The 64,646-nt window shown below is 42.2% G+C and overlaps 3 protein-coding genes across 3 annotated transcripts; all 3 read left to right on the top strand.

The window, feature by feature from the left end:
- The first annotated feature begins 10,276 nt into the window (after positions 1-10,276).
- LOC134615279 (probable N-acetyltransferase camello) lies at positions 10,277-19,403 on the top strand. The gene is made up of 2 exons (XM_063459773.1): positions 10,277-10,447; positions 18,510-19,403. The coding sequence occupies exon 2, from the start codon at positions 18,514-18,516 to the stop codon at positions 19,177-19,179; it is 666 nt and encodes a 221-aa protein (XP_063315843.1). The 5' UTR covers positions 10,277-10,447; positions 18,510-18,513; the 3' UTR covers positions 19,180-19,403.
- A 24,757-nt stretch (positions 19,404-44,160) lies between these two features.
- LOC134615211 (N-acetyltransferase 8-like) lies at positions 44,161-44,913 on the top strand. Its single transcript, XM_063459705.1, has one exon. It carries the CDS (start codon positions 44,236-44,238, stop codon positions 44,911-44,913), a length of 678 nt encoding a protein of 225 aa, XP_063315775.1. The 5' UTR covers positions 44,161-44,235.
- A 7,633-nt stretch (positions 44,914-52,546) lies between these two features.
- On the top strand, positions 52,547-53,224 carry LOC134615210 (N-acetyltransferase 8-like). Its single transcript, XM_063459704.1, has one exon. It carries the CDS (start codon positions 52,547-52,549, stop codon positions 53,222-53,224), a length of 678 nt encoding a protein of 225 aa, XP_063315774.1.
- Positions 53,225-64,646: the final 11,422 nt, after the last annotated feature.

Genomic DNA, 64,646 nt, shown 5'->3' with positions numbered 1-64,646 from the left:
TGGCTCATCTGATACAAAGGAGAGGGACGCGTAATTCCAGTTCTTACATTCCTGCACCTGGTCAGTACAGTGATGACAGTATCTTAGCTACGTGTAATTAACCAACTGATACTACAAACACATATACATACATATGCCTTGTGGCAATCTTAGCCTGCTAAACTTGTATTTTACTGGAATTACATCACATTCCCCCCTTTGATGCCTCTGATATTTCACAATTACTTGAGGCATCACTTAACCTTGGTTTGCATATACCTCAGGTTACCATGAACCAGACCAGACTTATCTTATGATGTGAATCTTCAACATTCATCTTCTTGCATTGGTTCTCCCTGATCTAGAGCCTTATACTTATATATCGCCATTATCTGTGCAGCAGCCTTCCTCTCTGCTATACTTCCTATCAGGCTTTGCACAGACCTAACTACTAAGGGTATAAGACACGGTAGGAGTAGACACAACAGTAAAATCAGTAGGACTCCACCTACCACTGCCTTAAGCCCTCCAAACCACTCATACCAGCTACCAAACCAACTACTTGGATTGTACCCTTTCCATACCTGAGTAGGCACATGCGCTAGTTTAACCATATGGCTAGTAAGCTCAGCTATTGCTTGCCCTTCGTCATCTATTTGAAGACAGCAATTACTTAGGTTAAACTTCCCACATACACCTCCCTCTACTGCCAAAAGGTAATCAAAGGCTAATCTATTTTGGTAGACTGCTGTCCTCATCCTGGTGTTATGCTTCGCTAGAAGATTGAGCGCTTGTGATGTTTCATTAGTGATAATCTCAACCACCGCCTGTAACCTTATAATACGGTTGAGCATATAAATAGGGGTTCTATAACCAAAGGTACCATCCTCAGCCCACGTGGCTGGCCCATAGTAATCTATAATACGCTGGGGAGGCCATTCATCATCTTCCCAGGCGCCTATCTCTATGGGTCCCCTTTTCTTCCTATGATTCACATCATACACTTTAACACCTAAAGTCTCACCTGTTTCAATCGGTAACAAGAAGAAGGATGGTTTGAGCATACCCAACACACATGCCCCTTCCCAGTCCTGTGGCAGCTCCGAATAGGCTTTCTTACCACAGATCCAGTACAAATTTGCTGGGGCTCTCCAAGTAGATGTGATGGATAGATCAAACCACACATCCTTTAAATTGGCATATCTAGCAAACGGGTTAGATGGTTCTGAGACATTTGAAGCCGACCACCAAGTTGTATTCTTTGTATCATCATCATAAGCTTTTTGCCCTAGACAAGTTAATTCTCCTACAGAAGTATTATACATTATTCCTTTCCTTGCTATGCAAACATAACCTATGATGGAGGTCTTTAATCTCCACTCAGATTTACCTCTAACACTCATATGATAATCGGCTTGTGTAGATATTAATTGGTCAACTGCCTCAGAACCGGACATTACCTCCTTTGCTTCCCAAGGCCATTGGTCTCCCATGTTAGTACCTCCACACACATAGCAGTTGGTAACATTAAGACTACCGGCAATACTTTCAGCTAAATCGATGAACAGGTTTTTAGCATTATGGGGGATCTTATTATCTATACTCATCTCTTCGTAAAAGGAATGGTATACTTGATGAGTCTGGGAGGATACCGTATCAGTCTCTATTCCTATAAACAATAATGTCCCAGGGTCTAAACCCGTCCCGTATATTTGAAACACAAATAAATTACCATATTTATCTAAGAACTTGTCGGGGTTATTAATGAGTATATGGACTGGGTTGCATTCCATAGACTTACAATAAGGGCTAGTCGGCAACTTAGTCACTATCATGTCTTTGTCTACTGTCTGTCCCCAAGTTGCCCACCCCACACAAGACCAATATGGACAAAAGTTATAGTCTTTATTTGGGCATCTAGGACTCACATATTTATTTTTGCTACTGGGACAAATATATTTATCGTTAGACCCATACGTCCTCTCCCATCTAAGATCCCCACATACATTCCACGGCTTTCTACCACTCGATATCGCTTTACACGCATCAAATAGCAGAACACCCGAAGAATGTACGGATTCTAACACCGTTTTATTAATTAGGGTCCCCTGAGGATCTCCATTCCTGAGAGTCAACCAAATTGTACGAGGCTGATACTCCGGACTGAAGCACTTAGGTTCTCCTACTCCTAAATGGCACACACTATAATCTATATTTAAGTATCTACATCTCGATACATCTCCTTTACACTCGTATTGTGAATGCCAAATTAGGGTTTGGGATATATGGTTACCTGTTCTCGTAGTCTTAATGCATACCTCACAGCTAGGAGTGTCGGTACCTCTACCTTCCTGAATATAAAAACACATATAAATAAACACTATCAAAAGCACATCTTTCGCCGTCATCCTCAGTCTTCGTCCGTGCGATGGCGCCTCAGCTTCCAGGATGTGAGGGGCTGCAGGGAATGGAGTTCTGCTCATCTTCACAGGTGTCCCTTCGAGACTTGCCTGGCTTATACACTATGTGATGGTAAGCGGACAGGCTTTATTATGGCCTTCTCACTCACACCTGTAACAATAAAATTTGTAATCCACAATAATTCCTCGTTACTCCGACTGAGTAGTGCGTTTTAACCGGATCTTGCAGGGATTCTCTGGATCTGCTGTAACTTGCCAAGAATCGACTGCTGCTGGTTTAACCCTGGAGTGATGTATCCACGGAGTCACTTCTGCTACTTTTATCGCTGTAGGGGTAGACAAAAGAACAACATAAGGACCTCTCCACTTGGGCCCTAACGGTACATTATTCCACTCTTTAATCCACACTTGATCTCCTGGATGATAACTATGAACAGGGGGATAAATATTCACAGGTAATCTATCTTGTACCCATTTCTGTACCTCCTCCATAGTCTTACCCAACTCTACAACCTGCTGCCGGGTAATTCCTTCTCCCAACTGACTCAAGTCCCCCCTTAAGTTACCAAGTACGGGAGGTGGTCGCCCATACATGATTTCAAAAGGAGAGAGGCCCATCCTTCTGGTAGGGGTACTGCGGATTCGCAATAAAGCTATGGGTAAGAGAACGTTCCACTTAAGTTGGGTTTCCTGACACATTTTAGCCAACTGGTTCTTTATAGTTCTATTCATTCTCTCTACCTTACCAGAACTCTGGGGTCTATATGCAGTATGAAGCCTCCACTTTATACCAAGCATATGAGTCAGTTGTTGTAGGCACTGGTGAACAAAAGCTGGACCATTGTCCGATCCTATAGAACAGGGTAGTCCATATCGGGGTATTATTTCTCGTAGCAGGAATCTCACAACTTCTCCTGCTTTCTCTGTACGAGTAGGACATGCTTCTACCCAGCCTGAATAGGTGCACACAATTACCAGCAGGTAACGATGTCCACCCGATTTAGGCATCACTGTAAAGTCTATTTGTAGATCGGACATGGGGAGTCCCCCCATAAACTGGACTCCTGGTGGCTTTACTGGTCCTTGTCTTGCATTATTCTTAGCACACGTTACACATCTGCGTACAATGGCCTGAGTCAAGTTGGACAATCTTGGTATGTAGAAATGTTTTCTAAGAGATTCTTCAGTACTGTCTCTCCCAGAATGTGTCCCGTTGTGATAATTTTGGACAATTTCTACTGCTAGCGATGCTGGTATAACTATTCTTCCATCTTCTAGCTGATACCACTTGTTCTCCAGATACTTTCCCGGTTCAGTCTTTAACCACTCCTCTTCTTGAGCTGTATAAACTGGAGTCCATTGGGACAGTGGAGTTGGTATAAGAGCAGCTATATGCCCTACATACTCCTGTCTTCCTGATTCAGCAGCACGCTTAGCTGCACTATCTGCCATCCGATTTCCCTTGGTTACATCACCATCTCCTCTCAGATGCGCTCGACAATGTATGATACCGACTTCTTTCGGCTCCCACACTGCTTCCAATAGTTGTAGGATTTCAGCTGCGTACTTGATTTCTTTGCCTTCTGAATTCAGTAGTCCTCTTTCTTTATACAAAGCTCCGTGGGCATGAGTGGTTAAAAACGCATACTTAGAGTCCGTATAGATATTTACTCTTAAACCTTCAGCCAATTGTAACGCTCGTGTTAGTGCTATTAATTCTGCCTTTTGTGCTGATGTTCCTTTCGCCAGTGGCCGAGCTTCTATCACCTTGTCTATTGTTGTCACTGCATATCCTGCATAGCGGATCCCTTCTTTCACATAACTACTGCCGTCGGTGTAATATTGAACATCGGGGTTCTGGATGGGAAAATCACGAAGATCTGGTCTACTTGAGAATACTTCATCCATTACTTCCAAACAATCATGTTGACTTTCAGTAGGTTGTGGCAAAAGGGTAGCTGGATTTAAGGTGTTTACAGTCTCTAAATGCACTCTTGGGTTTTCACACAACATTGCTTGATACTTGGTCATACGGCTGTTACTAAACCAATGATTTCCTTTGTAATCCAACAACGTCTGTACTGCATGTGGGACTCGTACATAAAGTTCTTGACCCAGAGTGAGTTTATCGGCTTCAGCTACTAGCAGGGCGGCTGCAGCTACGGCTCTTAGACAAGGTGGAAGTCCGCTGGCCACTGCATCCAGTTGCTTAGACATGTAGGCAACAGGTCTTTGCCATGATCCCAAGTACTGTGTCAATACTCCCACAGCCATTCTTCTTTGCTCGTGTACATATAAGTAGAATGGTCGTGTGTGATCAGGTAGACCTAATGCTGGGGCACTCATCAAAGCCTTCTTCACATCTTCAAATGCCGTTTGCTGTTCTTGGGTCCATAGGAAGGGGTCGTGCTCTGTACCTTTGATAGCTGCGTACAGAGGTTTTGCCAGTATCGCATAGCTGGGAATCCATATCCTACAGAAGCCTGCTGCCCCCAAGAATTCTCGCACTTGTCTTCTATTCTTGGGTATTGGTATTTGGCAGACAGCCTCTTTTCTCTCTGGCCCCATAATTCTTTGACCTTCAGAGATATGGAATCCTAGATACTTGACAGTTGGCAAACACAACTGAGCCTTCTTTCTAGACACCTTGTATCCTGCCTTCCAGAGAATGTGTAGTAGATCGTGCGTTGCTTGCTGACAGATTTCTTTTGTAACTGCTGCTATCAACAAGTCATCTACATATTGTAACAATACACACTCTCCTGGGATGGACTCGAAATCCAATAGATCTTGACTTAGGGCTGAACCAAATAGGGTAGGTGAATTTTTAAACCCTTGGGGCAGTCTTGTCCAAGTCATTTGGCGTTTTGAGCCCGTTGCAGCGTTCTCCCATTGGAAAGCGAAAATACATTGACTTTCTGCGGCAATTCGGAGGCAAAAGAAGGCATCTTTGAGGTCTAAAACTGTGAAGTAAGTAGCCCCGCCCGGAATTAAAGCTAGCAGGTTATATGGATTGGGTACAACTGGATGTATGCTAACAACCGCATCATTGACTGCTCTTAAGTCCTGCACAGGTCGATACTCATCTGTGCCGGGCTTTTGAACAGGCAGCAATGGGGTGTTCCAGGGGGAAGTACAGAATTTTAGGATACCATACCGTATGAACTTATCCAGATAGGATTGGATGTTCTTCTTAGCCTTCTGCGGGATGTGATATTGTCTCAGGCTCACTGGATAAACCCCATGTTTAAGTTCAATTTTTATAGGTGGAATATTGCGGGCCAGTCCTGGTGGGTTGTTCTCTGCCCAAACTCCTGGTATGTTAAATAATGTCTCATCACTCCTAGGGTTTTGGCTAGTCAACACTGTATAAAGTCGCCACTCTTCTTCCTTTGGTACGGATAAAGTCATAATACCTGAAGGTCCATTAAACTTTAAAGATGTTGTTCCATCTGGTAGGAACGTAATCTGCGCTTGTAATTTGGATAGCATATCACGTCCCAGCAATTGGACTGGACATTCAGGCATATAAAGGAATTGGTGTTTTACTACGTGGCCTCCCAATGTACAGAGTCGACTTTTAAGAACCGGTTTTTCAGCACTTCTTCCAGTTGCTCCTATCACAGTAATAGTCCTTCCAGATGGAGGAGCAACTAGATTAGTCACCACTGAATGTTCAGCACCAGTGTCGATCATGAACGCACTCCTTTTCCCCCCTATTGATACATCGACCATAGGCTCCGCTCGACCAAGGGGGATGGAGCCCGGTCGGTATCAATAGTCCTCCATGACCGTGTCAGCCAATCCTACAAAGTCCCTACCTTCTCTATCGCGGGACCTTTGCGCTGCTGGAATATACCTATCTTCCCTAACACTTCCTCTGTTCCCATTACTCCCTCTATACCCATTACTCCCTCCGGGGCCTCCTCTACCTCTCGCTCTGCCTCTAAAGTTTCCGTAGCCTGCCCTGGGTTGGTCTCTCTCGTACTGCTCTCTTTGCGGACATTGTTCCTCCAATGCCCTTCTTCCTTGCAATACGCACACTGATCCCTACTCAAAGGCTCCCTACTCCATCTATTATTGCCTCTATCTGGGCCCCGTTTATCTACGCCTGCGATCGCTACCGCTAGCATATCAGCCTTTTTACGCATCTTGCGCTCCTCCTCTTTCTTGCTTTCTGTTTCCCTATTCATATAGACCTTATTAGCTACCTCCATTAGTTGGGAGATTGACATACCTGCAAACCCTTCTAACTTTTGTAGCTTGCGCTTAATATCTCCGTAAGCTTGGCTGACAAAGGCGGAGTTAACCATTCGGGAATTGTCTGCGTCTTCCGGATTAAAGGGGGTGTACAAGCGGTACGCCTCCAATAATCGGTCATAAAAGACACTGGGCGCTTCATCGCTTTTCTGGATCACCTCAACTGTCTTCGACATGTTAATGGCTTTCTTTCCTCCGGCTTTCATGCCAGCAATTATAGCGTCTCTATAGGCTCTGAGTTGAACCATATCAGCACCATTTACGTTCCAATCGGGATCAGTGTTGGGATAATGTGTTGCGGCCCATGCTGCTGGATTAGCTTGGTTCAAAGCACGGGCTCTATCCTCTAATGCTTTAATGGCTGCTTGATTTATTCTTGTCCTTTCCTCATTGTTAAATAAAGTCATTAATAACTGCTGGCAATCAGCCCATGTCGGATTATGTGTCTGTACTATTGAGGTGAACAGATCAGTCATGGCTTGTGGTTTCTCAGTATACGAGGAATTATGGGTCTTCCAGTTTAAAAGGTCGGTAGTGGTGAAAGGGACATATACGAAGACAGGGTCAGCGTGTGCCATTTGACCTGCGGCATCGATATAAGCTGACCCGGGATTTAAGCGAAGAGGCATCTGATAGTGCTTTAATTGTTGGGCACCAGTCAACTGTCGGGTTTGGATGGGGCTACGTAGGGAAGCGTCAGTCATGGGTTCCGGTCGGGGAGATATAGGGTATGGGGATGTGGGAGGTTGGTTTTGGGAAAAGGTAGTGAATAGAACACTTCGGGCCGAGCTAGATGAAGCTTGACCGGAAGTCTGAAGTGGCGCCAAATCAGGATATTCATTTTTAATGGAGGTTGGTCTATCTGGTTCCGGAAGGGGGGATTTAGTACGAGGGGGGGTGGATCCTGCACTGGAGGAGGAAGCGGAAGTGGATGAGGGTAATGAGGGGAGGGGTGCAGGGCTTCCTGCGTTTGCGTCACTTCTTCTTAACGGAAAGTAAGGGGGCGGCAAAGGAATCTCGGACTCAGGGGGCGTGTCCAAAATGGGCCTAACACCAGTCCTAGTGGACGAACAAGTCCTAGCTACCATGAGGCGACACTGCTCCTCGTGGCATGTCTGGAGCCATTTTGGCGAGTCATTTACGGCCTGTCTCCAACAATCAATATAAGGAAACTGGCCGTAAAGTTCAGGCCTACCTGATACAGCCACGTGTAAGCGCTGTACCAGAGTTGGATCCAAACTGCCACGTGGCGGCCATGCCGCAACCAAAGTAGGCCACCCCCTAGTGCACAAAGTGACCAAACGTACAGGGGACATCTTAACCCCAAAATCACAAACTTTGAATCCCTTTTTAAAATTCTTAACCATACATCCTAAGGGATCCGGAATCGTTGACTGCGACGCACCCATATTTAACAGTGGAACGTCGTCGACAACGATTACTATACACGCGTACTATTCAACAGTCACACCCGTTTCCTCTGGCAACAGCACCACGTGGTACGGTTACCAAGTGAAACGTACACAATAACAATAAACACTCAGGGAATTCCCATACACACACAGCTGCTACACCAGTCACTATATAATCAATATTATGCCCTTTGGCGTAACTACACAGTCACCCACGCTATAATTCTCTATATACGAATTACCCGTCTATAACACACCCAGTAACATCGTCTTTTACAAATAGCGGTTACAGTACGGTTAGCATAGGTCAAAGCACAAGTTAAGGTCACAATACAATTATTAGTGGTTATGGTGTTAAACATGCAATGGACGACAATGATTAGTACTTATTATACAGTGTCAGTAAATATACAGGGTTATGGTACCATGCACTATAATACAGCAACACACTATTAACACTCTCGCTAGACGGCTGAGCTCGCGCTATCTAACAAGATATACACTTTACTAAAACAATCGTTAACACATTTACAATTCCCAACTAAACTATTGGCCAGTACCTTGAATGGACTACCTAAAACTATATACACCCGTTTTGGTTAGCCACACTGCCCAATCACCACATATATAGCGAGCTAGAGAACCGAATTTACACAGGCGCCTCTTAGTCGCACTATACAACGAGCTAGAGATCCGAATTTACACAGGCGCCTCTTAGTCGTACTATCAAAAGTCTAGTGGGTTCCAAATTTACACGCCTTCCCACTTAGCCCAGATAGGATGAGAACTAGCGAACCGAATTTACACAGGCGCCGCTTAGTCTCCCGGTCCCTCCGACCTAGCGAACGTAATATACACCCTAGAACGCTAGTCTAGACAAGACACCGGTGTCCGGCTAGGGCTATTTACACCAGGACCCCGCCTGACTAACCAAATCAAACGGTCTGACTAAAGAGCGTTCGATCGAGCGGTGCGCCTTCGCTCCTTCCCTCCGACAGAGGGGGCAGATACAGATTCAAAAACCCCTTTGGGCCTACCGCACAATCGGTATACCCCTAGCGGGTCCTGCCGTCTAAAACAGCAGTTATCTTACCTCCTCGTTCCTGAACCTGAGTTCACACTCATCGACGGGGACACCCCAGCACTTCTCACGTAGAGGCCGATGATCTCCTGGACAACAGACCAGTGGCGCCGAGACGAAGGGAGGTCCACGCAGAAGTTCAGGGGTGCAGCCGTAGAGAACGTGGGCAAAGATAGACCGTCTCACGCCTCTGCCTCTCAGCTACCGTTGAACGATGAGCTTCCCGGCCAATGCACCAAATGATACCGGAGAAACTGACGGAAGCCAAGCACAGAGAGATGGACACAGGTTTCTTCAGGAAGGAAGAGATTCTTTATTGGATCACCGATCGGGACTCAGAGGGACTAGCGTCACCAAAATACAGCAAAGTCTGAGTACTGAATACATAGAGTACATTCCTTATATAGCACTGTAGCTCCTCCCACAATTAACTACACCCACACATACCCTTAACCTATTTAATGAATAGAGTCTAAACTCATCCATCCGGTCTAACCACGTGGCTCATCTGATACAAAGGAGAGGGACGCGTAATTCCAGTTCTTACATTCCTGCACCTGGTCAGTACAGTGATGACAGTATCTTAGCTACGTGTAATTAACCAACTGATACTACAAACACATATACATACATATGCCTTGTGGCAATCTTAGCCTGCTAAACTTGTATTTTACTGGAATTACATCACAATGGTACAATCCCCCTCTCCCTGTATGACGGTACAATCCCCCCTCTCCCTGTATTATGGTATAATCCCCCTCTCCCTGTATTATGGTATAATCCCCCCTCTCCCTGTATAATGGTATAATCCCCCCCTCTCCCTGTATTATGGTACAATCCCCCCTCTCCCTGTATTATGGTACAATCCCCCTCTCCCTGTATGACGGTACAATCCCCCCTCTCCCTGTATTATGGTATAATCCCCCCTTTCCCTGTATAATGGTATAATCCCCCCTCTCCCTGTATAATGGTATAATCCCACCCTCTCCCTGTATTATGGTATAATCCCCCCCTCCCTATATTATGGTATAATCCCCCCTCTCCCTGTATAATGGTTGTGTCCGATATACTATAATCTCTCCCATCATGCCTTTCCCCTCGCAGTCAGCTGTCCCCAGTATCCAGCTGCCCACAACAAACATGGCGCCAGCATCATCAGCACCGCCTCATTACACTCCGCTCATTCCGCTGCCCGATTTAAACATGGCGACCAGCCATCTATCTCCTAACACTGGGTGAATATGTGACGTATGTATTGTGCGACGGCCGTAGCTCCTGCAACCTGGGCAGCAGAGGTGAGTGTGTGGGAGAAGGGGGTCAGAGGGGCTGGAGGCGGGGGGGGGGACAGGGGAAATATAATAATAATAATCTATACTGATAATAATAATATATACTGAATATAATAATCTATACTGATAATAATAATATATACTGATGATAATAATATATACTGAATATAATAATAATATATACTGATAATATATACTGACTATAGTAATAATATATACTGATAATATATACTGACTATAGTAATAATATATACTGAATATAATAATAATATATACTGATGATAATAATATATACTGATGATAATAATATATACTGAATATAATAATCTATACTGATAATATATACTGACTATAGTAATAATATATACTGAATATAATAATAATATATACTGAATATAATAATATATACTGATAATAATAATATATACTGAATATAATAATAATATATACTGATGATAATAATATATACTGATGATAATAATATATACTGAATATAATAATCTATACTGATAATATATACTGACTATAGTAATAATATATACTGATAATAATAATATATACTGATAATAATAATATATACTGAATATAATAATAATATATACTGAATATAATAATCTATACTGATAATATATACTGACTATAGTAATAATATATACTGAATATAATAATAATATATACTGAATATAATAATATATACTGATAATAATAATATATACTGAATATAATAATCTATACTGATAATAATAATATATACTGAATATAATAATAATATATACTGAATATAATAATCTATACTGATAATATATACTGATAATATATACTGACTATAGTAATAATATATACTGAATATAATAATATATACTGATGATAATAATATATACTGATGATAATAATATATACTGATTATAATAATCAGATATACTGATAATAATAATCTATACTGATAATATATACTGATAATATATACTGACTATAGTAATAATATATACTGATAATATATACTGACTATAGTAATAATATATACTGAATATAATAATAATCTATACTGATAATATATACTGATAATATATACTGACTATAGTAATAATATATACTGAATATAATAATATATACTGAATATAATAATATATACTGATGATAATAATATATACTGATTATAATAATCAGATATACTGATAATAATAATCTATACTGATAATATATACTGATAATATATACTGACTATAGTAATAATATATACTGAATATAATAATATATACTGATGATAATAATATATACTGATGATAATAATATATACTGATTATAATAATCAGATATACTGATTATAATAATCAGATATACTGATAATAATAATCTATACTGATAATATATACTGATAATATATACTGACTATAGTAATAATATATACTGATAATATATACTGACTATAGTAATAATATATACTGAATATAATAATAATATATACTGATGATAATAATATATACTGATGATAATAATATATACTGAATATAATAATCTATACTGATAATATATACTGACTATAGTAATAATATATACTGAATATAATAATAATATATACTGAATATAATAATATATACTGATAATAATAATATATACTGAATATAATAATAATATATACTGATGATAATAATATATACTGATGATAATAATATATACTGATGATAATAATATATACTGAATATAATAATCTATACTGATAATATATACTGACTATAGTAATAATATATACTGAATATAATAATATATACTGATAATAATAATATATACTGAATATAATAATAATATATACTGAATATAATAATCTATACTGATAATATATACTGACTATAGTAATAATATATACTGAATATAATAATAATATATACTGAATATAATAATATATACTGATAATAATAATATATACTGAATATAATAATCTATACTGATAATAATAATATATACTGAATATAATAATCTATACTGATAATAATAATATATACTGAATATAATAATAATATATACTGAATATAATAATCTATACTGATAATATATACTGATAATATATACTGACTATAGTAATAATATATACTGAATATAATAATATATACTGATGATAATAATATATACTGATGATAATAATATATACTGATTATAATAATCAGATATACTGATAATAATAATCTATACTGATAATATATACTGATAATATATACTGACTATAGTAATAATATATACTGATAATATATACTGACTATAGTAATAATATATACTGAATATAATAATAATCTATACTGATAATATATACTGACTATAGTAATAATATATACTGAATATAATAATATATACTGAATATAATAATATATACTGATGATAATAATATATACTGATTATAATAATCAGATATACTGATTATAATAATCAGATATACTGATAATAATAATCTATACTGATAATATATACTGATAATATATACTGACTATAGTAATAATATATACTGAATATAATAATATATACTGATGATAATAATATATACTGATGATAATAATATATACTGATTATAATAATCAGATATACTGATTATAATAATCAGATATACTGATTATAAATATCAGATATACTGATAATAATAATCTATACTGATAATATATACTGATAATATATACTGACTATAGTAATAATATATACTGATAATATATACTGACTATAGTAATAATATATACTGAATATAATAATAATATATACTGAATATAATAATATATACTGATAATAATAATATATACTGAATATAATAATAATATATACTGATGATAATAATATATACTGATGATAATAATATATACTGAATATAATAATCTATACTGATAATATATACTGACTATAGTAATAATATATACTGATAATAATAATATATACTGATAATAATAATATATACTGAATATAATAATAATATATACTGAATATAATAATCTATACTGATAATATATACTGACTATAGTAATAATATATACTGAATATAATAATAATATATACTGAATATAATAATATATACTGATAATAATAATATATACTGAATATAATAATCTATACTGATAATAATAATATATACTGAATATAATAATAATATATACTGAATATAATAATCTATACTGATAATATATACTGATAATATATACTGACTATAGTAATAATATATACTGAATATAATAATATATACTGATGATAATAATATATACTGATGATAATAATATATACTGATTATAATAATCAGATATACTGATAATAATAATCTATACTGATAATATATACTGATAATATATACTGACTATAGTAATAATATATACTGATAATATATACTGACTATAGTAATAATATATACTGAATATAATAATAATCTATACTGATAATATATACTGACTATAGTAATAATATATACTGAATATAATAATATATACTGAATATAATAATATATACTGATGATAATAATATATACTGATTATAATAATCAGATATACTGATTATAATAATCAGATATACTGATAATAATAATCTATACTGATAATATATACTGATAATATATACTGACTATAGTAATAATATATACTGAATATAATAATATATACTGATGATAATAATATATACTGATGATAATAATATATACTGATTATAATAATCAGATATACTGATTATAATAATCAGATATACTGATTATAATAATCAGATATACTGATAATAATAATCTATACTGATAATATATACTGATAATATATACTGACTATAGTAATAATATATACTGATAATATATACTGACTATAGTAATAATATATACTGATAATATATACTGACTATAGTAATAATATATACTGAATATAATAATAATATATACTGATGATAATAATATATACTGATTATAATAATCAGATATACTGATTATAATAATCAGATATACTGATAATAATAATCTATACTGATAATATATACTGATAATATATACTGACTATAGTAATAATATATACTGATAATATATACTGACTATAGTAATAATATATACTGAATATAATAATAATATATACTGATGATAATAATATATACTGATGATAATAATATATACTGATGATAATAATATATACTGATGATAATAATATATACTGAATATAATAATCTATACTGATAATAATAATATATACTGAATATAATAATAATATATACTGAATATAATAATCTATACTGATAATATATACTGACTATAGTAATAATATATACTGAATATAATAATATATACTGAATATAATAATATATACTGATAATAATAATATATACTGAATATAATAATCTATACTGATAATAATAATATATACTGAATATAATAATCTATACTGATAATAATAATATATACTGAATATAATAATAATATATACTGAATATAATAATCTATACTGATAATATATACTGATAATATATACTGACTATAGTAATAATATATACTGAATATAATAATATATACTGATGATGATAATAATATATACTGATGATAATAATATATACTGATTATAATAATCAGATATACTGATAATAATAATCTATACTGATAATATATACTGATAATATATACTGACTATAGTAATAATATATACTGAATATAATAATATATACTGATGATAATAATATATACTGATTATAATAATCAGATATACTGATTATAATAATCAGATATACTGATAATAATAATCTATACTGATAATATATACTGATAATATATACTGACTATAGTAATAATATATACTGAATATAATAATATATACTGATGATAATAATATATACTGATGATAATAATATATACTGATTATAATAATCAGATATACTGATAATAATAATCTATACTGATAATATATACTGATAATATATACTGACTATAGTAATAATATATACTGATAATATATACTGACTATAGTAATAATATATACTGATAATATATACTGACTATAGTAATAATATATACTGAATATAATAATAATATATACTGATGATAATAATATATACTGATGATAATAATATATACTGATGATAATAATATATACTGATTATAATAATCAGATATACTGATAATAATAATCTATACTGATAATATATACTGATAATATATACTGACTATAGTAATAATATATACTGATAATATATACTGACTATAGTAATAATATATACTGAATATAATAATAATATATACTGATGATAATAATATATACTGATGATAATAATATATACTGATGATAATAATATATACTGATGATAATAATATATACTGATGATAATAATCAGATATACTGATAATAATAATCTATACTGATAATATATACTGATAATATATACTGACTATAGTAATAATATATACTGATGATAATAATATATACTGATGATAATAATATATACTGATGATAATAATCAGATATACTGATTATAATAATCTATACTGACTATAATAATCTATACTGACTATAATAATCTATACTGACTATAATAATCTATACTGATAATAATAATATATACTGATAATATATACTGATACTGATAATGATAATATATACTGACTATAATGATGATATATACTGACTATAATGATGATATATACTGACTATAATGATAATATATACTGACTATAATGATAATATATACTGACTATAATGATAATATATACTGACTATAATGATAATATATACTGATAATAATAATAATATATACTGATAAAAATAATATATACTGATAATAATAATAATATATACTGATAAAAATAATATATACTGGTAATAATATATACTGATAATAATAATAATATATACTGATAATAATAATATATACTGGTAATAGTATATACTGATAATAATAATAAAATATACTGATAATAATAATCTATACTGACTTTAATAATATATACTGACTATAATATATACTGACGATAATAATAATAATAATATATACTGACGATAATAATAATATATACTGACTATAATGATATATACTGACTATAATAATATATACTGACTATAATAATAATCTATACTGATGATGATGATGATGATGATGATGATAATAATATATACTGACTATAATAATATATACTGATAATAATAATAATAATATATGCTGATAATAATATATATATACTGACTATAATATATTCTGATAATAATAATATATATATATATATATATACTGACTATAATAATATATACTGATTATTATAATAATATATACTGATCATAATTATAATAATATATATTGATCATAATAATAGATATACTGACTATAATAATATATACTGATCATAATTATAATGATATATATTGATCATAATAATAGATATACTGATCATAATAATAAAAATAATAATAATATATACTGACGATGATAATAATAATATACTGACCATAATAATTATATATATATATATATATAATAATAATAATAAAATACACAGGGACTAGCAAATCATTTTGGCTAACTCTTTACTAGCACAGGGACCATCACATACCCTTCCAGTGATCCTATATAAGGACAGACAGTTTGTCTGCTGTATACGTCCCCAGCCTATACCAATTGATAATTTTGGGACTACAGTCTGGTAGTACTGGTTTATATCATACACTGGTTTATTCCTATTTATTTACTCGTGCATACATGCTTCCAGTGGACCTCCAGCCCACGTATACATGCTTCCAGTGGACCTCCAGCCCACTTGGTGTATTACTATTTTTCACACCATTAAGTGACAGCATGTTGGCATCAGGACCTTTGGAAGATAGTTGATTAACTACTGCACACTATCTGCACCATAATATTAGGTCCTTTTATGTCACTTGTTCCATAATTCTGGCTAGCTCTATTTCAATATATATCACTTGTACTGGCTTTTCAGCCCTTAGGAATTTTACTATTTTCGATTTTATCTGGGCTACCTTGACCCAGAGTTTCCAGTTACATGGGTCCTATCTTACCAATGACAAGATATTTTAACCCCTTAAGGACATGTCATGATTCCCTTTTATTCCAGAAGTTTGCTCCTTAAGGGGTTAAATGTGTTGTATTTTTTTAGTTCCATTTCTTTACTTTTTTCATGGTGAATGGTTAATACTCTAGAGAGGGGTTGGGCAATCTGCGGCCCTCCAGATATTTTGGACTACATCGGCCATAATGCTAGCAAAGCATCAAGGGAGATGTAGTCCAAAACATCTGGAGGGCCGCACATTGCTCACCATTGCTCTAGAGTACTCCATCACTGTATTTCCACATACAGTTGTTACAGTGTTTTATTAATTCCATTAAAGGTTACATTTTAATTATCACAGGTGTTTCATAATATCGTTTCCAAATACATTCTAGGGCTAAAACCCCTTATAGGGCACTGATTCGCCTCCCCCTACCGAGCATTCACAGTGGTAGACGATATCTGCTGCACTTACATTATTAATAAATATATGTGACGGGCTCATGGATAATTGCTTTTATTAGTTCGGTAGTGGCAAGGAGGCTGAACAGATAGTATAACATTATAGCATTAAGAATACATGGTTGTGTTTCTTTTACTGCCAAACTAATCAAACTGTAACCATTCACAGTCAGATATGCTTCCAGATTGGCTACTTTTGGCCTTACATTTATAATGTACTTCAAATTCCTGACAATTCTCACTTCAGTGAATATCCCTTATTTATGTTTCGAGGTGACAGAGACATGGTCTGGTGTTTCTGAGCTGGACATTTGTTGAATGTAGGTTTGTGACCCATCTAATGGAGCATTATACCTCCCGGTGGCATCAGGTTCGATCTCTGCCACATCACAAGGCTAAATATGGAGTCTCTCCTCCACCTGTCAGATGACCCATAACATCTACTAAGGCATCCACATACAGACATTCAAGCACCAACACAGTGTTACTGAAAATAAACTATTTACATTGTTGGAGTTTTATAACTTTTCAAATTTACTTGTAAATGCAGTTTGTGTAAGATTTTAATTTTTTTCCATTTGTTTTCCCATAAAAAAAATGAATTTTCATGTTTTTTTTTTTTTTTCATAGAATTATGGCCAATTATAAAATCCGGAAGTATGATAATTCCGACTATGATACCGTACGGGACCTATTTTCTTCTGGCATGAGTGAATATGTCCCTAGCGTTTGTGTTCATGTTTTGAAGCAACCTTGGGTAATTTTTGTGCTGACATGCATGTTCCTCTCTTTAATGATGACCTCGAAGTCCCTTATCTTGCCTCTTCTTGCTGTCACACTCCTGTTGGCTCTTGGACGTCAAGTATTGGGCTACTGCTGGAAAATGTATATAGACCACTGTTTAAAAGAAGATCTTCAGGATATTCAGAAAACCTACATGGAGAGCAAAGGATCAAACTTTTGGGTGGTGGAAGCAGATGAAAGCATTGTTGGCACAGTGGCCGCTAAACCCTCAGATGAGAAGCATGATGAGCTAATCCTTAAGCGAATGTCTGTGAGGAAGGACTACAGAGGAATTGGCATAGCCAAAGCCTTGTCTCGAGAAGTTATTGGCTTTGCACGGTCAAATGGGTATAAGTCTGTTATTCTGAACACCCTGATGGTGCAATCTGAAGCAAAGAAAATGTATGAGAACGTGGGGTTTAAGAGATATATTGAATATGTTCTGCCTACCATCTATGGGAGGCTCGTAAACTTCAAAATCTCAAAGTATCGTTATGATATTCTACCTGTGACCTGAACTTACCCCTTGTTGAGGTCTTCTCATTAATTATTAGCTCAGGGGAATTGACAAGGCTGCATAAACTGTTACTTTAACTTTCATTGTCAGAAATGAAATGATCGCATAATACCTGATGTATATTTCTAATTATATACCTTTTTTATTTTTACTTTATTATTTTTTTGTGTGAAGCAATTGTATTAAAAAGCTTCCAAAAGACACCTGATATGTATTTAATAACTAACCAGAAACAAATATATTTTTCTCTTGTCTATAGTAGTTATACTTTTTGCTTTTTATTTTGTATAGGGGGTGGGGGAAATTTCATTGTCTATATTTTGTATTAAAATTTTAAAAAATTTCCGAACTAAGGCAGAGGCAAGCATGTGTCACATTCATATGTATATCGACTCAATCGAAAAATAACATAAGGTAAGTACAAAGTCAAAGTCGCTCTGCATTAAGCTAGGCAAGCACAATTGTCAAATCAGCGACACCACGCTAGTGACATAATGCATGACAACAGAATTGTAAACTTAAATCCAAACACGATATGACTGTACCGGGTGTCAGATTGATTAGACATTTTAAGTTTACTCAGAAATTTCAGAGCAGTGAACCCATGTTTAATGTCTTTGGACAGAGCCTGTAATCATTTCTAACATCCGCTCTCCTTTAGTGGGACATCTGGAGACACGGCGATGCCTATTCTGGTGTCAGATAAATTGTGTGTATTAGGTAACTGGATATCTTTTATCGCTCCATCCATTTCTATGGTTCTCAATAAACTAGCTTCAACAAAGCTTTATAAGGAAATGCTGCACATTTATTTTGACAATTTTTAAATTTGCTGTGTAACATCACCGCATCCCAAGAAATGAAACAAATTAGAATATATTTGTAACGGATCACCTGCCACCCTAACTGGGTACCTCCGTTGATAAATGCTCCTAGTGCTTCCCGATGGGTCCTTCCCGAGGGGTCCATAACCACCGCAGACACCACGAACTGCCGCAGCTTGGTTGGGATCTCGCCGTCTTCCACCCACTCTGGACCTAAGACCAGGGTCCATCTTCCAGTAGGTAGACCTCTCTTGTAATCCAGAGAGCAGTAACAAGCTCTTACAAGAGGTAGTGATTATACTCTGGGGAGTATAATGATTATAGCAATCCCCAGAGTGTGGTTCTCCAATCACCCAAACACGAGTCAAGACTTCAAGAAGGGTAGAACAAGTCTGAGGCTTTATTGGTACAGGTTTGCTTATATACAATTCCTCAGGCCAGAGGCACACCCACTGGACCTGATGGAACACAGGCACACAAACTAATCAGAACAATACAACAATGTCCGACACTCCCACTTACAGCACACAATCCCTCCGCTCTGCCTGTGATATAATTAAAGTGGCTAAAACAATAACCTAATTATCCACTGGCAGAAAAACACACATTTTCCCCAAAGTCCAGCAAACACCCCAAAACATAATATATCCCCATAAATATTACATCCCCTGATAGCCTCGATCTGGGTGAGCAACATATCCAAAAATCACCCAGATCAGAGCAAGGGTTCAAAAGTAACATGGAAGTCTCTTTTGACCGACCGCACGCATGATTTCATGCCCAAAACAGTTCCAGAGAATTTTGTCTAAGTTCAGTTCAAATAGTCGAATGGGAACCGTTCGTGACAATAGCCAATGTTAAAGTGCCGTTCGAATTGTCAACACCGTTCGACTCCTGTTGAAGAGTCCCAGAGAAGGTAAAGTTCAGCGGTGTTCGTGCCGTCGCATGTCCGATTTGAGTTCCATGAACTCGACGACAAAATACCGCTGCACACTCCACTTGTGTGTGTGTGGTCCGCTGTTCGGTGCTTTGAAGTTCCACTTCGACCTCTTCGAAAGTTTAAATGGGTATTGTGCCAAGTCCCAATATGCACAAATATTGTTTTTAAAAGGCAATACATCCCAGGGGCCATAGTCACAGGGCAAGAGGCTGGCAAGCAGGCCTCTCCAAACCTCAGTGACGAAGGTGCTTTCGTCACACATATGTTGGTTTGCTACTTTACACTTGTAATATTGAATGTTTCCAGGCATTTGTAAAAAGTATGGTGATTACTTGTACAGGGAGTGTGATAAATAATTCTATACTGGTACCTTTTAACTCATGAACCTCTACTCAAGGATTGGTAATGTGGGTTGAGACAAAAACAAGTGAAGAAAACAAAGTTATTGGTGTGAGATTGTTGGGGATCATTCACTAAACAAAAACATGTAACACAAGAAAATCATACACATATACAAGCCGTAGCGGAGTTGGAGAATGTTAGTTTTCAGTAAACCTCAAGGATGACCTCATATCCTCAACCATTACTAAGAGTCGATGACCTGGTTAAACAATTCTTATTGATATCACACAGATGAATCATCATGGTCTATAAACCAGGGTGAAACAAAGATGGACATTGGATATGTGAGTGTGAGTCAGCATCAAATGTAGCAAAAAGTATATATTTTTTTAATTTGTTTTTTTTGTGTGTAATGCAGCAAACTGAGGTTACATTCACTCACATGAATGCAGAACAATTATCTGCTCTGATTCCTAAAGGACCTTTGTAATCCATCATTGGGATGGTCTAATCATGTGCTAAGTTGGCTGTAGATATAACGCATCTCAACATATATTAAATAGTTACTCCAACAAACAAAAAAACAAAACTGTAAACAGAAAATTCTGTTTTTGGTCAGATTAACCCTATAGGATGGTCTCCCCCCAATAAACTGCTAAAACTTACCTCTACTCCACCACTGAGATCAGTTACACATGCCTACTTCTTCAATTGTCTAACGAGGGAGACCAAAATAGACTAATGTTTGGTGTTAAGTTGAAGGTTTCCTTCAGGTAGGTATAGATGTAAACTATAAAGAGTTACTGTGAAATCATCAGCAAGGGCATATATTAATAGACAAGCATTTTCTGAAGACTGCTTCACCCTTCTTCAACATGACTTCTGAGAATGTATGTTGCCCCATCCTCAAGTGACAGTCAGGGCATCCCACAATTCCTGGCATTTATCTGACAAATTGGGTCAATCCTAACACGTATACATTCACAGCTGCCGGTGGACCCTTTAATTGTAGTCATTCTAGAGGTTGGTCACATTTGGCTGAACACATGACTATGCACCAGAGGGGTATGAAATGTGTTTAGCGTTGGGTGCTGCATGTCTATACACTGTTGGATGGAATAAAAAGGAAAAATTGAGCACTAACGTCAGAAGTGCCTCAGTTTACTCCTGCACCATAGTGCACTTCATTTCTTGAGTTGTTTAGGTTGTCATCTGTAGTAGATGGATCCATCTGGTAGTAGCACTAGTGCAGTGAGAAGGACTCCAGAATGGGGAAGATAAAGAGACACCGTCTAGCTTTGTTTATCTTGGAGAGAGCATCATTGAACTTTTGCTCGGTACACCGGCCTTTCTGAATAACAGGTTCTATGCATTTGATACTATTGTTTTGTTTTCTAGCACAATCTCTGGGTGGCTTGTCTTTATAGGTCACTATTGTAGAAACATAGAATGTGACGGCAGATAATAACCATTAGGCCCATCTAGTCTGCCCAATTTTCTAAATACTTTCATTAGTCCCTGGCCTTATCTTATAATTAGGATAGCCTTATGCCTATCCCACGCATGCTTAAACTCCTTTACTGTGTTAACCTCTACCACTTCAGCTGGAAGGCTATTCCATGCATCCACTACCCTCTCAGTAAAGTAATACTTCCTGATATTATTTTTAAACCTTTGTCCCTCTAATTTAAGACTATGTCCTCTTGTTGTGGTAGTTTTTTTTCTTTTAAATATAGTCTCCTCCTTTACTGTGTTGATTCCCTTTATGTATTTAAATGTTTCTATCATATCCCCCCTGTCTCGTCTTTCCTCCAAGCTATACAAAGAGAAATTGCTCAGGAACGTTGATATTTCTGTATGATCTCAGGAATTTCACAGAAGCCTTTTTGGTTAGATTTAGACAAATAGTTGCAGCAAATATCCTTTGTAGTTTGTTTCTGAATTTGAAACGGGTTGAGTAGAATACGAGTAATTAACCACCAGGCCATCCTGGTGCTACATTGTCACAGCAAAGAGATTTTTTTTTTTTCACTCTTTATTTTTATTGTGCATAGGAGATTACAACATTGCTTGTATAGCCACAACAGCTCTAACAAGCGCGGTGTTCATAGAGTGATAAACATAGTTGTGGCATAAAAATAACTTGCAATTAGTTAATTAGACATTTCATAGTATTGCTAACAAGTTTAGCGTGAGAATAGTGAAAGTAGAGAAACATAAGCTTAATATCGAGTAGAAGTTTAGCAGGTATGTGCCATGAGGAACAGTGCACTTTTTGCGTAAGTTTTACATACATCAGGGAAGGCAAATATGTGCATCAAGGATAATATGTAGCTTTACAGTTTCATGGTATAGCGTATTATTTAACTACATAGCAGAAAATAACATAAGCCTACAGCACACATTTTAGTTAAATTATGTCACCATGTATGTCAGTCTCAAAACTTTATATTTAAAATTATCAAAAAAAGGTTAAACACGACTAACGCATATATTAATTTCAGTGATCCATAACAGTCGTCTACAATTGGTTATGTCAATTAATGAATGCTTATGAAAGAAAAATTAATAATAAAACTTTAAACAAGACGGGAGCAGCGTTGTCCTCAGCCTCTGAGCTTTCAGCAGGATGAGTCCTTTATGTTGTCGAGTTAAGATGGGCCATTCACACCCGCGGGCATCTCTGCAACGGGTCACCCTCTTGTGCCCCCACCCTGGGCAGACTCCAGTCCGTCGGTGGGTAGATCCTTGGTGCCGTGGGCACTCGGTTACTTGGGCAGTCCGGCTGATCCCCCCCACGTAGAATCCTCAGGTCACCCGTCCCCTGCACCTCCCCAGCTCTCCCAGATCTACCCCTAGGCCCCAGCCATTCCATGCCTCGCCTGGTTCCGGTCACATACTTGGTACCAGTGAGCGCCCCCGGCCACCGGTCCGCCTTCTGGTCCCACAGGGCTCACTGAATCAGGGGCAAAGTCCTCTGGATCCCCACCAAGTCCAAAGGGCCTGGCCGGCTCCGTGCCGACACACCGGTCACCCGAGGGCGGGCATCCGTGGGTCCGCCACCGCAGGGGGCCCGCGGTATCCTGGCCTGGTATGTGCTGTTATAGGTGCATATGTCTCTTACCCGGGCTCCAGGAGGGAATGGGTATTGTATTGGGTAGGATTCTCATCCGCAGTTGCTATAGTTGGGACTCAGCGTGGGCTGTTGTGCCACCTCAGATGGTTGCATGCGTCCCTGTAATCCTCATTAGAGTGTATTCCTGATATTGTCCATATCTGCTAGCAGGCTGTTTTCCTTGCAGCTAGTGTAGGCGAGCGGCAAGGGCCGAGCGCGGGGTTTCCTGCCACACTGCGGGCCGCCGCCATGATGCCGGGATAACCCCTACTGGCCGGGGGGGAGCGGGGCCGTGCCCCGAGCCAGGGTATCACCCCATGCCTGGAGGCTTTGTTTATGCGGCCCCTACTGTCCCAGTGGAGCGTGTCACACCACGGCCGTACGAGGTCGGGCTTGTGGCTGTGTGCGGGCCGAGAACGGCTGTTTCTGTGAACCCGGTGCCCGGTGTGTCACTCACGGGCATCGGGCTGATGCTGGCAGTGAGGGCTCCGATAGTGCGGCTATCTTCATCTTCATTTTGAGCCCTTTCCACGGGCTCTGAGCTGGAGCCCAAGCGGATGGCGTCCAGTCGGCTCAGCGGCCCGGCCCCGCCCCCAGCAAAGAGATTTTAATTTGTTTTTATACTTTTAAAAAAAAACCAAAAATTATTAAATGGGTCTTTTTAATAAATACTATTACTTACTACTGCCTACAACCTGCATTTACATTCTTATTTAGTCATGGTCTATTTTATTTTTGTCATTCTAATTATATCTAAGAAATAAACATTCTGCATTATAGACATGCCACATTAAACAAGAAGCACAGGAGGATGCAACCATGACGGTTGTCACAGGCCCGGCGGCCCTGGGGGGCCCGGACTGCTCTGGTAGTCCTGGGCCCCACTTTCTTTCTCTGCACACATAGATAGCAAATATCACTATCTATGTGTGCAGCCGCGGGCCACGGCTCCCTGTTACCGCAGAGGGGGCCCAGGCAGCACACAGCTTCTCCTCTCTTTTCTCTTCTAATAACTCTTGCGAGACCCGGTTACCATTAGAAGAGAGAAGAGAGGAGAAGCTGTGTGCTGCCTGGGCCCCCTCTGCGGTAACAGGGAGCCGGGGCCCCCCCACCGGACCACCAGGGATGGAATCTCCCCCCTCCTGGACACAGGTAAGCAGGGAGGGGGGAGAAACATTTACATTTAATTTAATAAAAAATGAATGGGAAAATGCCCCTTCCTCCCCCTCCCCCCCCCAGATTGCACATTTACACACACTCTACATACACTAACACAGCACACACACTGCATACACTAACACAACACAGACTCTGCATACACTAACACAACGCACACAATGCATACACTAACACAACACACACTCTACATACACTAACACAACACACACACACACACTACATACACTAACACAACACACACTGCATACACTAACACAACACACACTCTGCATACACGAACACAACACACACACACTGCATACACTAACACAACACGCAATCTGCATACACTAACACAACACACACACTACATACACTAACACAACACACACACTGCATGCACTAACACAACACACACTCTGCATACACTAACACAACACACACTCTGCATGCACTAACACAACAAACACTGCATAAACTAACACACACACTGCATACACTAATACAACACACACACACACACTGCACACACTAACACAACACACACACTGCATACACTAATACAACACACACTGCATACACTAACACACACACTGCATACACTAATACAACACACACTGCATACACTAATACACTAATACAATACACACACTGCACACACTAATACAATATACAATCTGCATACGCTACACACGAACACACTCACTGCATCCACTATACTGACACATACTCTGCATTCGCTACACATTAACACACTCTGCATTCACTACACTAACACACACTCTGCATCCGCTACACTAACACACTCTCTGCATTCACTACACATTAACACTCTGCATTCACTACACTAACACACACTCTGCATCCACTACACACTAACACACTCTCTGCATTCACTACACATTAACACACACTCTGCATCCGCTACAAATTTACACACACTCTGCATTCACTGCACTAACACACACTACATTCATTACACTGACACACTCTGCATTCACTACACACTAACACACACTCTGCATTCATTACACACTAACACACACTCTACATTCACTACACACTCTGGATTCACTATACTGACACACACTCTGCATTCACTACACTAACATACACTCTGCATTAACTGTACACACAGCATCCACTACACAAACATCCTGTATTCACAGTACACACACTACATCCACCACAAATTGAAACACTCTGCATTCACTATACACAGACACTGCGTCTAATACACACACTACATCCACTACAGACCCCGCATCCACTAAACACATTTCATCTAGTAGATACAAACACTACATCCACTACACAAACACACACTAAATCACTGTACACACACTACATCCACTACTCAAACACACTCTGCGTTCACTATACACACTGCATCCGCTACACAAACACACACTCTGCATTCACTGCACAAACAGTATCTAATACACACAAACACTACATCCATTACACACATTCTAATTCACTTCCACTATACACACCACATTCAGTCCTGCATCATTGTCAGCGGGCTAGGTAGGGCGTGGGCGGGCCCGGGGGGGAGGGAAGGAGGGGGAGAGGGGGGGGGGGAGGGCCCAGACCTTGTGCTTTGTCAGGGGCCCCAAAATTTCTGATGGCGGCCCTGGGTATGACCCATTGAATACTCCTTTACTGTTTGAAAGCAGGGGGTGACCTGAGATTTTTTAGCAAACTTGCAGCCATTATATCAGGCCCTGGGGAGATAGCGCAGCTAAGCGGACAAGGGCACATGTAGGAGTGTGGGGATAGATGCACGGGATTGGTTGGGAAAGAGTCTGTGGGTGGGATTATGTTCTGTGTAAGTTAGTGTGGGGGAGGTCTTACCTCAGTGCCACTTGGGATTCGGGCCAGCAAACAGCTTCCTGTCCTCCTGCTCCTGTTTGCCCGGGCCTGCAGGTTTACACAGCTTGATGGTTGAGGCTTTCTGGCTTCCCTCAGGGCTGCTGCAGCGCGGATGGTGGCCGGCACCTGTGGGAGCAATTGGCAAGCATTAAGGGAGGTATGGCTACCGGTGTGCCCCGCCCCCCGACGGCCTACCTCCCCCTGGAGCACCCCCTGCGGTCTCCCGTGCTGCCTCCCCTGTGGCCCCTACCCCTGGGGGCCGCTCCTGGCTCTTCCCAGCTCCTACTCCTCGGGCCCGGTTGAGGACTGGGAGCCCGGGCCCGAGGCATCCAGAGGACCGCGTGTCTGGGGCTTTAGACACGTGGCCTACCACTCGTAGCTGTGGTTTGCGGCCTTCCGCGGCTGCGCACATGGCGCAGCCTGCTCCCTCTACCGCGCGCCCTGCGGCCCGGAGGCCTGGTGCGCGGCCTACCCAGCTGGCTCCGCATGCCTGGCCGGTTCCCCTGACTCCCGCCCGGGCCGCCAGCATTGGATCGCGGTCCGGGTGCGGTGGGAGGCCCGTGAATACGTCCGGGCGGCGGGTGGCCGCCTGGCACCGTTCCAGGTCCCCCCGCGGCCGGCAGGGGTGTGGAGCTGCCGCTGGGGCCCCTGTGGTAAGTGGTAACACCGTGGGGGTGCGTGGGGGGTCCCTTTGTGGGTCGGGAGCCTCCTCTGCCAGTGAGGACGGCTCCCAGTACTCTCTTTCCTGTGCCCTCTCCCTCCCATGTGGCTGCTGCGCGTGGGTCCCCTGGGGGGCCCAACTTCCCACTGTCAGGGCCCCCGGGACCCTCTCATCCTTTCTGTCCTCCCCCCCCCCACCTTTTGGCTCTGTGGGTCATCTTCCTCCTTTCCTGCTCCCTCTTTTCCCCTCTCCTGGTTCCTATTCTGCCCTATCTGGGTCCCCTCTGTTCTCCACCCCCCCCCCTCCTACCTTGCCTGGGAAGAGCCAGGTCACTTACCTCGGCCGTCTCCTCTGGGGCTGGGGATCGCGTCTTCTCCACTGCTCTCTTCTCAGGACTCTGCTGCTGTTTCAGGACATGTCCAGCAGGTGGCGCCTGGATCACTGCTGATGGCTTTTCTGGATGCGGGAACTGCTGTTTCTTTGCCTCAGCCTTCTATGAGCGCAGTGCCCGGTTTGGATCGCCAGGCTGCGAACGGTGAGTACATTTCCCCCCTCTTTTTAGCGCTTTGCATGCCTACGTTGTTCCTTCTTTTCTTCAGTCCGGTCCTTTTGGCACAATCAAAAAAAAAAATTATATAAAAAAAAACATACATAGCTATATATATAAATTAATAAATTAATCAATACATACATACATAGATTGCAAAAAAATAAAAAGGAAGCAAAAAAATAAATAAAATAAAATAAAAAATAAATAAATAAAAGAATAAAAAATATTTATAAGACAGAAATAAACTGTAAATTCCCAAATGGCATAACAAAACAAAACATAAACAGAAAAACAGAACATAAAATTAAAAGAGAAACTGAACTAGACTCCAAAAAATTGGGTACTTGGACGCAGCTTCCCCCCAACCCCCTTCATTTTCTGTATGTGTCTTGTGTTTCGGTATGCTTTCTTGCAGTGTCCGGTGCAGCTGATAGCACCGGCGATGCCTCCCAGATTCATGTGACCCTGGGTGTTGCTGAGCTACTATGGCCCGCTTGGCTTGCGCGCGATGCCAGGGAGCAGATGGGGCGAGTCCATGGAGGGGCGAGGTCGCTCTCACCAGATTCCTTATCTGCTCAGTTGTCGTTTTCTTCCAGGGGCTAGGTTTGGGATGGTAACTCGGCGCTACGGTCTGAGTGGGTGGGGCACTGGGGCTTTGCTGACGGAGGCGGCTGTGGAATTTGTTTTCCGGCTCCTGCCGGTACGTCGGTCGGGTTATTGCTTCCGGGCTTTTTTCTGACGGTCGGGTTTAGGTGGCTATGTGCCTCCAGGGGAGTTGCTCCCGATGTCGTTTATGTGTGGGGCCATCTGTGTCGGACGTCCACACTCTGCTGCTGCGTTTTTTTTTCTTGGGGTAGGGTTTTGGACAGTGGCGTACTAAGGGGGGGGACGGAGGGGGCGGTCCGCCCCGGGTGCCACCAGGAGGGTGGGGTGCCATGACCCTGGTCTGGGTGCTGGAGGGGGCTGTGTGAGCTGTGGCCGCACTGTGCCCCATGGCAGTTAGGGTGCCGTGCGGCCAGAACAGCTGCTAAACTTGCCGCACGGAGGAAAAGGGGGCGGGGCTAATCGAAATTTGGGGCGTGGTCAAACTGACAGCGGGGGCGGGGCTTACTATGGCCCTTACCCGCAGCTGTTAGGAGGTGCAGCAAGATGGAATCCATGCTTCCCCACAGGCTTCAGGGAATCCAGTCCTCCTCCAGCCCACTGTCTGTAAGTAAGAGTGTGTGTGTGTGTGACTGTGTGTCTGTGTGTAACTGTATGCCTGTAACTGTGTGTGTGTGTGTGTGTGTGTGTATGTGTGTGTGACTGTGTGTGTGTGTGTGTGTGTGACTGTGTGTCTGTGTGTGTGTGAGACTGTCTGTGTGTAACTGTATGCCTGTAACTGTGTGTGTGTGTGTGTATGTGTGTGTGACTGTGACTGTGTGTGTGTGACTGTGTGTCTGTGTGTGTGTGTGTGTGAGACTGTCTGTGTGTAACTGTATGCCTGTAACTGTGTGTGTGTGTGTGTGTGACTGTCTGTGTGTAACTGTATGCCTGTAACTGTGTGTGTATGTGAGTGTTTGTGTGTGTGAGACCGTCTGTATGTAACTGTATACCTGTAACTGTGTGTGTGTGTGTGTGTGTGAGACTGTCTGTGTGTAACTGTATGCCTGTAACTGTGTGTGTGTGTGTGTGTGTGTGTGTGAGACTGTCTGTGTGTAACTGTATGCCTGTAACTGTGTGTGTATGTGAGTGTTTGTGTGTGTGTGAGACCGTCTGTATGTAACTGTATACCTGTAACTGTGTGTGTGTGTGTGTGTGACTGTCTGTGTGTAACTGTATGCCTGTAACTTTGTGTATGTGTGTGTGTGAGACTGTCTGTGTGTAACTGTATGCCTGTAACTGTGTGTATGTGTGTGTGTGTGACTGTCTGCCTGTAACTGTAACTGTGTGCATGACTGTCTGTGACTGACTGTGTGCATGTGACTGTCTGCCTGTAACTGTGTGTGTCTGTCTGCCTGTAACTTTGTGTGACTGTCTGTCTGTAACTGAGTGTGTGACTGTCTGCCTCTAACTGAGTGTGTGGGGCTGCAGGGATTTTGTAGAACGGGGAACCTTTAACATTTTTACAGGTTTTTTTTTTGGGGGGGGGCGAGGGGGTGCCAAGCACAGGATCCGCCCCGGGTGCCAAATACTCTAGGGGTCAGTTTTGGGGTCAGAGGTCGCTCTCTGACCAATCACAGCATAGAGAGGGGTATTTAAACCCCTAATTCACCCCAGTACTTTGCCCTGTCGTGGTTTCCGTTTCCTGGTTTCCTGAGAGTGCTATTTTCGTGTTTCTGATTTCCTGGTATCCTGATCTTGGCTTTTCCCTGGTTATTCTGATCTCTGGTTTCCCTGACTTGGCTTGTTTAAACGGTATTGAGTATTTTCTGGCTTCCTTGACCTCGGCTTTCCCTTTGACCATTCTCTGTCTCTAGCGTATTAGTCCGGCCATTCTAAGGTCGGGTTTACGCTCTATCCTGTTATTTTCCTTTCCTTATTTATGTATATGTTTACATAGTTTCTGCGTGCTGGACCACACTAGTAGCCGTGACATTACGACAGGGCCATGGATCCTGCAGAACTATGCAAACATATGATTGCCTGTGAAAGTAGGGTGGAGGATATGGACCACAGGTTAGACCAATTTGCCCTGGCATTTCAGACCTTGCTCTAGAGGACTGCCTATTTAGAGGTTCCTCCTGTACCACCTGTGGCTCCGCCACCTGTAGTGGTTCCCGTACCACATAAACCACGGTCCATAACCCTTTCACCTCCCCCTCGTTATGGAGGTGATTCTAAAGAATTCAGAGTTTTTTTAAACCAAATTGAATACCACTTTGAGGCTTCCCCAGGTTCATTCCCTACAGATAGATCAAAAATCTGATGAACCAATTAACTGGAAAAGCCTTAACCTGGGCTAACCCCTTATGGGAAAGTGGAGACGCAGTAGCCCGTGATTACAGTGCCTTTCTCACAGCTTTTAAGGCTACGTTTGAACCTAAAGGCAGGGAGAAGAACGCTGCCAAAGCCCCTATGAGAATAAAGCAAGGCAGTCGCTCTGTAGCCGATTACGCCATTGAATTCAGAACACTGGCGTCCGAAGTTGATTGGACCAATAGTGGTCTGGTGGCTGCTTTCTCTGAAGGTCTAGCTGAGAGTATACAGGACGAGACCGCAGCTAGAGACCTTCCGGGTAATCTCAATGAGTTTATAGCCTACATGATAGACATTGATAACCGGCTCAGAGAAAGAGAGAAAAACAAACAACGTAATAGACGTCCTAATTTGTCCATAGCTCCTCGTTTCTCTAACCCAGTGGTGAGTAGCCAAGCTCCTCCTCCAGAACCTGAACCCATGCAATTGGGTAGCGCTAAACTCACTGAGGCAGAGAGACAACACAGACGTAACGAAGGGCTATGTATGTATTGTGGCAAGAAAGGGCATCAAAGATTGTCATGCCCGGTTCGGCTAGAAAACTTGCACACCTAAGGCACGTACGGGGACCGACCTTAGGTGTGATGTATATGTCCCCTAAATTGACTAAGAACCGTTTCCTTGTCAGAGTTACCTTGTCTTTTAAGAAGACCACTGTTCAGTGTGAGGCTATGATTGACTCTGGGGCAGCGGAGAATTTCCTAGACAAAGAGTTCTCTGCAAAATATCTCCTGCCCTTAAGACAGAAAGAGAAACCTATAGCAGTTGAGGCCATTGATGGAAGGCCTCTTACCCAGCCTTTCATCACACACGAAACTCTGCCAATCACTGTCTCAGTGGGTATTCTCCACTCTGAAGAGATGACATTTCAAATCATATCTTCACCTACATGTCCGATAATACTCGGTTTCCCATGGCTCCTGAAACACAATCCACGTTTGGATTGGGTTGAAGGAGAGATTGTGAGCTGGGGTGAGAGATGCAAAGGTGTTTGCTTTAAGCAAATCCCACAACCAATTGGTACCATTAATGTTCCTATTGCACCTTGACCACACAGATACCGCCGCAGTATATGGATTTAAAAGAGGTATTTAACAAGGCCCAGTCCGAGGGGTTACCTCCACATAGACCTTATGACTGTACCATAAATTTATTACCAGGGACTATGCCTCCCAAGGGAGGAGTATATGCTTTGTCCCCCCAGGAAAATCTTTGTTTGGAGGAATATATAAAGGATGCTCTCAGAAAGGGTCATATCCGTAGATCTTCCTCACCGGCCGGGGCTGGGTTCTTCTTTGTCTCTAAAAAAGAGGGAGACCTACGCCCCTGTATCGATTATAGGGGTTTGAATAGGATTACTATAAAAAATGCCTACCCTATTCCCCTTATATCAGAGCTGTTTGACAGATTGAAGGGAGCTCGAGTCTTCACTAAGCTCGATCTCCGAAGTGCATAAAATCTAGTCAGGATTAAGGACGGTCACGAATGGATGACCGCATTTAACACAAGAATGGGACATTACGAATACCTGGTTATGCCGTTTGGATTATGTAACGCTCTAGCGGTATTCCAGGATTTTATTAACGATGTCCTAAGAGAGTACCTTCACATGTTCGTTCTAGTGTACCTGGACGACATTCTCATCTATTCCCCAGACCTAGAGACACATCACGAACATGTGAGAGTTGTACTTAAAACCCTGTTACAGAACGGTCTTTACTGTAAACTGGAGAAATGCCAGTTTGACCAAACGGAGATACAATTCCTTGGATACGTTATATCTCCGTCTGGTTTCCAGATGGATCCCCGCAAGCTGGAGGCAGTCTTACAGTGGCCGTTGCCAAAGGGTCTTAAAGCTACTCAACGCTTTATAGGTTTTGCGAATTACTACCGCAAATTCATAAACGGATTTTCTTCCGTGAATTCCCCTATAACCAATTTAACCAAAAAAGGAGCAAATTGTATATCTTGGCCCAAAGAAGCAAGAGAGGCATTTGAACAGTTAAAATCTTTATTTTCCTCAGCTCCTGTCCTGACCCATCCTGATCCAACCAAACCATTTATTCTAGAAGTGGATGCGTCAGAAACAGGAGTTGGAGCCATTCCGTCTCAGAGAGAAAGTCCTGATACGCCTTTACATCCCTGTGGATTTTACTCTCGCAAACTCACACCTGCAGAGAAGAATTATGACATAGGGAATAGGGAACTTTTGGCCATCGTACTTGCCCTTAAGGAATGGAGGCATCTCTTGGAAGGTTCCAAAGAGCCCCTTTTGATCTTTACTGATCATAAGAATTCAAATATGTGCCGTTTCTAAAGTTCCTCCTAGATCGCCCCCTGGACTGTTGCAACCACTGCCCATACCTAATGCTCCATGGACCCATTTAGCCATGGATTTCATTGTGGATCTACCCAGTTCAAACGGGTTTAATACAGTCCTTATGGTTATAGAAAGATTCTATAAGATGGTACATTTTATCCCACTTAAAAAATTACCTTCTGCTCAAGATCTAGTTCAAATATTCTTGAGAGAGATCTTTCGGTTGCACAGTGTACCCAAAAGCATAGTTTCTGACAAAGGTACCCAGTTTATTTCTAGGTTTTGGCGTTCCTTTTGTAAACAATTGGGCATCGAACTCTCCTTTTCGTCAGCGTATCATTCTCAAACAAATGGAGCAGCAGAGAGGGCGAATCAGTCTTTAGAAGCCTATTTACGTTGCTTTATTAATGCCAATCAGTCTAACTGGTATGAGCTCTTACCCATGGCTGAGTTCGCCAGGAACAACGCCACTCATGAATCTTCTAATCATTGTCCATTCTTTGTAAATCAGGGTTATCACCCCACAGTTTTCCCTTCTGAATTCTCAGACACGGACATCCCTGCTTTGAACACCCGTTTAGAATTGATTCATGATACATGGGATTCAGTCCATTCAGCTCTGCAAAAGGCTTCGTTACGTGCAAAGGTCCAAGCTTACAAGAAACGGGGTGCTAATCCTGTCTATCTTCCAGGGGACAGGGTGTGGCTCTATACAAAACATATCAAACTTAGGGTTCCGTCCATGAAATTTGCCCCTCGGTACATAGGTCCTTTTCGAGTCATCCGACGTATCAATCCAGTGACCTATTCCTTGGCTCTTCCTGCTCATATGAGGATTGCAAATACTTTTCATGTGTCTCTACTCAAGCCCCTTACTTGCAATCGATACACCAGGATATCCACACCTCCTCCTCCCTTGGTAGTGGGTGACCAAGAGGAATATGAAGTCCGTTCTATCATGGACTCCAAATTCCCCAGAGGGGACTTGTCCTATCTTGTTGACTGGAAGGGTTATGGTCCCGAGGAACGTTGTTGGGTTCCTGCTGACCGGGTTCATGCGCCCCGTCTTGTCCGGTCGTTTCACAACCGCTTTCCTCTTAAGCCGGGTCCTTACCACCCGGTGCGCGGTCTTCGAGTGGGGGGTACTGTTGCGGTCACCGGCCCGCCGAGTCTCACGGCCGTGCCCGACCGGCACGACCGCGCCGACAACACGAGCTTACCTGCTCATAGGCGAGCCGGGAACCGCTCCTCCAGGTCTTCCGGGCTTCGCGCCCATATCCAAGATGGCGCCGACCGTGTGGTCGCGTCTAGTGCTAGCCCCGCCCCCGGGACTTATACCAGCGTGTGCGTGACGTCACGACGTCAACGCACACGCACGTTTTGGGGTCAGAGGTCGCTCTCTGACCAATCACAGCATAGAGAGGGCTATTTAAACCCCTAATTCACCCCAGTACTTTGCCCTGTCGTGGTTTCCGTTTCCTGGTTTCCTGAGAGTGCCATTTTCGTGTTTCTGATTTCCTGGTATCCTGATCTTGGCGTTTCCCTGGTTATTCTGATCTCTGGTTTCCCTGACTTGGCTTGTTTAAACGGTATTGAGTATTTTCTGGTTTCCTTGACCTCGGCTTTCCCTTTGACCATTCTCTGTCTCTAGCGTATTAGTCCGGCCATTCTAAGGTCCGGTTTACGCTCTATCCTGTTATTCCTTACCTTATTTATGTATATGTTTACATAGTTTCTGCGTGCTGGACCACACTAGTAGCCGTGACAGTTTCCTTGGGGTTTCCGGGTGTGGACTGCTCATCTACATGTTTGGTCCCGTCTATTACGGGCGTTGGGGGCGATTTCTGCGACTAGCAGGGCTTGGTTTCCTGTTCATGTTACGGTCGTCGGCACGTGGGTGGGTGTTTTGGTGGAGTTGGGTAAGCGTCGGGAAGGACTTCCTTCAGGTTTCGACGCTCGACGGTTGTTGTCGTTGGGAAGGGTAAGTCGGTTGCGGTTGGCTGATTCGTCGATAGAATCTGTGCAATTCTTGGATGTTGCGGGGTTGACTTTCTGCATCCTCCTGAGGTAGGTGGAATGCATGGGGTAATGGTTGGGCTCCTACCATGCTGTAATGGGTTTCCAGGATAGTCTGTAATATACCGTTCCGATCGGGGGCAGTGCAGGGTTCCGTCATTTGCCTGTTTTCATTGGGTTTTCATTGCTGTTCCGTCCCCTGGATTAGTCAACCGCCTCCCCTGTTTGGTTCTCGGAAATGGGTTTTCACCCCCGCGTCCATTTAGTTGCGGTGTTCCTCTTGCGGGCTCGAATTCCTGGATAAGGATGGTGGGGTATTCAAGGGGCATTTATTTTGGTTGGGGCGGCTACGGACACCGCCAGGCTGGGCGTGCCTGCCCCGATGGTTCAGAGGGCTCGAATGGTAGGAGTCAGGGTGGTGGGTTCCTTGAATTCGCCTTGCTGGTCTCTGACTGGATTTATCTCTGCGTTTACGGTCCCCCCCCCACCCCGGACTGGGGAGGGTGGGGTTTTCGTGGGTAATATGGGCCAGGAGGCAGGGGCGAGTGGTTGGATCTTCCACCTTCGGGGGCGGAGGTTTGGTGGTCTGGCACCGGATACGTGAAGGGGGTGTGGCTTCTCCTCATGCGGGGTCAGCAGTCCCGCCTCATGGGGTACCAGGGGTTTTGTCATCCATGGGTGGAATGACATGGGTCGGTGGCGGTTTAGGACTTGGGTGCTCTTCGATCTGGACATGTTATGCATTATGTTTCTTCCCCGAGGTTCTCAGAGGCTAGGCTGCACCTATCGCCCTTTCCTGTTGGCAGTGCGCTCCGCAATGTGAGTGCCCTGGTGCACTGTCGTCGGTCATCGGACTAGATGGGTTTCTAGGTTTGTCGTGGCCATAACTAAATGACTAAACACATAAATGACAAAATAAATAAATAAAACATAAACACTTCCAGTTCGCCTTTTGGGTTTGGCCAAATGTGGCCTAGGTATCTCGAAGGGAAGGATGCGCTTGCTGGAGGTCGGACTTGGCCTCTGTTAAACTAGTGCTGCAAGAAGTGGTGGAACAGGCCATGGCTGGTTGTGGTGGGGTCCGCTGCTGATTTTAGGCGTAAAACAGCGGGGTTGTGGCAGGGGTATGTCCTTGCCAATTGAGTTTGAGGTTATGTTTAAGTATATGGAATGAGATGAACAAGTTTTTTAAGGTCTCAAACCTCCCCTGCTTCAAAGGTTAAACTTTAGGTATCCTGAGGTCTCGTGCCCATCGAGCGTGGATAAGGTCGGCTGATGGCAGGCATTGGAAGATATGATTTTTATGACGAGGGGGGAGGTGAGAGGGAGTGGTGATTAGGAACCACTCCAGGTTTTTTATTGGCAAGGACGGTTGGGTCACTGTATAACACTATGGGTGGAGTTATATATGTATATATGTTAATTTATGCTTATTTATGTCTAACGTTTTGGTTACAGAAAAGAAGAGATTTAATAAATAAAGTTATGGATGTGTTATGCAGTAATTTAGTTTGTGATAATAAATGCTGTGGCCTGTTTCATCCATACTAAGTGGTCTGTCGTTACTGGGGGGTTGAATGGGGTTAGATTTTGTTCTAGGCAGCATCGCGATTCCCCACTATGTACATACAAGAGACTAGTGACTTCTGTGAGAAAAATGTGTTCATCTCTACAGGCTGGTAATCATAACTAGAGTATAAATGAGGGCTTTGTGGACTTACTGCTGCAAAATGCAGGAAAATAAAACCATTTATACTCAATTCTTGTAGTAAAGTGTTTAAAGGACCAGTCACGGTCACTCTGTTCCACTGTAACAGTCTATGAATATTCTAATTAAACAATAATCCTATTATTTACTAATTTACTGGTAAATACGCAGTGCATTCTATTCCCGCAGATTGTGATGACAGCACAGTGTAGCGTTTGATTCTTTAAAAGCTTACATGGAAAGTGTAATGCCATATGTTTTAAGCTCAGTAACATAATGAGGAAATGGTTTTATGCAAAAAAAAAGGGTAATAGGTGCATGAAAACATCTTCCAGCATAGAAGATAGACCATTATTTTGGTTAGGTATAACCTGCAGGAAGATTTAGAAAGCAATGACATGTAGAAACATGCTCTGTCAAGGTTTAACACATTCACTACTAATTACAAGTTAAGTGCAATTATACAAATACTACCGGGAATAGTACACATGTTTTATTATTATTATTACTGGCATTTATAAATTGCCAACATATTTATTTATTTATAAAATATTCTACCAGGAAAGATACATTGAGATTTCTCTCGTTTTCAAGTATGTCCTGGGTCCACAAAACATTGCATTGATACAATAGGGTACAATAAAATACAACAACAATCTTAATACACAATGTATACAAAATTTAACATAGAACAGGTAGGAAATATATAATCAACCATGACACGTGCATTCTGTTTTGAGGTATGTAGAGAGGGATATCTTAAAGGACTTTAGGCTTGGGGAAGATTTTAAATTGTGTGGGATGTCATCCCACAATTGCGGTGTTCTGTAGGAGAAGGAGGATCGGGCGGCTTTCTTTTTGTATTGAGGTAGACTAAATAAAGTTGATCTGAGGTTATAGGAGGTGGGAACAGCTGGGAAGAGCATTCTGCTCAGGTAGGTTGAGAGCTTCCCAGAAAAGCTCTTAAACACAAGGCTGGAAAGATGAAGGGTGCGTCTGGATTCCAGCGACAGCCAGGTTAGTTATTTTAGCATTTCACATGGTGGGTCCTGTAATTACATTGTAGCACAAATCGGCAGAATGAGTTATTATGCAACGCTGTACAATAGGGAAAAAAATAGTACTATATATGCAATCCGACACAAAAGACAAAAAAAACATACTGTCAGAGATCCAATGATTCAAGCAACTTCATACAAATGACTTAGCTTGAGATCCCATGAGTTTACAATCTAAAGGTTATAATGGGGAGGAAATACAAAAGCCAGAATTGAAAAGTTTGCCAATCAAATTCTATCTACAAAATATTTATAACTATACATAAATATTATTACCATACATTACAACAGTGGCAGAGGTAATGTAAAGAGGGCCCTGGTACAAGACCATTTTTGTTACAAGGTTGGACAAAAGGTAGATCCCCATCTGTAGCCAATGATGCTTATGATGTGACCATCCTTGCAGGGTTGTGTTTGTGAGCATTTGTATTTTATTTATATTTCCCTGATAAAGTCCACTAAGGTGAAGGTAACGTGTTGGACCAATTTTAAAATATTATACATTTTATTTGTTATTTTATGTTAATTTACATGCAATAAATAATTCAAAATTATTGCGAGGAATTATTTTATTACTTTGACAGTGGACAATACCATTGGTGAAAAGGAGGTCAAGAAGGTGATAGCCCCTCAGCCTTAATCACGTGAGGCACCCTAAGGCAAAAAGGTTTACACATTTCCGTGGGTGCATGACTATAAGCACAGAATTTTTAAATACCTTGATATACTTCACTATGTGCTTGGTTTAGATGTACAGCTGAATCCCAATATTGTATATAGATTTTTGCTGATAAGAAGGGTGGTATATTGGGAGGACCACCTGCTACATTGTTAAGAGCTAAGTACCACTGTGTGGGGTGTGTGTTCACACATTTGGATTAGGTAACACAGGGGTGTCATACATACCAAAAAATATTTGTTTTTTGTCTGATAACTTGGCATCTAATCATGTCAGAGTCAAGGGTTCAGACGGGGGGATTTGGCCTCCACTTCAACAGTCCTGGGCAGTCCCTATGTGAGGGGGTTTCCAACCTGGAGGTACACCAGGTGTCGGCAGCTTTGGAATGAGGTGGGAGATGGGGCAGGGGACCGAAGGAAACAAGTGCAAAGAGGGAAAAGTAGTAGGAGAGGAAGAAAAAAAAAAAAAGATGGGTTGTGGGGGGGCATGGTTTGTGCTGGGAAACATGACTTCTTATCATGTCTGTGCCCAAGATGGACCTTCCCAAAGTCCTCTGTGTCAAAAGATGATAATATTAACGTATGCCTCCAGCATCTCACACTGGATACAGTCTTTCAAGTTGAATTTTGAAGGAGAGGTTTGTTATGCTAGTGTTTTTTTTTTTTTTTTTTTTTTTTTTAAATTCTTTATTTTTCGTGTGCAGATGATGACAACAAGCAAGTAGAGCCACAACAGCATCCACAAGCATAGTTATTGCAGTTTACATTGTGGCAGTTTAGTCGGCACATTTTTTGAATAAAGTTGACAGGCTAATAGAAACGCTTACATAACATGCTACAATAATTAATCCTTTAACAAAGCTAGTCACGTTTAAGGAGTGTTTAGAGAAAATTAACGTCATTCACTACTGAACGCTTTTGATTGAAAGAGTATTAACATAACGTATTTAAATCAATAAATGCGTAGCTAGCTTATAAACATATAATGATAGAGTTGAACATTTGCTTGGCTTATAAGGAAGAAGCACAATTTTATGAATAGTGTAGTGCAAGCTGAATGAAGGCTAAGTACGATTAATGTAGTGGGTCACGTTGAGGTCAGCGAGTAAAACATAATGCATATATTGGTACTTAAGTGTGAGAGAGTTCGCTTAGCTATGCAGGAGTAAACTCTGTGATCACCCTGGACAAGGGCTTAGTGTGGGTATGCAGTCTGGTGAAGTTATACAATGGGTTCAGGTGAATGGGTATGTCACATTTTGTGGTAGTTGTGCACTGCGTGCTACTGTCGGCTTGTAGAAGCTCAACGGTGTGAAGCTGTCCGTTAGTTAATCGTTGTGTGCCTAGAGTGGGTTGCATGTGTGTCCAGCAGGGAAAGATATCAGGTTTGAGATCCGCTCGTCATGCCTGATCAGGTAGGGCAAACGGGGAGCCATTAAAGGTGACGTGTTGACTGCCTGTGGATTTAAAGGCACAGGCTTATTTAGGGCATTATCTGTTGCATGCGGGTTAATAGCAGAAGTAACGGCTAATTCAAAGGGCAAAACAAATTTTAAACATTTTAGATGGACTGGGCTAATACATTTTGTGGTTAGATACAGTAGGCTTGTTACTCATTGGGCGTCAGGAGGGAGATTGCCTGGTGAAACAAAGTTTTATCTATAGTCCAGCACGTCTTTAAACTGCCATATGGCAATCAAATAAGATGTTGGGTACACATGTCTGCACAATTCGGACATGCGTGGGAGAAACATGCTGAGTATGTGCACTGGTTAGCTCCACACTTTTAAGTAAGGGGCAGGATAATGATAGTGATATACGGGCACAGTGCTTAGATTAACTTGGTAGGGAGCTAAGTAAGATATCATTACAATGTGCAGTGCTGGTCTGTTATTCAGGTGCATGTCTGCTGAACACATGAGGATATTTAACCTTTACATAGCTGCGGAATATATAGGCATGCAATGGCTCGGGAGCAAAGCAAGGAAATAAAAAATAAAGAATAAAAAATAAATAAAAAAACAAACAAAAACCAACACTACTATGAATATGAATAAACAGCGCTCAGAAATTCGATGTTGGTTGCTAATCTCAAATCATAGATAAATATAGAACTATGTTCATCATACAGTGTCCCGGAATTGGGGCCGACATGGATGTAGTCCGCTTCTGGAGCAAACCCGATACCAGTACATTCCGTTGGCTGCAGCATGGGCGGTAAGTTGGGTCGTCACGACCATCCACAGAGATCTATTCCCAGAGAGAGAGTCTGTGTCCGGTTGGCTGGAACGAGTCGTGGTCTCTTGGTGGCCGCGTCGGGGTCCAGCAATGGGTGGGATAACAATCCGGTAGGTGATCTATTAGGTCCCAGAGATTTGGAGTTGCTCGATAGAGGTTTGCGGTGGGGCCCAGTCTAGTCAGGTGGGGGCAACGTCGGAGAGAAGGTGAAGGCGCCTCAGTTCGGTTTATGTGGTAACTGCGGCGTATGTAACTGGTGTAAGGTTTCGGGGTACGAATGGGGCACTGCCCGCTGGATTCCAACTGTGGGTCGGTGTGGTGGAGGTTGCGGGGCCCGCCTGGAGGAGTGAGTCCCATGTGAGGCCCAGGGTCTGTAGTAGTTCCGCTGCGTCTAGCGGGTCATGGATCTTGTGGGTTATCTCTCCGTGCTGCACATGGAGTGAGTTGGGGGTCCGCCAGCGATATGGAATATTTTGCTGCTGAAGCGTAATGGTGAGGGGTCGGAGTGACCTACGCCACGCCAAGGTGCCCCCTGACAGGTCTCCGTAGAAAGTCAGCTTCCTACTCTCGAATTGCAGGGGGGTCTTTCCCCGGAGGGCGGTAAGGACCGACGCTCTGTCCGCTCCGTTTCGAAAGGTAAGGATGGTGTCCCTTGTGGCTGAGGTAGGGGCTTTGGCCGATTTTGGGACCCTGAATATAGTTGTGGGCTCAATAGGTGCAGTAGTACCTGGAGGCAGTATGCTGGTCAGAAGGCGTTTGACCGTGCGCGGAACTTCTGTCTCCGGTAGCTCTTCTGGCAGCCCCCTGACCTTGATATTGAATCGCCTCTTCGCGTCCTCCTGGGCATCTAGGCGCCGTTCAAGGAGCGCATTCTTGCGGTGCAGTTCCCGCAGGTCACTTTGCAGGGTAGCGATGGTGCTCTTGTGTTCCTGAGAGGAGGCCTCTAGCACAGAGATGCGGCCTGTCAGACCTCGCAGTTCGCCCCTTAAGGCCGTGACATCCGTGAGGATATTGCTTTGCAGGTCTGCCAGGAGGGCCTTAAGCACCCCCGTGGTCACCAGGTCGGCATCAGGGTCTTTTCTCACGTTGCTGGAGGGTTGCTTTGGTTTCGGGTCTGAAGGTGGGAGGTATTCCTCCTCTGCTTCCTCAGAATAATCGTCCGAGAGGTCCATGCAGCCACCGTGGAGCGCCGCCATATTGGCTTCACTCGGGCCACATGCTCTCCTCCACATTTCCCCGATCGTGAGCCCTGGGGTTGTTACATCTGCCGCCTTCTTCTTATGCTTGCGTCCCATTTGGCTTGTGGGGTACTTGCTTACAAGGAGCGGTGGTGATCTTGGCGTTAATTAGGCGAGTTTTCTCCGATTTTGTCGCGGAGCTCCTGAGTAGTGCGTCCGATCACCTCGAGTCGCCGACCGGAAGCCGCCGCTAGTGTTTTTTTTTTTAACTACCAGCTCTGTGATATAAGAACTATACCTTTCTATGAGGGTTGAAGGTTTATGATAATTGTTTATGGCAGTATATAAAATGATTGCATAATAGTTGGATCCATTTCAAAGGGCAGAGCTGTAAACCAGGTTAATGCCTTAGAAAAATCCTCAGAATTCCAGTCCTATAAATCAGTTTGGAGCCGAGAGACTACAAGCCGTGTAAAGGTAGGTCTCAGATTGGTAATGGTGACATTAATTATTATTATTATTTATTAAGCACCAACTGGGTTACTAAGGTGCAGAGAGGAAAAGCTAACGGTTTAACTAATATGCTTTGCTAAAGAAGTGAGTTTTTAATAATTTTTTGAAGGAACTGAGACTGGGTGAGAGTCTAACGGAGCCAGGAAGGGAGTTCCATAGGAACGGCGCAGGTGGGAGTCGGAACAGAGAATAGACGCAGAATGAATTCATTCCAATATACCATAACTTTCTATAGACTTCCTTTGTACATGGAGCACTCACTAAACATGTACATTAGATTCTGTACATTCTGTAACCAGCATGTTTAACACTAGAACGTTCTACAACCATTCTGCTCAGAGAGTAATCTTGGATTTGTCTTCCCACAATACTAGTTACCATATTTCCCCCTGGGCATCTCCACTGGTCCTGAGGGAGGATTGTGTTTGTATATAATAGAGAATAATGAGCTGATGTGTTTGGAAACCTCTTAAGGACCACGTTTTAAGGGTTGCCAGTATCACAGCTTGGTCCTTAAAGTATGAGATGCCCTTTGTGTTTGGCATACTTAGCTCTATAAACTGATTATTGAGTGGGGCCCTCTAGTGGTCATAATACAAATTTTACATTGTAAATCATTATATAGTACATCATATATTGTGTTACAACCTTATATAAATTCTTACTATATAAAAGCTTTTTATGTGACACAATACATTGTAAAACACATTTTGTTTTATTCATTCGATTTGAAATTCATCCATCCCCCACAATGACCATACATCTATGGACTTTGAATGAATAATGGAATCATTATGTCAATATACCATCTCTGTCTAGTATGCCAATCTAAACACTCATCCAATCCACTCCATACCGATGTTAAAATAGTTTGTAAACCCTATGAATTATTAACCCTGTTCTCTTCTTTTGAGGGGTATCATCATGTCCAGTTTCTCTATCCGTCTGTACAAGGACTCGGACTATGAAGTGGTCAGGGGCCTGTTTGCCCGTGGGATTCTTGAGCACTCTCACATGGCCTTCCGTCATGCCATAAATGTCACACGAAATTGGCTTTTCATGCTGGTCATGTTTCTGATTCCTTTGTGTGTCACTGGATCTGTTATTTTGTCCATCTTGGCTGTGGTCATTGCATTAAGTACAATATGGATCTGCTCCAGATATGTTTATTCTTCTTATGTTGACCAGTGCCTGTCAGATGACATGTTGAACATCCAGAAATATTACCTGCAGAGAGATGGTTATGGATTTTGGGTGGCAGAGTCTGGTGGGGAAGTGGTGGGTGCAGTGGCTGCTGTCCCATCATCGTTCTCCAGTGAGGAGAAACACACGGAGCTCAAGAGACTGACTATTGCCCGGAGTCACAGAGGTAAAGGGATCGCTAAAGCCCTGTGCAGAACAGTTATAGAATTTGCCCGAAATAGAGGCTCTGACGCTGTTGTCCTGGAGACTTCATTGCCCCAAACTGACGCATGGAAATTGTACGAGAAAATGGGTTTCCGCAAGACTCTTACTATACGTCAATTATACCTCACATTCAGAATCTTAGACTTTGTACTCTTTCGTTACCAATATGACTTACTGGCAAACAAGCTACTTTGAGCATTTTTAGCCTTAATAAATAAAGTCATTCATTGCTCTGTGTTGATTTTGTTTACTGAAGTTATAAAAAGGGTATTTGCATTTCTTCATATACAAAATACACCCATACTTAAACCCAATTGTTACTGTGGGAATCATGCAAAGGCTTTATCACTGTCCTAACAAACGTAACACCTTCTGATGATATTTATTCTGATTTATTTATTTATTTTTCTGTTTGTTTTTGGAACTATCCTGGATGGATTCTACTTTTTTTTATAAGCGTTGGTACATTAACAGGTGCAAAAAAAGTACGTGAAAAATAATACAAAATAGGATATGTTTACAGTTCATACATTTACTACAAATCCCCAGGCTGTGCAGGATCTGCAGTACGTTCGTTAACAAATTCCTAACTTTATAGCTTGGCAAAGTTTTTCCATATCATTCGTTGTCAGCTTCCTCCTGCAAAAAGCTTCCCTATACCTCCCAGAAACAGCAGCCACTAGGCACAGCAACATTGCGTTTGGGGGTGTAATAGGTGTGATTGCATGAAAATTAATCTTCAGCACAAAAGTAAATAAACAAATAACATCTAGTATAATTGTAACCCAGGGCTTGACAAACTTGCTTTGAATCTAGGAGCCAGCTAAAAAAGTTAGGAGCCAGATTTTTTTTTAAAACTTACAAAGCTTTATGTTCCTTTGACAAATATAATTTTTATTTTTTTTAAAGAGACACTATAGTCACCAGGCCCACTACATCTTAATGTATAATATGGAGCTTAATGTAGTGGTTCTGGTGTCCCTGTCCCTGCAGGCTTTTCAATGTAAACACTGCCACTGCCAGAGAAAAGACAGTCTTTACATTGCTTCCTAGTGACTCCTCTGGTGAGTAGAGGTGCTTCCTGTGTCAGTGCTGCACAGTGTGCAGCACTTACATTCAGCATCTCCACGCTCTGTATGGAGGCGCTGAACGTTTCCTATAGAGATGCATTGATTCAATGCATCTGTATGAGGAGATGCTGTTTGGTGCAGTGCTTTGCAGCCAATCCTATGGGAAAAACATTGGATTGGCTGAGATCATCAAGTTTGATAATCTGAGCCAAAGAAGCAGGACCAGTCAAGGGGAGACCAGCGGCGTGGGGGAAAAAAGGTGAGTAAAAACACCATTCCCTTGCAACTGGAATGGAAGGTGTCTGGTCACCTAAACACACACATCATGACACAAACATGCCATGACAGACACACACACACACACACACACACACCATGACAAACAGACAGACAGACAAAAAGACATGCACACCATGACAGATAGACAGACACACACACATACCATGACACAGAAGTAACACAGGTACCATGACACAGACACTGACAGGAATACACTCCACGGAGAGGCATAAACTCACAGATTATTGGCTGGATTGTGCAGGTTGGTAGCATCCTGGAGGGTCGTGTCTTGGAGGCAGATGATTTTCGTGGAGGCGGCATGCTGGGTGGTTGGCTAGCCGTGCGAATGGTAGGCAGGCGGAGAGGGAGCTGTGATGTCCCTGCTCTGCTCCCTCACTTGCCCCTTAGTGAGACCGGGGCCAGAATATGACATCAAATTCCGGCCCAGGTCTCACTAAATGGTGAGTGAGGGAGCAGAGCAGGGACATCACAGCTCCCTTGCTGCACGCCCACCATTTGCACGACTAACCGCCCGCCTCCACTACCTTCCAGCATGTTTCTTACCTCCACAATCCCCCATCTTGCCCCCGCCTCCTCAATTCCCCAGCCAGTCACCTGCCCGCCTCCGAGGTAACAAGCTCACATATCCCAGGCGCAAAAGCATAATTCCTAGGCGCCATGGCAACCTGGCACCTGGAATTTGTTAAGCCCTGTTGTAACCTAACCTACATAGTGCATCTAACGTGTGTGGGAGCCTGGAGTGTCCCTTTAATAATATAAACCCACCCAGTATAACTAACTGTAACCTAACCTACACAATGCATCTAACGTGTGTGGGAGCCTGGAGTGTCCCTTTAATAATATAAACCCACCCAGTATAACTAACTGTAACCTAATCTACACAGTGCACCTAACGTGTGTGGGAGCTTGGAGTGTCCCTTTAATAATATAAACCCACCCAGTATAACTAACTGTAACCTAACCTACACAGTGCATCTAACGTGTGTGAGAGCCTGGAGTGTCCCTTTAATAATATAAACCCACCCAGTATAACTAACTGTAACCTAACCTACACAGTGCACCTAACGTGTATGGGAGCCTGGAGTGTCCCTTTAATAATATATACCCACCCATTATTACTGTAACCTAACCTACACAGTGCATCTAATGTGTGTGGGAGCCTGGAGTGTCCCTTTAGTAATATAACCCCACCCAGTATAACTAACTGTAACCTAACCTACACAGTGCATCTAATGTGTGTGGGAGCCTGGAATGTCCCTTTAATAATATAAACCCACCCAGTATAACTGTAACCTAACCTACACAGTGCATCTAACGTGTGGAAGCCAGGAGTGTCCCTTTAATAATATAAACCCACCCAGTATAACTAACTGTAACCTGACCTACACAGTGCACCTAACATGTGTGGGAGCCTGAAGTGTCCCTTTAATAATATAAACCCACCCAGTATAACTGTAACCTAACCTACACAGTGCATCTAATGTGTGTGGGAGCCTGGAGTGTCCCTTTAATAATATAACCCCACCCAGTATAACTAACTGTAACCTAACCTACACAGTGCATCTAACGTGTGTGGGAGCCTGGAGTGTCCCTTTAATAATATAACCCACCCATTATAACTAACTGTAACCTAACCTACACAGTGCACCTAACGAGTGTGGGAGCCTGAAGTGTCCCTTTAATAATATAAACCCACCCAGTATAACCAACTGTAACCTAACCTACACAGTGCACCTAGCGTGTGTGGGAGCCTGGAGTGTCCCTTTAATAATATAAACCCACCCAGTATAACTGTAACCTAACCTACACAGTGCATCTAATGTGTGTGGGAGCCTGGAGTGTCCCTTTAATAATATAACCCCACCCAGTATAACTAACTGTAACCTAACCTACACAGTGCATCTAACGTGTGTGGGAGCCTGGAGTGTCCCTTTAATAATATAACCCACCCATTATAACTAACTGTAACCTAACCTACACAGTGCACCTAACGTGTGTGGGAGTCTGGAGTGTCCCTTTAATAATATAAACCCACCCAGTATAACCAACTGTAACCTAACCTACACAGTGCACCTAACGTGTGCGGGAGCCTGGAGTGTCCCTTTAATAATATATACCCACCCAGTATAACTAACTGTAACCTAACCTACACTGTGTACCTAACGCCTGTGGGAGCCTGGAATGTCCCTTTAATAATATAAACCCAGCCAGTATAACTAACTGTAACCTAACCTACACAGTGCACCTAACGCCTGTGGGAGCCTGGAGTGTCCCTTTAATAATATAAACCCACCCAGTTTAACTGTAACCTAACTTACACAGTGCACCTAACGTGTATGGGAGCCTGGAGTGACCCTTTAATAATATAAACCCACCCAGTACAACTGTAACCTAAATTACGCAGTGCACATAATGTGTGTGGGAGCCTGGAGTGTCCCTTTAATAATATAAACCCACCCAGTATAACTAACTGTAAGCTAACCTACACAGTGCACCTAACATGTGTGGGAGCCTGGAGAGACCTTTTAATAATATAAACCCACCCAGTATAACTAACTGTAACCTAACCTACACAGTGCACCTAACGTGTGTGGGAGACTGGAGTGTCCCTTGAATAATATAAACCCACCCAGTAGAACTGTAACCTAACCTACACAGTGCATCTAACGTGTGTGGGAGACTGGAGTGTCCCTTGAATAATATAAACCCACCCAGTATAACTGTATCCTAACTTACACAGTGCACATAACATGTGTGGGAGCCGGAAGTGTCCCTTTAATAATATAAATCCACCCAGTATAACTAACTGTAACCAGGGGCGGACTGAGAACCCGGGCAAAATAAATCAAGGGCCCCCTTACATGCCCCACCCACGTTGCCGCAAGCCCCACCCTTGCCCCGCCTCCAGCCACACAATCTTTAGACACACGGAACAAAAGTGCAATATGTTCTAAACAAGTGTCATTTAATTAACGAATGCAAAAACCAAACTGTGCAAAATAACTAACAAATGCACAAACAAAGACAATTGCATAGTTCTACAACATCTGGGTATCTACCTTTTGGGCACCCCTGCTATAAACTATACAAAATCCAGTACACTCACCCAGAAGCTTAAAAGTTTTTAAAAATATAATTGTTTTTAAAAAAAACACAGGAATGAAGCAAACAGTATACGATCATCTGCATCAGCTTGTCACAAAGTCAATGTGTCCCATAATGTAAGCTCATTTAAGAGACTGCAGATTCCAGGTTTCATATATATGTGCTCCGTGAATGTTATAGGTGATTTTATATTTTTTTTATTTTATATTTTTCTGGCTGGGGCCTGGGGCCCTGTGGCTGGGGCCCTGTGGCTGGGGCCCTGTGGCTGGGGCCTGGGGCCCTGTGGCTGGGGCCCTGTGGCTGGGGCCTGGGGCCCTGTGGCTGGGGCCTGGGGCCCTGTGGCTGGGGCCTGTGGCCCTGTGGCTGGGGCCTGGGGCCCTGTGGCTGGGGCCGGGGGGTCTGTGGCTGACCTGGCTGGTTGCTGGTTGCTGGGCCTGGGATGTGAAGAAGATGGACGACCCCTCTTTTTGTAGTGTGGATTCCGGTCCCGTGCAGGCGGCGCCCGTCGACGTCATCGCGTCATGTAGTGACGTCGACGCGCCTCCGTGCACAGGACCGGGCCCCTCCTCCTCCTCCTCCTCCTCCTGATACAGCGCCGGGCCCGGGCCCCGATCTCCCCGATCTCCACACACTGAATAACTTTGCAGTACACAGTGCACATAACATGTGTGGGAACCTGGAGTCCTTTAATAATAAACACACCGAGTATAACTGTAAACCTAACCTAGACAGTGTACCTAACGTGTGTGGGAGCCTGGAGTGTCCCTTAAATAATATAAACCCACCCAGTATAACTAACTGTAACCTAACCTACACAGTGCATCTAACGTGTGTGGGAGCCTTGAGTGTCCCATTAATAATATTAACCCACCCATTATAACTAACTGTAACCTACAAAGTGGATCTAACGTGTGTGGGAGCCTGGAGTGTCCCTTTAATAATATAACCCACCCATTATAACTAACTGTAACCTAACCTACACAGTGCACCTAACGTGTGTGGGAGCCTGAAGTGTCCCTTTAATAATTGAAATCCACCCAGTATAACTAACTGTAACCTAACCTACACAGTGCACTTAACGTGTGTGGGAGCCTGGAGTGTCCCTTTAGTAATATAACCCCACCCAGTATAACTAACTGTAACCTAACCTACACAGTGCACCTAACGTGTGTGGCAGCCTGGAGTGTCGCTTTAATAATATAAACCCACCCAGTATAACTGTAATCTAACCTACACAGTGCATCTAAAGTTCTCTGTGTTAAAGACGATGATATTAACTTGTGCTCAAGCATCTTACACTGGATACAGTCTTTCAAGTTGAATTTTGAAGGAGGGGTGTGTTATGCTAGTGTCTTTTTTCACTACCAGTTCTGTTAAATAAGAACTATACCTTTCTATGGGGGTTGAAGGTTTATGGTAATTGTTTATGGCAGTATATATATAATATGATTGTAGAATGGCTTGAGCTATTCCAAAGGGCAGAGCTGTAAACCAGGTTAATACCTAGGAAAAGTCCAAAGAATAACAGACCTTCATTTTAAATTAGTTTGAAGCTGAGAGACCAGTCTACAAGCTGTCTAAAGGTAGGTCTCAGATATGTAAAGGTGACATGAATTAATTCCTGTATATTATAACTCTACATAGACTTTCGAATAAATACAGGGAGTGCAGAATTATTAGGCAAATGAGTATTTTGACCACGTCATCCTCTTTATGCATGTTGTCTTACTCCAAGCTGTATAGGCTCGAAAGCCTACTACCAATTAAGCATATTAGGTGATGTGCATCTCTGTAATGAGAAGGGGTGTGGTCTAATGACATCAACACCCTATATCAGGTGTGCATAATTATTAGGCAACTTCCTTTCCTTTGGCAAAATGGGTCAAAAGAAGGACTTGACAGGCTCAGAAAAGTCAAAAATAGTGAGATATCTTGCAGAGGGATGCAGCACTCTTAAAATTGCAAAGCTTCTGAAGCGTGATCATCGAACAATCAAGCGTTTCATTCAAAATAGACAACAGGGTCGCAAGAAGCGTGTGGAGAAACCAAGGCGCAAAATAACTGCCCATGAACTGAGAAAAGTCAAGCGTGCAGCTGCCAAGATGCCACTTGCCACCAGTTTGGCCATATTTCAGAGCTGCAACATCATTGGAGTGCCCAAAAGCACAAGGTGTGCAATACTCAGAGACATGGCCAAGGTAAGAAAGGCTGAAAGACGACCACCACTGAACAAGACACACAAGCTGAAACGTCAAGACTGGGCCAAGAAATATCTCAAGACTGATATTTCTAAGGTTTTATGGACTGATGAAATGAGAGTGAGTCTTGATGGGCCAGATGAATGGATTGGTAAAGGGCAGAGAGCTCCAGTCCGACTCAGACGCCAGCAAGGTGGAGGTGGAGTACTGGTTTGGGCTGGTATCATCAAAGATGAGCTTGTGGGGCCTTTTCGGGTTGAGGATGGAGTCAAGCTCAACTCCCAGTCCTACTGCCAGTTTCTGGAAGACACCTTCTTCAAGCAGTATTACAGGAAGAAGTCTGCATCCTTCAAGAAAAACATGATTTTCATGCAGGACAATGCTCCATCACACGCGTCCAAGTACTCCACAGCGTGGCTGGCAAGAAAGGGTATAAAAGAAGAAAATCTAATGACATGGCCTCCTTGTTCACCTGATCTGAACCCCATTGAGAACCTGTGGTCCATCATCAAATGTGAGATTTACAAGGAGGGAAAACAGTACACCTCTCTGAACAGTGTCTGGGAGGCTGTGGTTGCTTCTGCACGCAATGTTGATGGTGAACAGATCAAAACACTGACAGAATCCATGGATGGCAGGCTTTTGAGTGTCCTTGCAAAGAAAGGTGGCTATATTGGTCACTGATTTGTTTTTGTTATGTTTTTGAATGTCAGAAATGTATATTTGTGAATGTTGAGATGTTATATTGGTTTCACTGGTAAAAATAAATAATTGAAATGGGTATATATTTGTTTTTTGTTAAGTTGCCTAATAATTATGCACAGTAATAGTCACCTGCACACACAGATATCCCCCTAAAATAGCTATAACTAAAAACAAACTAAAAACTACTTCCAAAAATATTCAGCTTTGATATTAATGAGTTTTTTGGGTTCATTGAGAACATGGTTGTTGTTCAATAATAAAATGAATCTTCAAAAATACAACTTGCCTAATAATTCTGCACTCCCTGTAGAGGACTCCGTTTGTCAATATACCATCTCTGTCTAACATGCCAATCTAAACACTCATCCAATCCACTCCATACCGATGTTAAAATAGTTTGTAAACCCTATGAATTATTAACCCTGTTCTCTTCTTTTGAGGGGTATCATCATGTCCAGTTTCTCTATCCGTCTGTACAAGGACTCGGACTATGAAGTGGTCAGGGGCCTGTTTGCCCGTGGGAATCTTGAGCACTCTCACATGGCCTTCCGTCATGCCATAAGTGTCACACGAAATTGGCTTTTCACGCTGGTCATGTTTCTGATTCCTTTGTGTGTCACTGGATCTGTTATTTTGTCCATCTTGGCTGTGGTCATTGCATTAAGTATAATATGGATCTGCTCCAGATATGTTTATTCTTATTATGTTGACCAGTGCCTGTCAGATGACATGTTGAACATCCAGAAATATTACCTGCAGAGAGATGGTTATGGATTTTGGGTGGCAGAGTCTGGTGGGGAAGTGGTGGGTGCAGTGGCTGCTGTCCCATCATCGTACTCCAGTGAGGATAAACACACAGAGCTCAAGAGACTGACTGTTGCCCGGAGTCACAGAGGTAAAGGGATCGCTAAAGCCTTGTGCAGAACAGTTATCGAGTTTGCCCGAAATAGAGGCTCTGACGCTGTTGTCCTGCAGACTTCATTGCCCCAAGTTGACGCATGGAAATTGTACGAGAAAATGGGTTTCCGCAAGACTCTTATAATACGTGAGTCATCCCTCAGATACAGAATTGTAGACTTTGTACACTTTCGTTACCAATATGACTTACTGGCAAATAAGCTACTTTAAACATTATTAACCTTGAAAAATAAAGTCATTAATTGCTCTGTGTTGATTTTGTTCTTCCTATACGAAATCCACCAATGCTTAAAACCAATTGATACAGTGTGAATCATGCATAACAAATGTAACACTTTCTGATATCTGTGTTTATTTCGCTTTTGTTGTTAGTTTGTTTTTTGTGACTCTCAAGGATAAATTGTACTCATTATAAAACCACAACAAGAAAAAACAGGAGTGTACCTAATGCACCTCAGGAGGGGGGCGGGGGGGAGGCAATGAATATAAAAGCAACCTTTATTGAATAATATGAGTTTCAAATGACTTATAACAGCTTAAATATATACAATAATACCCCAGGGAAAGAAGCGTTGACCGATAATTACAGGGTAGCCACAAGTTACCAAACATGAAAAGGTACCGGTAAGTTAAGCCCAGAGAGATCAATGGTATCTGGGGAATACGTACGGTGATTGCTTTAAAAAAAACAAACAAAAAAAATACTTTTTTAAATACTATAGAGTCACCGGATTGCGATTGCGGAGTGAGAATGGGTGTGCCTGTGAGTGTGTGTCAGTGTGTGTATGTAATTTTATGTGCATCTGAGAGTGTGTGCCTGTCAGTGAGTGGGTGTGTCAGTGTGTGTCTGTCAGTGAAAGTGTGTGTTGGTTAAACAGTGTGTGCTAATGACTGTGTATCTGTCAGTGAGTGTATATCAGTGCATGTTTCAATGAGGGCATGTGTCTGTCAGTCAAAAAAATGGCCTTGACACGAATTGGGTGGGCAAATCTAGATTTTGTGGGTGCCCGAATTTAGTTGTGCCTAGGGCAGCACAAATCCAAAATACACCACTGGGCTGGACATACAAAAAGCATTTACCAATAATGACATACAACATAAAAAACATCACATTGAATGCCAAGACTCTATAGCTCCTAAACGGTCCTATTGACCTAAGGCAAGGAAAAACTCTCTTCTGGAGGTATTCAGTCAAGAGTTTTAGGGAGGAGGTATGCATATGTACATCCATATATACATGTACATGCACATATACCTACACGTAAATATGCATAAACACATATACATATCTTCATATAATATAATAGAAAAACAGTATTCCCCTAGTTGAGACTTTTTCTTATTTATCTGTTTTCCATTATGTTAGATATTAAAGACATGTGGGAGAAAAAAAGACAGGCAAGTACCTGATTATATAAGTGGAAGGAAAATCTATGAGTTTAAACAGGTGAATAGCCATACTAATTGGTGAATTCGCATATAGGTATCTATGTCTATATACCCATATAGAAATAAGTGTACTGAGATGAATTGCATTGCCATCCCCTTATCTATTATCTAAAGTGCATCTGTGCTTACGTTATATGTATAGAACCTCTAAAATATTCTATCTGCTTGTAAAGTTAATCATCTCAATTATATATCTATGTGAATTGACATACTTTATGCACCAACATGTGTTCTATTTTAGTAGCCTTTTTCTCATTTTTATTCTATGTATTATTTTATTATTCTACCTATTTCAGATTCGTGTCTATTTTAGAATTTATTGAAAGTTCATTAGTGCGTGACAATTTACATGAGAGGTTCTGTTATTGTCCTCTCATCGAATGTGATTCTGCGTCCCTTCCCCTCCCCCCCTTTAACTTTCCTCTCCTCTATCTCCTACCACCTTATTGTTCTTCCTTGTCGTATCTATCCCTCTCTCCCCTTGTTCTATTTCACTCCATATAATATTATTCCAGCTCTAGTAATTCCTTTGCTTTTTCTTGATTTTTAAATACCAATTGAAGTGGATATCAATTCAATCAATTGATTATTGTTGTGTATCTGCCCCTTTTCAAATTGGTTATGGTGCATGCATGCTTTCCAAAGTAAATCACACCAAACACATGTTTCCCGGTTGATGAAATACTCAGGAATGTTTAATCAGGGGGCAGGGAGCCCCTTATAAAGCACAAATACATCACATGCACAGGGCCGTCTTTAATGTTGACTGGACCCTGGGCAAGCATTAGCTTGGGCCCCCTGGTCCCCTCCCGCCCACCTTCTAGCATGCAAACACGCCTTCCACCCAAAGACACACACACAAAAAAAACCACACACATAGATCGTAGACTTAGCCACACTTATTTTTTACCTAGTGAAAATTCACACACAGACACACATGCAGATGCAAACACAAATGCAGACTCACACATGCACAGGCTCAGACATACACAGGTACATACATCTAAATACACAGACATACAAAGACAGATACACAGGTGCATACACAGATACACACTGGCACACATACAGATATACAGATACTCACTGACAAACATGCAGACACACACTAAAACACAGATAAACAGACAAACACACCCTGACATATATGCAGATACACACAATAACACACATACAGATACATACACGGACACACATGCAGTTACACAAACACATACAGACACACATACTGACACATATTCAGATACACAGACAGATACACAGGGGCACACACTGACACACATGCAGATACACAGACACACATATACACATATAGACCGATACACACAGATACACAGACACATGCATATACACATAAAGACCGCTATAAACACAGAAACACACATACAGATACACAGATATACATACAGACAGATATACACACAGACACACAGACCCGCATGCATATACACATACCGACAGATACACACACAAACACATCCACATACAGACAGATATACACACAGAAACACACAGATACACATACAGTCAGATACACACAGACTGATAAACATGCAGACAGATATACACACAGACCCACAGACACACATGCATATACACATACAGACAGATACACACACAAACACATGCACATACAGACAGATATACACACACAGGCTGATACACATCCAGACAGATATACACACACAAACAGACATACATGGAAAATATACAATTTCAGTCACCCTCCTGTTTCCTACCTTTTGGCTGCAGGAGGGTGACTTACCTGTGGTCCAGTGGCTGTCTGAGGCTGTTGGGAGTTGAGCTCTCTCCCAGTCCGCGCTCCTCCTCTCTTCCTCCCTCCCGCGCGGCATTCTCTGTGTTAGCTAGGAGGAAGTGACTGCACTTCCTCCTAGTGCTGACCTCATCACTGGGGGCCCGGTCACGCTGTTAAAGCGCTGCAGCACTGACCGGGCCCCTGCAGACTCAGTGCCATCGGGTGGCCCTAAGAGCATGGGCCACCCGATGGGGCCCATCATCGTGCGGCCCGCAGTGGTCTGTCCGCACGTACCGGCGGGCTCAAGGGGCAGCTGCTTTGGGCCCCCTAGGAATGACAGGGCCCGGGGCAGCTGCCCCTTTTGCCCCGCGTTAAAGACGGCCCTGCACATGCATAATTACAGATAACAGAGAAAAATACAACAATAATTGGCCAAGTGTTAAGTGACCCATTCAAAGCACGTCCCACTAAGCATAACGTCATATGGTATCACTGCCGTCATGAAGCTCTCCCCCAGATTCCAGCGCCATCTTGAAAATGAGAGTGTTTAGTCGATGGGTGGGGTACTCCTTAGTGACATCTAGTGGCCATTTTAGTAATTTATTGAATAATACTGATTATGACTAGATGGAGTAAATAGGCATTTTACTAAGCTATTTATTTTGTCCACAACACCAATCTAATTCCATCTCTAAACACGATTAAGCAAGCAGGGAAACCCCAGCTATATTTAATATCGTTTGATCTCACATCCTCTGCACCCTTTTAAAGTTTCTCCTGGCTGATCGTGTTATAAAGGAAAGATCCTGAAATACTTTTAGATCTTTAAATTCATCAGATTTGTTCTTTAACTCTATAAACGCCTTAATTAAAATGCTGCAGTTCTATATGATGAGAAGGCTATGAATACATCTCTGGGGAGAGATTCAGAGACCAATGATGGCTTGGGTAGTCTATGAAATCTTTCCATCTATGTGAGGAGATGCTGACATGATTCCTAAGGTTTCATAGAATTTAAGCAGATATTGTTTTAATTTATCTGTAGTAACCATTTCAGGTATGTTTCTAATTCCTACATTATTCTCTCGGGGTCTGTCTTCCAGATCTACCTGCATAGAATCTATCTTTAATTCTAGTTGTTTTAGTGGGTCTTCATTTTCCAATGAGGAAACCTGAGCGGATTCTATTTTTTCTTCTAAGGATTGGACTCTAATACCCAAGTCAGATAAGTCAGATTTTCTATCTTTTTTGATCTCTCGGGCATTAAATTGGATCTCTGTTCTTATAAGTTCCCATTGTGTCTCGAAGGAGTATCTTAGTGATCATTGTTTGTTCAAGGTCAGTGGATAGATCCATTTGTTCTGCTCCAATTGTTTTCCCAGATGATAATCTATCTTTTTGGGCCAATGAGGGACTTATCAAAGATTTATGTATTTCCCTATGGGACGCAGAGAGGAAAAAGCCTGATAACATTTTTATCTTTTTTACTTGTCTGTTCCTTTTCCATTTTTTCCTTATCTTTTTTGTTGTTGGCGGTTTAGGTTTATCTTTGTTAACCATATCTTAACTTCTCAGAAAATAAAAGCGAAGGAGAAAATCTCTATATATATTTTGCAAAGCCTGAACATACTCAAGTTGTCCTATGTTATACAAGACAAACGATTTGATAGGATAAATCCTAGATTTGCAAATATGTTTTATGAAGGAAAACAATAAATGTTGTAGTTTGTTTCATGTGACAAAATGACACAATGTTAAGACAATATGGTTGTAACGGATCACCTTGCACCCCCACTGAGTACCTCCATTGATGGATGCTCCTAGCGCTCCTGAGGACCTCAAGCACTGCACCAGACACCACAACCACCAAATTTGAGAATTATAGGAATCCTCTCTATCATATGAATGCTGTATACAGCCGAATAGGAAAAAACATGCAAATAGGTTTACACTCCTAGCAGTCAAACTGGAACAGCATACAATAAATCCTCCTGCCAATAATGAGACGACACTTCACTTTGAGGGTTAAGCAGGAACTCAGGTGCTGGCCCACCCAGCCTGGTTTTTATTACAGTTGTTGCAAATACAGGTCCGCCCACAGGGAGGTATAAAATAACCAATCACATCACAGTTACATCCCACATATTCCCTCCCCTTATCCTGAGAGGAAACTCAATTACAGATACAGTTAAACATACTTTCTACCCAACTTTCATAACTCTAAAACCATACATCACATTCACATAAAAATACATATCCACAATCAATCCATTCAGGGGAACAACATATTAAAAAATGGCATGAATCAGACCAGGGGTTCAAAAGTTAGTAAAGTATGCCAGCATGGCTTTCCGGCTCAGACCGGTTTTACAGAGCCAGCATGGCTTTCCGGCTCAGACCGGTTTTACAGAGCCCTCTCTCCTGGAGACAATGGAGAAGTAATCCAATTACCTCCCAGGACAGAGACAAGACTCCATTGAGCACATGGTTGCAAAAAGATATAAAATACAATAAAATAAACAAGGTTACATTTACTACATAAAATAAAGACATATGTCAGAGGTAGTAGATAGTAATAAACATGTGAGGGTTAATAGACTTGCCATATAGTATCTGTTAAAGATTCTGACGTATCAGGGTAAAACCCAAATCTGTAGACCACTAGAACGTCATAAAATGGAAAGTTACCCTGGTAAGATAAATAGAGAGGACCTGTCGAAAAGTTTTCAGCGTCCTCTCTGCAGAAATATGGTGCAAAAAACAATAATTTTGCACCTTCAAAAATATATAGATGTTAGTGTATGCTTAGGCTTCCTGGGTAAAAGCAGCAATACACACACTTTTCCATATACACATATAGGCTAATGTTATACATGAATAGAGCCTTCAATATAGGTAAATGGGTGATGTGAGGGCTGAGACCTCCTGGATAGAGATCGCTAATACACCCAGTAAACAGTGTAACACCCAATTAACAATGTAGCACACATGCTGCCACAGTATACAGTGAGAAGCCCTAAATGGTGCCCAGTAAAGCCTGATATGTAAATGAAAAGGTACGGTCTCGGTCAGCAGTAAGCCCCAACATTAAATAAAAGACTGACAGCTAAACATGGGAGGTTGGTGTACAGAAAAAGGCGGCACAGTAACCAGTAATGAATAAAGTTACACGGCTAGTTCATAACAGTAGGAACTCAGCCGTTGGTCCTCGCCCTCCTAAATGAAAGCTGAAAGTCAGCTCGAGATCCGTGATGCCACATAAGCCGTAGTAGGAGATAAGTCTTGTGCACCGGCTAATAGCAGTAGCTGAGGATCGTCGAGAAGCCCCTGACGCGCGCGTTTCATTTACATATAAGGCTTTACTGGGCACCATTTAGGGCTTCTCACTGTATACTGTGGCAGCATGTGTGCTACATTGTTAATTGGGAGTTACACTGTTTACTGGGTGTATTAGCGATCTCTATCCAGGAGGTCTCAGCCCTCACATCACCCATTTACCTATATTGAAGGCTCTATTCATGTATAACATTAGCCTATATGTGTATATGGAAAAGTGTGTGTATTGCTGCTTTTACCCAGGAAGCCTAAGCATACACTAACATCTATATATTTTTGAAGGTGCAAAATTATTGTTTTTTGCACCATATTTCTGCAGAGAGGACGCTGAAAACTTTTGAACAGGTCCTCTCTATTTATCTTACCAGGGTAACTTTCCATTTTATGACGTTCTAGTGGTCTACAGATTTGGGTTTTACCCTGATACGTCAGAATCTTTAACAGATACTATATGGCAAGTCTATTAACCCTCACATGTTTATTACTATCTACTACCTCTGACATATGTTTTTTACTAGATCAATAACAGTGTCAGTTTTTACACTATTTTTTTGTGGTTATTCCCACATTTATTTTAAAGGCATTATTAAAGGTTATGTATTAACTATTTAGGGCACTCACTTCTCCTTTTCTATTTCTCACTACCTTGGTAGTTCCCCTAGGGTTACCCCCTTTATTTTGAGTGCTCTCTCCAGGCTTCCAGCTTTCTTCTTTGTGTTCGCTCTAAAATAAAGACATGCAACATATCCCCAGATAGCTTAGGTCTGAGCGCATATTATTGAATGGCGCTCAGACCACACACATACAGTTCAATTGCCATGGAGCTAAAGTCTTTCATTATATGAATGGGCTCCATGGCATAGCTATCTGGGGTATCCCCGCTCACACAGGGCAAGTACCGAATGACCCCACTGTATTTAAAGGGCCAGAATGAGTGACATGCACTCTGTTAGGGCCGAATACGTTTATTTAAAGGGCCTAATCTTCCAGGGCCATAGTCCAAAGGCAGCAGGCGGGCAACCAGGCTTCTCCAGTTCATAGTGGCGAGGTTGGTTTCGCCACACTTCTCCCCTTTACCAATTAGACTAACAGGGTACCTGACCTCCTGACGGTCAGTGCCCTGGTTAGTCCAGCAACCCACCCACAAAGCAGAAACCGCAGTACAGCACACCCACCATAACTGGTTACTACACCTGGGTGGAGGAGAACTTTGTCCAGGTCTAGGTGTCTCACCACGGCTGTGTGGGGGACTGGTAGTCTTCCTTGGTGGGTTGCTGAGTGGGCAGAGACCAGCGGTACTCTGCCCTGGTGCCAGTACTACCGCGGAAGTAGCCTGGTTGGAGCCTGGTTGTGGGAGGGAGAGACCGACTGTCTCCCCTCTATACACCGCTCTGTGGCTGGGGGACAGGACCGACCATCTGTGCTGGTGTGGGGCTTACTGTCTCCCCTTGGTGGGCTATGCTGCCGCTGGGGAGGGGGAACGCGACTCTCCCCTCCCGATAACATTTTCTGCCGCTGGGGAGCAGGGCTGACCCTCCGTACTCCCTGTAGCTTGGGCGCAGAGACCACGGTCCCATCTGCGCTGGTGAGGGGCTTAGCGTCTCCCCTTGGTGGGCTAGGCTGCCGCTGGGGAGGGGGGACGAGACTCTCCCCTCTCGGTAAAATATTCTGCCGCTGGGGAGCAGGGCTGACCCTCCGTACTCCCTGTAGCTTGGGCGCAGAGACCACGGTCCCATCTGCGCTGGTGAGGGGCTTAGCGTCTCCCCTTGGTGGGCTAGGCTGCCGCTGGGGAGGGGGGACGAGACTCTCCCCTCCCGGTAAAATATTCTGCCGCTGGGGAGCAGGGCTGACCCTCCGTACTCCCTGTAGCTTGGGCGCAGAGACCACAGTCCCATCTGCGCTGGTGAGGGGCTTAGTGTCTCCCCTTGGTGGGTTATGCTTCTGCTGGGGGGTAACCAGCTCCTCTCCCTGAACTGGAGCTTGCCGCTGGGGAGAGGGGGTAACAAGCTCCTCTCCCTGAACTGTAGACTGCCGCTGGGGAGAGGGGGTAACAAGTTCCTCTCCCTGAACTGTAGACTGCCGCTGGGGAGAGGGGGTAACAAGCTCCTCTCCCTGACGCTTTCTCTCTTTCGCCCGCTGGAATTCTCGGCCCAGCCTTGTGTTTCGCTCAGCCATGACCTGGTTCCAGATCACCCAGCGTGTCTCCATGGGTACATCATCCCCATACTGGGCCCCTCGCTGCCTTACTTTGGCCAGCCAATTATCTCCAAAACCTTTTATACTTGTCTCCTGGTGAAGAGGGGGACCAACTGTCTCCCCTTTCCATATATTGTCCTGCCGCTGGGGAGCAATGATGGCACCTTCAGCTCCCTGTAACACACACTGCCGCTGGGTAGGAAGCACGGCACCTTCAGCTCCCTGTAACACACACTGCCACTGGGGAGGAAGGACAGCACCTTCAGCTCCCTGTAACACATACTGCCGCTGGGGGCAAGGACAGCACCTTCAGCTCCCTGTAACACACACTGCCACTGGGGAGGAAGGACAGCACATTCAGCTCCCTGTAACACACACTGCCGCTGGGGAGGAAGGACGACACCTTCAGCTCCCTGGGGTACACACTGCCGCTGGGGAGGAAGGACGACACCTTCAGCCCTCTGTAACACACACTGCCGCTGGGGAGGAAGGACGACACCTTCAGCTCCCTGTAACACACACTGCCGCTGGGGAGGAAGGACGTCACCTTCAGCTCCCTGTAACACACACTGCCGCTGGGGGCAAGGACGGCACCTTCAGCTCCCTGTAACACACACTGCCGCTGGGGAGGAAGGACAGCACCTTCAGCTCCCTGTAACACATACTGCCGCTGGGGGCAAGGACGGCACCTTCAGCTCCCTGTAACACACACTGCCGCTGGAGAGGAAGGACAGCACCTTCAGCTCCCTGTAACACATACTGCCGCTGGGGGCAAGGACGGCACCTTCCGCTCCCTGGGGTACACACTGCCGCTGGGTAGGAAGGACGGCACCTTCAGCTCCCTGGGATACACACTGCCGCTGGGAAGGAAGGATGGCACCTTCCGCTCCCTGGGGTACACACTGCCGCTGGGAAGGAAGGATGGCACCTTCCGCTCCCTGGGGTACACACTGCCGCTGGGGAGGAGGGATGACACCTTCAGCTCCCTGTAACACACACTGCCACTGGGGAGGAAGGACAGCACCTTCAGCTCCCTGTAACACACACTGCCACTGGGGAGGAAGGACAGCACCTTCAGCTCCCTGTAACACACACTGCCGCTGGGGAGGAAGGATGGCACCTTCAGCTCCCTGTAACACACACTGCCACTGGGGAGGAAGGACAGCACTTTCAGCTCCCTGTAACACACACTGCCACTGGGAAGGAAGGATTGCACCTTCAGCTCCCTGTAACACACACTGCCACTGGGGAGCAAGGACGGCACCTTCAGCTCCCTGTAACACACACTGCCACTGGGGAGGAAGGACAGCACCTTCAGCTCCCTGTAACACACACTGCCGCTGGGGAGGAAGGATAGCACCTTCAGCTCCCTGTAACACACACTGCCACTGGGGAGGAAGGACAGCACCTTCAGCTCCCTGTAACACACACTGCCGCTGGGGAGGAAGGATGGCACCTTCAGCTCCCTGTAACACACACTGCCGCTGGGAAGGAAGGATTGCACCTTCAGCTCCCTGTAACACACACTGCCGCTGGGGAGCAAGGACGGCACCTTCAGCTCCCTGTAACACACACCGGCGCTGGGGAGCAAGGACGGCACCTTCAGCTCCCTGTAACACACACTGCCGCTGGGGAGCAAGGACGGCACCTTCAGCTCCCTGTAACACACACTGCCGCTGGGCAGAGAGACCAATTGGCCACAGCCCCAATCTCCGCAATCGGCACTCGCATTCCCATGCCGCTCGATTCGTCACATCCAACTTGCGCACGGTTGCTGTAAGCGCCTCTGTTGAAGGATTCGGGCCATATCTGGTTAACCGTCTCATGACCTCGTCCCTGTACGCGTCGCCCTCAAAGCGATAGGTCATGTTTGCTGTGACCAGGGGCGCTGTACGAATACTAGCGTTGCCCTCAAATTGTAACTCCAAACGAACTGTGTCTCTGAGCTGCTTTACCTTGCACTAGGACGCCATCCCAACGCTTGCCACCAATGTAACGGATCGACGGGCACCCCGACTTGGTACCTCCGTTAAAGGATGCTCCTAGCGTTTCCGGAGGACTCCAAGCACTGCACCAGACACCACAACCACCGAATTTGAGAAGCATAGGAATCCTCTCTATCATATGAATACTGTATACAGCCGAATAGGAAAAACCATGCGAATAGGTTTACACTCCTAGCAGTCAAACTGGAACAGCATACAATAAATCCTCCTGCCAATAATGAGACAACACTTCACTTTGAGGGTTAAGCAGGAACTCAGGTGCTGGCCCACCCAGCCTGGTTTTTTTTTACAGTTGTTGCAAATACAGGTCCGCCCACAGGGAGGTATAAAACAACCAATCACATCACAGTTACATCCCACATATTCCCTCCCCTTATCCTGAGAGGAAACTCAATTACACATACAGTTAAAACATACTTTCTACCCAACTTTCATAACTCTAAAACCATACATCACATTCACATAAAAATACATATCCACAATCAATCCATTCAGGGGAACAACATATTAAAAAATGGCATGAATCAGACCAGGGGTTCAAAAGTTAGTAAAGTATCTTTTAAAAAACCCTGGCAGCATGGCTTTCCGGCTCAGACCGGTTTTACAGAGCCCTCTCTCCTGGAGACAATGGAGAAGTAATCCAATTACCTCCCAGGACAGAGACAAGACTCCATTGAGCACATGGTTGCAAAAAGACATAAAATACAATAAAATAAACAAGGTTACATTTACTACATAAAATAAAGACATGCAACATATCCCCAGATAGCTTAGGTCTGAGCGCATATTATTGAATGGCACTCAGACCACACACATACAGTTCAACTGCCATGGAGCTAAAGTCTTTCCCATAGTCTTTCATTATATGAATGGGCTCCATGGCATAGCT

This window comes from Pelobates fuscus, chromosome 6, assembly GCF_036172605.1.
Source record: "Pelobates fuscus isolate aPelFus1 chromosome 6, aPelFus1.pri, whole genome shotgun sequence".
In the NCBI taxonomy this organism is placed as follows: Eukaryota; Metazoa; Chordata; class Amphibia; order Anura; family Pelobatidae; genus Pelobates; species Pelobates fuscus.
This window is presented reverse-complemented; position numbering and strand designations above follow the sequence as displayed.

What these genes read in the sequence shown, in the direction of transcription:
- LOC134615279 (XM_063459773.1), top strand. Translation starts at nt 18,514, where the DNA reads ATGGCCAATTATAAAATCCGGAAGTATGATAATTCCGACTATGATACC.
- LOC134615210 (XM_063459704.1), top strand. Translation starts at nt 52,547, where the DNA reads ATGTCCAGTTTCTCTATCCGTCTGTACAAGGACTCGGACTATGAAGTG.
- LOC134615211 (XM_063459705.1), top strand. Translation starts at nt 44,236, where the DNA reads ATGTCCAGTTTCTCTATCCGTCTGTACAAGGACTCGGACTATGAAGTG.